Below are 72,089 nucleotides of genomic sequence, written 5' to 3'. Positions count from 1 at the left end.
GTAACCTGCTACTTTACTGAATTCACTTATGAGTTCTAAAAGTTTTCTGGTTGAATTTCCTGGTTCCTCTAAATGTATAATCATGTCATCAGTGAACAGGGATAGTTTTAGTTCTTCTTTTCCAATTTGTATCCCTTTAATTTCTTTGGTTTGTCTAATTGCTCTGGCTAGAGTTTCAAGGATGATGTTGAATAGAAGTGGTGAAAGAGGGCATCCCTGCCTTGTTCCAGTTTTTAGGGGGAATGCTTTCATTTTTCACCATTTAGAATGATATTGGCCATGGGCTTAGCGTAGATGGCCTTTACAATGTTAAGGAATGTTCCCACTATCCTTATTTTTTCTAGTGTTTTGAGCATGAAGGGATGTTGTATTTTAATGCTTTTTCTGTATGTATCAAAATAATCATGTGATTCTTCACTTTATATCTGTTGATATGGTGAATTACATTTATTGATTTCTGGATGTTGAACCAACCTTGCATCCCTGGGATAAAACCCACTTGATCGTGGTGCACTATCTTTTTAATATATTTTTGTATGCAATTTGCTAAAATTTTGTTGAGGGTTTTTGCATCAATGTTCATTAAGGATATTGGTCTGAAATTTTCTTTCCTCGATAGTCTCTGTCTGGTTTAGGTATCAGGGTGATATTAACTTCATAGAATGAGTTTGGAAGTGTTCCTTCCTCTTCTATTTCATGGAATACTTTGAAGAGGATTGGAATGAGCTTTTCTAAAGGTTTTGTAGAACTCGGCTGAGAACCCATCTGGTCCCGGACTTTTCTTTTTTGGTAGGCTTTTGATGACCTCTTCCATTTCTTTGCTTGAAATTGATCTATTTAAATTGTATATGTCCTCCTCGTTCAGTTTAGGTAATTCATGTCTCTAGAAACCTGTTGATGTCCTCAAGATTTTCTATTTTGTTGGAGTATAGATTTTCAAAATAACTTCTAATTATGTTTTGTATTTCGATCGTGTCTGCTGTGATATTTCCTTGTTCATTCCGAATTTTAGTAATTTGAGTTTTCTCTCTCCTTCTCTTTGTTAGTGTGGCTAAGGGTTTATCAATTTTGTTTATTTTTCAAAAAACCAACTGTTTATTTTGTCAAATTTTTTGATTGTTTCTTTTGTTTCAATTTCATTGATTTCGGCTCTGATTTTAACTATTTCCTGTCTTCTACTACTTTTGGTGTTGATCTGTTCTCCTTTTTCTAGGGCTTTGGGCTGTAGGGTTTGGTCATTTATTTGTTGATTTTTTTCTTCGTTTATTGAATGCACTCCATGAAATAAATTTTCCTCTAAATACTGCTTTCATAGTGTCCCAGAGAAAGATACATCAAAGATATGATGTATCTTTGTTCTCATTTACCGTTAAGAATTTTTTTGTTCCCCTTATGATGTCTTCTATTATCCATTAATCATTCAATAGTGTATTTTTAATCTCCAGGTGTTGGATTAGTTTCTGTTTTTTATTCTGTCATTTATTTCTAATTTCAATCCATTTTGATCTGATAGAATACAAGGTAGTATCTCTATCTTCTTATATTTGCTAACAGTAGCTTTGTGGCATAAAATATGGTCTATTTTAGAGAAGGATTCATGTGCTGCTGAGAAGAAAGTGTATTCACTCTTTGTTGGATGGTATATTCTATATATGTCTGTTAAGTCTAAATTATTGATTGTGTTATTGAGATCTATGGATTCTTTGTTCAATTCTTTTTTGAAAGATCTGTCCAGTGGTGAGAGAGATGTGTTAAAGTCACCTACTATTATTGTGTTGTGGTCTATTTGATTCCTGGAACTGAGAAGGATTTGTTTGACATACATGGATGAGCCAATGTTTGGGGCATAGTAATTATGATTATTGTGTCTTGTTGATTTATACTTCCCTTAAGCAATATGAAATGTCCTTCTTTATCCATTCTGACTAACTTTGGCTTGAAGTCCACATTTTCTGATATGAGGATGGATACTCTGGCTTTTTGCTGAGTCCATTGCGTGGTATGTGTTTTCCCATCCTTTCTCCTTTAGTCTGTGGGTATCTTTTTCTATGAGATGAGTCTCTTGCAGGCAGCATATTGTTGGATCTTTTTTTTTTTAATGCAATCTTCCAGTCTATGTCTTTTGATTGATGAGTTCAGGCCATTAACATTCAGGTTTATTATTGAGATATGATTTGTATTCCATGTCATTTGGCTCATTTTTGTTTTCTGACATGACCTGATTTCTCCTTTATTTGGTAGTCCTTTAGGGTAGTTCCTCCCTTTGCTGGAACATTTCTTCATGGAACATTTTGCTGAGAATGTTCTGCAGTACTGGCTTTCTTTTTGTAAATTCTTTTAGCTTTTGTTTATCATGGAAGGATTTTATTTTGTCGTGAAATCTGAAGGTAAGTTTTGTTGGGTATAAAATTCTTTGTTGGCATCCATTTTCTTTTAGAGTTTGAAAAATGTTCCAGGCCCATCTAGCTTTTAGGGTCTGGGTTGAAAAATCTGTTGATATCCGTATTGGTTCCCTCCTGAATGTAATTTGATTTTTTTCTCTCACAGCCTTTAAAATTCTGTCTTTATTTTGTATATTAAGTATTTTCATTATAATGTGCCTTGGTGTGGGTCTGTTGTAATTTTGTGTATTTGGAGTCCTATAAGCCTCTTGTTCTTGGTTTTCCATTTCATTCTTCAGATTTGGGAAATTTTCTGATATTATTTCATTGAATACATTGTTCATTTCTTTGGTGTGTTTTCTGTGCCTTCCTCAATCCCAATAGTTCTTAAATTTGACCTTTTCATGATATCCCTTAATTCCTGTAGATTCTGTTCATGATTTCTTACCATCTTCTCTGTTTGTTCAACTTTGTTTTCAAGGTTAAATATTTTGTCTTCAATGTCTGAGGTTCTGTCTTCCAGGTGTTATATCCTATTGGTTATGCTTTCTATGGAGTTTTTATCTTGGTTTTTATTGTTTCTTTCATTTCAAGCATTTTTGTTTGTTTGTTTGTTTGTTTTTTCAGTATCTCTAACTCTTTATTAAAATGATCTCTTGCTTCCTGCTTTTGCTCTTTTAACTGTTGATTGGTGTGATCATTCAAAGCCTGCATTTGCTCATTGTTTGCTTCTCTGATCATTTTAATAATGTACATTCTGAACTCCCTTTCTGACATTTCTTCTGCCATGCTGTCAATTTATTTTATTGATGCAGCATCTAGGTTTGTTTGGGACATTTTCTTCCCTTGTTTTCTCATATTGCTCAGGTATTTTCCCCTCTAGTAGTGAAACTCTGACATATTTCAGATTTCCCCTATTGATGTATAGTTTCCCTGTAGATTTCCAATAACTCACCTTCTAGCCTTCAGTAGCTTTAATTCTTGGAGGAACTTTATAATGCAGTAAGGGTATTGCCCCTCTAGTGGTGGTGGCCTTCAGGTGGGGTATGTTTCCTGCTAGTGGGCAGAGGTGCCTCCACTTGTTGACCGATGGTCAGCCAAAGGGGGACTAGACTGAGGACTGGGGCAAGATGATTTGGGCCTGTGTCTCTGGTTCCTCCACCTCGGCGGGAAAGCTTTGCCTGGTGGGGAAAATTCACCCAGCAGGGAATCTTGCTTCTCCTTCGAGAAGTTCCCTTTGGTCTGGAACTACCATCTGGGCCGGGAGCCTCACTCTGCACAGAAGTCTCTCAATGAATAGTCCTCCTCTGAGTAGTTGCCTGAGGTCCGGACCCACCGCCTGGGTTCAGGGAGCCTCGCGGAAGTCTCTTGCTGGGCAGCCCTCCTCTGCGATGCTCCCAGCTGTCCGGGTTCACTGCTCCAGTGGGGGAGTCTCACTGGGCAACTCTTCTCCATGAAGTTTCCTGCATTCTGGGACTACCGCCACGTCCAGGGAGCCTCGCCCAATGGGAGAGACTCACCCGGCGGCTCTGAGTTGGTTCCGAGTCTCTCAATACCTCCTCTTCTTGAATCCTAAGTCCTTTAGGAAAAAAGTGGAATTTATGAATGTGAAATTTGTGTTCCTCTTCCTTCAAGTGACTTCTTATTCAGGGTTAGTCATTCTGATGTGTTCAAGCAGCATGTACAATTTCCACAGAGTGGCTGGTTGAACCAAAGCAGAAGAGTGGGGAGCCCTCTCCATCTGCCTCTGAGCATGGGGACACGCAGAGCTCTGGACTCGGGGTCAGTAAGGAGCCTGGGTACAAGTCTCTCAAGACAGAGAGGGGTCACAGTGGGACCACCTCTTCTTGTGGACCCAACCTAGCCTTCACTGCCCGGAGCCATCAGGTCACGCTGGCTGTCTGCACATGCAGAACAGCACCCAACCAGCGGAAATCCACCTGAACCCCCCAGCCCCCTGCTTTGTTCTTATTTAAAGCTATTTTGGTTTATTTCAGGAATTTGCCTTTCTCTGTGAGTTTTAGAATAAGCTTTCCAATTTCTCCCAGAAAGACAGCTAGGTTATGGTTAGAATTATTTTGAATCTATAGATCAATTTGAGATGTGACGATAATATTGTGTCATGTGACTGGTAAACATGACATGTTTATTACTTGTTTAGGTCTTTGTATTCTTTCATGAAGGTTACTTGGTTTTATTTTTTAAGATTTTTTTCATTTTTGTTAGCAATACACCTATGTATTTCATTGATTTTGGTATTATTGAGAATGGTATTTTCTTTTTATTCAATTTCTATTTTTTGCTAATATATAGAAATTAATTTTATATACTGTGCAACCTTACTCAACTAACTAGCAGTCTGTTAGTTTCCAAATATTTGAGGCTATTTCAGGGACTTTCTGTTTTGATTTCTATTTTAATTCCACCATAGTCAATAAAATGTTTCATATGAATTGAGTCTTTTAAAATATTTTGAATCTTGTTTTATGGACAAGAATATTACCTATCTTAGTAACAGTTGTGTACACTCAAAAGACTGGGCATTCTTGTGCTTGTGGAATAGAGCATTCAATAAATGTCAAGTTTCATCAAGATACTTCCTCAAGTCTTCACTACAAATCTAACTGTTCTACCAGTTACTAAGAGAGGAATATTGAAATTAGGATTATTATTTTGGAATTACCTATTTTTCCTAGCACCTATCAGATTTTACTTTGTATTTTGAAGTTCTAATTTTTGGTGCTTTAGACATACAGACTTTCATGTCCTCTTTATGAATTTATCTCACTTCCTTTATGAAATAAACTTAATCTCCATTAGTGTTAACATCTATTTAATTTAGTGTTAGCGTAAAATATGTTTCATTATTTTGCTTTTTGTTAATGATAAGATAGTAAAAGTATATTGCTTTAAGTTGTCAAATTTGTGATCCTTTGTTAGAAAGTTAGAAAAGTGGGTTTGTGGGATGTACTCTTGCAGGTTTTGTTTGTTTGAACACACCTCGATTTTGCCTTAATTTTGAAAGATATATTAACTACCTCTAAAAATTTAGACTGACTTTTTCTGTCAGTATTTGAAAGATTTTCCCCAACTTGTGGTGCTTGCAACAAAATATCTACTGGCAACCTTACCTTTGTTCCTTTGTATATAATATGTCTTTTACTCTCTAAGAACCTTTAGAATTTCCTCATTTCTTATATTTGTGGAACTTTGAGTATTCTATTTCCATTGTAACTTAAGTATGATAAATTTTGTGCTGCTACCTCCTTATAATTTTTTTATATCCCCTCTTTCTATCATCTACTGAAGATTACATATATATTATGGGAGAGCTTCTATTTTTATAACTTCTATGTTCACTGATAATTTATTTGAAAATAGATAACATGTCATGCATCCTATTAAGTGTATTCTTAAAAACTTCTAAAAAGTTTGGAACAATTTTGGGCTGATGGAAAAGTTGTGAAAATAATACCCAACCTTAGCTAGTCCACACCCAGTTTCCTCTATTGTTAGCATTTTTTAGTTTTATACTTTTGTCAAAATGAATACACAAATATTTATACATTATTATTAACTAAATTCCATGCTTTATTAATATTTCTTTGTTTTCACCTAATGTCCCTTTTTGATTAGAGGATCTGACCTGGGGTAGCTCCCTACATTTAGTTACTATGTCTCCTTAGGTTCTCCTAGACCATGACAGTTTCTCAGACTTTCCCTGACATTTTTGATCTTTACAGTTTTGAGAAGTACTGATTGTGTATTTTGTAGAAGGTTCTTCAACTTGAATTTTTCTGATATTTTTTCCCCACAAAATTAGGCAGGGATTATAGGTTTAGAAGAAAAAGAAATTTAGATAAAGCATAGTTCTTACCACTTTATGTCAAGGTTATATGCTATTATTTTATTGCTCCAATTGTCCTGCTTTAGTTATTTAGAGCTCTTTTGGTTGTTTCTAGTTTTTGGCTTGGATGTTGAGACAGATTACAATCATGATCCAAGAAGATATAAAAACATTTATTACACAACGTTTCCCTTTGACAAATCCCCATTGTTTATGTGTGTGTGTGTGTGTGTGTGTACACATATATACACATATTTTGAGCACTTCCCTATTTTTCACCCTAGAAGATACTCCAGGTTCTTCTTGTACAATATGTTGTAGCCCTATAATGAACCATTTCTCCCAAGGATTTCTGGTTCCTATCACTGGTCATGCACAATTGGGTGTAATTTTCTTAACTGTTTATTTCCAATATACATGTGTATATGTGTGTAGTAATTTCAGAATTCTTTATCCCCATCCTAGTCAGTCACATTCTGTATTCCATCCTGGGTTTATCCACTCTCATAAATGTTTCTTTACTTTTTTTGCATACATTAAATTTCACTCTTTGAATTGTGTATTTACATGGGTTTTTATCGGAGTATAATATTCTCTTTACACCTTTACAATGCCATACAGAATATTTTAATTACCCTAAAATATGCTATTTCACCTATTCAAACCTACCTCACCTCCAAACCCTGAGCACCAATCAATGTGTCCACCGTATCTGTACTATAGTTTTGGAACTTCAGAACGTCCAAATTCTGAAAGACATTTTGAATGCCTTTTCAGCAGATATCCTTTTCAGACTAGTTTCTTTCATTTGGCTGCAGATATTTAAAAGTCTTCTATGTGATTTAGTAGATTATTCCTTTCTAGTGCTGAATAGGATTCTGCCTTAAGGATGTACGATAGTTTAACCACTCATTGAAGGGCATCTTGACTACTTTCAGCATTTGAAAGCTATGAATAAAGTTTCTATGAACATTCTTGTGCAAGTTTTTGTCATTTTTAAGTTTTCAAATTATTTTAGTAAAAGACAAGAAATGTGAATGTTGGAAGATTTTGTAAGACTAGTTTTGAAGAAAATTGCCAAATTGTACTTCAGAGTGCCCATATTAGTTTTTAATTTTGCCAAAAAGGAATGAGTGTTTCTTCTGTTCCACATTCTTGTCAACAACAGTGTCAGACTTTTTAAATAGGTGTATAATGTTATATAATTATTGTTTTACTTGGCACTTCTCTAAGGATAAAAGAAGTTAAACATCTTTTAAAATCATTGTCTTTGATCTGTATATCTTCCGTGGTGAGCTGTCTATTCAAATCTATTGTCCATAACAGTAATTGAGTTGCAAAAATTTTTTTAAATATTTTGGATTTAAGTACTTTATCAGACGTGTTTTTAAATATGTTTTTCAGTCTGTGACTTGTCTTTTTATTTTCTTAACTGTTGTAGAGATCAAAAGCTTTCAGTTTTAATAAAGCCTAAATTAGAAAATGTTTTCTTTCTTCATGGATTATGTTTTTGATATTGTATTTAAAATCTTGTCACTAAACCCAAAGTTACATAGACTCCCTTCCCAGTGTCTTTCTGGAAGTTTAATAGTATTATATTTTTAATATAGATTTATGATATACTTTAATTTTTTGTAAGATTTAATTGTTTCTAGTACTATTTTTTGCATCTGATAAATTTTCTAGCACCATTTGTTGAAAAACCTGTCCTTTTCCCATTGAATTGCTTTAAAACTTTGCAAAAATTATCTAACTATTGTGGTCTAATTCTGAACTTCTTGTTCAGTAACATTAATTTATATGTTTTTTCTTTGAAAAATATATTTCTCTAATGAGTTATGAAATTTGGTACTAGGGGTTCGCGATTTTGTTCTTGTTCAGTATTATACTGGTTTTTCTAGATCCTCTAATTTTTCATATGAATTTTAGAACGACCTCATTGATATCTACAAAATAGCTTGATTTTTACTCATTTTTACCAACAAGAAACGAGGGTTTCAAGGTTTGGGATGTAGCTCAGTGGCAGAATGTTTGTTCAACGTGCACAAATCCCTGATTTCAATCCTTAACACTGCAAAATGAATGAATGAATGAAGAAATAAATAAATAAATAACAAAAAATGAGAGTTTGTTTTGTTCCATGTCCTTATCAACAATTGAAAGTGTCAGGTTTATTAAGCCCACATATCAAGCTGGGAAGAATTGACAATAAAACAGTATTGAATTTTTTTTAACTGAGAAAGTGTTTATTTCTCTCTCACTCTTTATTCTTCTTCACTTTTAAAAGATAATTTCACAGGACATATTGGTTTAAGTTGGTAGGTTTTTTTTTTTTTTTTTCTTTCAACACTTTAAATATTTCTCTTTTTCCTGCATGCTTCCTGACAAGTTCCTTTTGTAATTCTTATCCTTGCTCCTAGATAAGTTACTCTCTACTATCTGGCTCCTTGAAGATTTTATCTTCATATTGGACTTCTACCATTAGGATATTGTGTTAGTTTTTAAGCTTTCTGTAGCAAAGTACCACAAACACTTGCTTAAAACAATAAATTTATGCTCTCCCAGATCTAGAAGCTATGATTACAGAATCAAGGTGACAGCAGAACAATCCTTTCTCTGAAGACTCTAAGGAACAATTCTTTCTTGCTTCTTCCCAGTTCCTGTTGGTAGTTGGCAATTTTTGACATTCCTCAACTTGCAAATTCATCACTAATCTCTGCCTTTGTGGACTCAAGGAATTATGCCTGTGTATCTCCCCTGCATTCATATCAAATCTTCCTTTCCTGCATGTGTTCCCAAATATCCCTTGCTTTGTAAGAACACTATTTATTTGATTAGGAAGTACCAGAATCTAATAAAGATTCATTCGGTTTATTTCAAAGTAAGGTCTCTTCTCTCTCTCTCTCTCTCACACACACACACACACACACACACACACACACACACATGCACCCCTACTGTGGGCCAGAAACTGAATGTATCTTTTGGGGAGACATAACTCACTACAAATATGATATGTTTGTGTGTGTGTGTGTGTGTGTGTGTGTGTGTGTGTGTGTGTATTTATTTATTTATTTATTTGGTAGGGGGTATGTAACTTTCTTGTGATTCTCTGAGTTTCTTGGATCAAAGCAAATCTATACTTAATTTTGGAAAGCTCATCGTCATTATTACTTGGCATACTACTGGCAATTTTTTTCTTCAATTTTTCTAGCTCTGTTATTCTAATTATGTGTATTTTATAACTAGTGTCATACTAACAGTTATTGGATTTTTCTGTTTTGTTTTCCCACCCTCTTATCTTTGTGATTTTCAGTTTGGAAAGTTTCTGTTGGCTTTTCTTCAAACTCACAGATTATTTTCTCAGTTATGTCTAGTCTACTGAAGAGGCCATTAAAGGCATTTTTCATTTATGTTACTATTTTTTAATTATAATATTTCTTCATCATATTTTCTTAAAGTTTTTACCTGTCTTCTTATATTGTCCATCTATTCTTTTATGTTTAATTAGAGCCCTGTGATGATTCCTTTTAGGTATCAATTTGCCTGGATTAAGGAATACCTAGATAGCTGATAAAACATTATTTCTACATGTGTCTGTGAGAGTGTTTGCAGAGGAAATTGGCCTGTTAGTTGGACTGAGTGATGAATATCCACCCTTAGTGTGGGTATATATCATTGAGTGGGCTGGGGACGCAGAACAAAAAGATGAAGGAAAGGTGAAATCTCTCTCTCCCTCTCTTTCCCATTCTGTTAGAGTGGGGACACCCTTCCTCTCTTGCTATTGGATACCAGAACTCAAGGCTCTACTTCCTTAGCACTCCAAGATTTACAGCTCTCTGTGTTCTTAGGCATTTGACCTTGGACTGAGATTTATACCACCATCTTCCCTATTTGTGAGACTTGTGAACTTACACTGAGCCACACTGCTGGAATCCCACGGCCTCCTGCTGGAATCCCATGGCTTCCTAACATAAGGCATTTCAGACTCTATGTGAGTTAAGTCCCTTCATATCTATATCCCTATCTATATCTTAGATTTTTTCTCTTTTTCTGGAGATCCCTGACTAATATAAACCCTTAAAGTATTATTAATCACAATTATTTTATATTTCTTATCTAATAATTTCAACATCTTAGTCATATCTCAGTCTGTTTTTAGTCTATGTTTTTTCTTGCTTCTTTTGCCATCTCATTCATTTTTATTGAAAGCCAGAAATGTTGTTTAGTGTCATAAGAACTGAAAAAATTATCTTTTTAGCATAAAAATTTATGCTAATTTGGCTGGGAGTTGGACTATATCATGTTTGTTATAGTTACAAAAACCAGAGGCTTCAAATTCCACTAGCATCTCATCTTGGACATGGAACTTTCTGTGTACAGTACCTGGGAGAGAGTCTTTGCCTTGCAGTCAACTATAATATATTGCTTTAGTACTGGGGCCTCCTAAGCTTTTAGGACCACTTACTAGGTAATTGTGACACATAACTGGAGACTAACAGTGGGAAAATATGACAGAAAGAAACTTTCTCTATAATTGTGCTCCATCTCTATAATTGCTAAGTTAAGTTCAGTCTTTCAGTAAATTCTCTGCTCGGGACCTTCATGTCTTTGTGTCCTTCTTCCAGCAGTTTATCTGTTATTTTTTTCTCTTGCTCCTGCTCCTTTCCCCTTTTCTAGTGTTTGGAACCAAATTTACTGGTGATTATATTTTTCTAATTTAGAAAAGACCAGAAGGTTGGAGGGGCTGAATCGGGGAGGAATTCCATTTCTTCAGCTGGTCTGAGGTTTTCAAATTGTGCTCCAGTGAAGTCTTTTCCCCTTGAAAATAGGCCTTTGTTTTGGAGAAGGCACTAGATGTGTTTGATGATGCTTATTCTTCACCTCCCTCTGCCAAGGCCACCGGGAATCTTTCTCATATTCTGACTGTGAGAACCTGATGGAGTTCCTAGAGGAATACCCATGAGAGTGGGTGGGACTCTGTAAGGCTCAGGCACAAAGGAATTTCTCACTTTCACGTGTCCACTCTCAGTCTCTAGTTGTTTATCACAATAACCGTGGTGTTCCTAAAAGCTTACTGTTCCAGTGGCTGCTTTTACTTCAAGTAAGCAGATGTCAGTTTATGTATCTCTTTTAATGTTCCTATTGTTCCTTTTTAGAGTGGAAGTTTACTAGGTACCCTGGATTCAGTCCAAGTAAACTACTTAACTTGCAGTTCTTCCAGTGTTTTGCTATTGTTGTAGTAAGTGGAATAATGACAATTTATAAGCCTTCTTGATGTTGGTGCTAAAACAGGAATCTAGTCTTTTCTTTACCGCAGACATTCTAGTTTTCATCTCTACATAAAAGACCTTGCAAATTTTATGTTGGTGGTATAGGATATTTTTGTGTCTGTATGTGTATAAGTATGTCTGTTTATTTGTGTGTTAATATATTCTCGAAATTTTATTTGTGACACGGTCACTTTGAAATAATTTAATCTCTTCAGTTCTTGTGTTCAAAACTTATTAGAGAGGATGAGATCCAAATTTAGTCTAGGGCAAATTATTCTCCCATAACAGTAATGACAATCTATCTAGATTTGCCTGGAATTGTCCTGGCATTCTCATTAAATATCCCATGTCCCTGAAACCCTGTATTCACAACCAGGATGGCTGGTCATTGACCATTACTGGAATACTGCATGCTTGGGTGATCTACTCAAAGGTCATTGAGTACTTAGTGGTAGATGAGTACGTGCATGGGGTACCAGATTTGATCCTCAGTATTGCAAAACAAAATAAAGCAAAAACTTTCATGTCCAGGATTCCTTCATGTGAACTCTAGTGTTGCATTTTCTATGGATTCTCACCTTTCTCTCCTCCATATAGTAGCAGAGGAGCTGCTCACTTCATGGCAGATAGGAAGGAATCCTTTCAAATGAAATAAAAAAAAAATAGTAGACAATTACTCCTGTAAGTAACTTATTTCAAAGGGCTAGATCCAAACCTTCAGAGGTATTTATTGATGAGAAAATAAATGATTCCCAACATCTAAAATATTCACAGCAGAGAAAACCTACCGTTCATTCCAAGTTATGTCAAATTAAGTCTAGAACAAATCTGTTTGTTCTTAACTTTTAATAAAGTAAAAGATGAAGTTGCCCATTCCATCTATGAAATCTATTCTCTACCAACCCTTATCTTATCATATGGCTTGAATAAATAACTAGTATTGGTAACGGTCATGACAAAAAAAGAAAAATCTTTAGATGTTGGAAAAAATTCTTAATTTAGACTTATAAAAGGTAATAAAGCATATTTCCCCACCTTTTACAAGTAATATTTTAAAAAAACAAATATACCTATTTGCACACAAAGTCATAACATGATATTGGATCCGAAAGTGGTTCTCTAGGACTTTTAGAACTTCCACTCACCTTTTATTTACATAATAGAACGGGATGAAAGAATCCATTTCTCCCTAACCCACCAATGTTAAAAAGGCATTAATTCTCAAGTTGGTTCACTTTTCTGACCCTGAGAATGAATGCTTCATTAAATTTTGCACCTTTGAGATTTACTTACCTCCACAGAATCTTCCTTCCTAAATGTGTCATCTAATGCTAGTTTGAGAAACTTGAGAAGGCTAATTGATAGATTTAGTATAAATAAAATTTTTTCCATTGAAATCATTGTTTTACGTTTCTTTCCTTTTTTTATTAATTGGCACACAAAATTGTATATATTTGTGCAGTGGCATGTGATGTTTTAATAATTGTATACATTTCTGATTATCTGGTCAAGTAAGCATATCTATATTCTCATAAACTTATCACTTCTTGTATTCTACAGAGGGTCTTCTAAGCTTTGTGGGGTAAGAATGATGAGTTTCACTCCCATAAGACCAAAATTGGTATCTCATCAAGGAACATTAATAGTTGTCAACAATCAAATAGTTCCTACTCAGGTATATACACTAAATCAGGTTCTGATTATCTACCAATATTAAAAAAAAAATACTGCCAATGCCTTCATGAAGCACTCAGTCTGTTGGAGAAGAGATCTCCTAAAAATATTGCACCATAAATGTAAGTGCTATATAAGACCTGTGGATGTTGTAATGTCAGCCAAAATGGAATATTTGAACTGACTAGGGTATGTGTCCCTAGCAGGTGATATTAGAAATGAAATTCATGAAGGAGTAGGAGTTACATAGGTAAAAAGAGCAAGGAAAATAATTCTAGAAGGGATATCAATATATGGCTAGAGGGAGGAAACGATGTAAAAGAACTGGAAGAAGACTGATATATCTTGACTGAGCAAAACAAGGCAGTAATAAGGCTCTGGTGATAACTAAAGGCCGAACTAGGTGGAAATTTCTTTGTCAAGTTATTATAAGAGAAATGGAAAGCCAATAATAGATTTTAAATAGGATGTAAAATTGTATTTGCATTTCAAAAAATTTTCCCCTATTTTGGCATGAGAACAGATTGGAGGTTGTGTCAGAATACGTTTTTGGAGACATATAAAAAGCAAATAAATTATTCATGACAGTGATAACACCAGCTTGAAATAAGTGGTGGTGACAATGGAAACAAATGATTAGATTCAAGAGAAACTCCGAGGACAAAACTGACAGCATTAACTCATTTCGTTTCATAAGTTAGTGAGGTTTTTGACAGAAGAGTTATATTTACAATTTAACTTCTATAGAGTGAATCTTTGTAGGAATAAATACTTCCCAGAATGGGAAGAAGCAGAAAATTTTAGGTCTGTGATCTGTGGCCAGTATAAACTGTGTATCCCAGAACAAACTCGTACATAGTTTGAGAGACATATCAAAGAATACACAGTAAAAGTTGGAATGGATAATAAGGTAAGGAGATTTTGTGATTTGTTCTAAAAAGAACATGGAAATGTAGGAGATTAAAATTCAAAAAACTTATAATAAAGCCCTCCCTACTGCCACATTCTGGTCGTAAAATCTTGGCCAGATTATCTAACATCTAGATCTTAACTCAGAGTTACTGAAAGGCAAAATTGGAACAAAGTGAGTTTGGGTTCAAATCCTTTCCCTGCAAATGGATTGGTGATAGAACATTAAAATATAGAACATACTTAAGGAGAAGATATTCAAACTCTTGCCCTCAGTTACCCAAAGTACAAAATGAAGAAGATAATTCCAAGTCACATGCTTATTATAAGAAATAGCAAGATAGAAGATACACTTAAAAACTGCTTGTGTATGTGAGATTAAAAGTATTAATTATTAGCTATTACATATTCTTGATTTCCTCACTGTTAAAACTGATGTAATAAACCTACCCACAGGTGTGATGAAATTTAACTGACATCATGTGTTTAAAATTTAGTAAAGGTAATTCCTTCATCTGAATCTAACCATGTATTTCTTGAAATAGGCATTTTTTGTGATTCCTGGAGACTGAACTCAAGGGTGCTCTGCCACTGTGCAACATCTCCAGTCTCTCCCCTCTTATTTTGTATTTTGAGACCTGGTCTTGATACAATTGCCAAGGTTGCCTTCGAATTTGCAATCCTCTTGCCTCAACATCTAAAGTCTTGGAGATTACAGGTATGCATGCAAAGTCATGCTGAAATAGGCATCTTTAAATATATAATTAGAATAGGTGCCAAAGATGATGGCCTACAGTACAATATATCAAGGTGCCCTGCCATGAGCTTACCAATCAATAAGAATTTCTGAGTGTATTGTGCAAATATTTAACCTGTAACTTGCTATGCAGCCTGACTCTGTAAAAATGTTTTGTTTATTTATGTGATGTTCTCTTAAGAAAAATAAACTCTTATTCATTTTAGATGCAGGAAAATTTGCCTGGGAATTCCCTGACGAAATTTATCTCATTCAAAAAGAAGCTGACTGTTATACTGTAGATTTTCTTTTTTCTCCTTATTGAAAAAGTTTAAGTTTTTATTTCTTTACTTTTCTTGCTCTCTTTTCCTCTTGTTTACCTGTTCCCTCAGAGTCTGTTTCTCCCTTTTTTGCATGCTAACATCCAATTTCTTTTGATTACACTCTCACCCGTTCTATTATCTAGAACTTCTGTATATTATTTTCTTATCCCATTAACAGCCACATTCTACATCCCTCTGCATCTTCTTTGTCCTCCATTTGAAAATGCAGACCTTATTGCAAATTTGTTTGTTTTACTGAAGATAATATTTGAACTCATTCTGTTTATTATGACAATTTTGTTATTGTCCTCATAGGGGCTATTTGGTGTAGGATTGCATACTGTCTGAATTGGGCGCTGCTAATATTGATCTCCCCTTAAAGAAAGGGTTTTGGAAACCTATAGGACCACTATAAGCCTATAGGGGGAAATCTGTAATATCCCAGATCTGCACTGCTAGAGGGGAAGATACATGAACAACATGAAAAAACAAGGGAAGAAAATGATCCAAACAAATCTATATTCTATATTAATAGAATCCAATGACAGTATGTTAGAAGAAATGTCAGAAAAGGACTTCAGATTATACATGATTAAGATGATTTGCGGAGCAAAGGATGAGATAAGAGAGCAAATGCTCGCAATGAATGATAATACCAATAAGCTGAAAAAGCAACTGCAGGAAGCAAAAGATCATTTCAACAAAGAGATAGAGATTCTCAAAAAAAAGAACAAACAAATAAAAAAACAAACAAATGGAAATCCTTGAAATGAAGGAGACAATAAATCAAATAAAAAACTCAAAAGCATCACCAAAAGACTAGACCACTTGGAAGACAGAACCTCAGACAATGAAGACAAAATATTTAATCTTGAAAATAAAGTTGTCCAAACAGAGAAGATGATAAGAAATCATGAACAGAATCTCCAAGAACTATGGGACATCATGAAAAGACCAATTTAAGAGTTATTGGGATTGAGAAAGGTACAGAGATACAAACCAAAGGAATGAACAACCTATTCAATGAAATAATATCAGAAAATTTCCCAAACCTGAAGAATGAAATGGAAAATCAAATACAAGAGGCTTACAGAACACCAAATGCACAAAATCACAACAGATCCACACCAAGGTACATTATAATGAAAATGTCTAACATTCAAAATAAAGATAGAATTTTGAAGGCCACAAGAGAAAAGCATCAGATTACATATAGGGGGAGACCAATAAGGATAGCAGCTGACTTCTCAACCCAGACTCTAAAAGCTAGAAGGGCCTGGAACAACATATTTCAAGCTCTGAAAGAACATGGTTGCCAACCAAGAATCCTATACCCAGCAAAACTAAACTTCAGACTTGAAATAAAATCCTTCCATGATAAACAAAAGTTAAAAGAATTTACAAATAGAAAGTCTGCACAACAGAATGTTCTCAACAAAATATTCCATGAGGAGGAAATGAAAAACAACAATGTAGGTCAGCAAAGAGAGGAACTACATTAGAGAAAAACCACAAAAGGGAAAACCAAGCCAACTTAAAAACCAAAAATAAGCCAAATGACTAGGAATACAAATCATATCTCAATAATAACCCTGAACGTTAATGACCTAAACTCATCAATCAAAAGACGTAGACTGGCAGAATGGATTAAAAAGAAAGACCCAACAATATGCTGCCTCCAAGAGACTTGTCTCATAGAAAAAGACATCCACAGACCAAAGGTGAAAGGACGGGAAAAAACCTACCACACACATGGACTCAGTAAAAAAGCAGGGGTTTCTATCCTTATATCAGATAAAGTGGGCTTCAAGCCAAAGATAGTCAGAAGAGATAAAGAAGGACATTTCATACTGCTTAAGGGAACCATAAATCAGGAAGACATAACGATAGTAAATATTTATGCCCCAAACAATGGTGCATCCCTGTACATCAAACAAATCCTTTTCAATTTCAGGAATCACATAGACCACAACACAATAATTCTGGGTGACTTTAATGCACCACTGTCACCACTAGATAGATCTTCCAAACAAAAACCAACCTAAGAAACCATAGAACTCAATAACACAATCAATAACCTAGACTTAATAGACATATATAGAATATTCCATCCATCAATGAGTGGATTCACTTTCTTCTCAGCAGTACATGGAACCTTCTCGAAAATAGACCATATGTTATGCCACAAAGCAGCCCTTAGGAAATGCAAAAAAATTGAAATACTGCCTTGAGTTCTATCAGATCATAATGGACTGAGAATAGAAATCAATGACAAAAAAAAGAGAAATTACTCCAACACCTGGAGACTAAATAATATGCTATTGAACGAAACATGGATAACAAAAAAAATCAGGGAGGAGATAAAAAAATTCTTAGAGGTCAGTGAGAACGATGATACAACATATCAAAATCTCTGGGACACTACAAAAGCGGTACTAAGAGGAAAATTCATTGCATGGAGTGCATTCCAGAAAAGAATGAAAAGTCAACAACTAAATGACCTAACATTACAGCTCAAAGCCCTCAAAAAAGAAGAACAGAGTAACAGCAAAAGTAATAGAAGACAGGAAATAATTAAAATCACAGCTGAAATTGAAACAAAAGAAACAATTAAAAAAATTGACAAAACAAAAAGTTGGTTCTTTGAGAAAGTAAACAAAATAGACAAACTCTTAGCCACACAAACAAAGAGAAAGAGAGAGAAGACTCAAATTACTAAAATTCGAGATGAAAAAGGAAATATCATGACAGACACCACTGAGATACAGAACATAATGAGAAGCTACTTTGAAAATCTGTATTCCAACAAAATAGAAACTACTGAAAACATTGACAAATTTCTAGAGACATATGCTCCTTCCAAACTGAACCAGGAGGACATACACAATTTAAACAGATCAATAACAAGCAATGAAACAGAAGAAGCCATTAAAAATCTACCATCCAAGAAAAGTCCAGGACCAGACAGATTCTCAGGTGAGTTCTACAAGACCTTCAAAGAAGAACTCATTCCAATACTTCTCAAAGTATTCCAGGAAATAGAAAAGGAGGGTACCCTACCGAACTCATTCTATGAAGCTAATATCACCCTCATACCCAAACCAGGCAAAGACACATCAAGAAAAGAAAATTTTAGACCAATATTCTTGATGAATATAGATGCAAAGATCCTTAACAACAAAATATTGGCAAACTGTATCCAAAAGCATATTAAGAAAATCATGCACCACGATCAAGTGGGGTTCATCTCTGGAATGCAAGGATAGTTTAACATCCGTAAATCAATAAACGTAATCCTTCTTGTCAATAGACTTAAGATAAGAATCATATGGTTATTTTAATTGACGCAGAAAAAGCGTTCAACAAAATACAACACCCCTTCATGCTCAAAACACTAGAAAAAATAGGGATAGTGGGAACATACCTGAACATTGTAAAGGCTATTTATGCTAAACCCATGGCCAACATCATTCTTAATGGAGAAAAACTGAAACCATTCCCTTTAAAAACAGGAACAAGACAGGGATATCCTCTTTCACCACTTCTATTCAACATTGTCCTTGAAACTCTAGCCAGAGCAATTAGGCAGACCAAAGAAATTAAAGGGATATGAATAGGAAAAGAGGAACTTAAGTTGTCACTGTTGGCTGATGACATGATTCTATATTTAGAGGATCCAAAAACCTCCTTTAGAAAACTTCTAGACCTCATCAATGAATTCAGCACAACAGCAGGCTATAAAATCAACCCGCATAAATCTAAAGCATTTTTATATGCAAGCGACGAAACAGCTGAAAGGGAAATGAGGAAAACAACTCCATTTGCAATAGCCTCAAAAAATTAAAATACTTGGGCATCAATCTAACCAAAGAGATAAAAGATCTCTACAATGAAAACTACACAACATAGAAGAAAGAAATTGAGGAAGACCTTAGAAGATGGAAAGATCTCCCATGTTCTTGGATAGGCAGAATTAATATTGTCAAAATGGCCATACTGCCAAAAGTGCTATACAGATTCAATGCAATTCCAGTTAAAATCCAAATGATGTACCTTACAGAAATAGAGAAAGCAATCGTGAAATTCATCTGGAAGAATAAGAAACCCAGAATAGCTAAAGCAATCCTTAGCAGGAAGAATGAAACAGGGGGTATCACAATACCAGAACTTCAACTATACTACAAAGCAATAGTAACAAAAATGGCATGGTATTGGTACCAAAATAGACAGGTAGATCAATGGTACAGAATAGAGGACATGGACACAAACGCAAAGAAATACAATTTTCTCATGCTAGACAATGGGGCCAAACATATGCAATGGAGAAAAGATAGCCTGTTCAACAAATGGTGCTGGGAAAACTGGAAATCCATATGCAATAGAATGAAACTAAACCCCTATCTCTCACCCTGCACAAAACTCAACTCACAATGGATCAAGGATCTTGAAATCAGACCAGAGACCCTGCATCTTATAGAAGAAAAAGTAGATCCAAATCTTCAACTTGTTGGCTTAGGATCAGACTTCCTTAACAGGACTCCCATAGCACAAGAAATAAAAGCAAGAATCAACAACTGGGATAGATTCAAACTAAAAACTTTCTCTCAGCAAAGGAAACTATCAGCAATGTGAAGAGAGAGTCTACAGAGTGGGAGAATATCTTTGCCAGTCATACTTCAGATAGAGCACTAATTTCCAGAATACATAAAGAACTCAAAAAACTCTACACGAAGACTACAAATAACCCAGTCAACAAATGGGCTAAGGAAATGAACAGATGCTTCACAGAAGAAGATTTACAAGCAATCAACAAACATATGAAAAAATGTTCACCATCTTTAGTAATAAGAGAAATGCAAATCAAAACTACACTAAGATTCCATCTCACCCCAATTAGAATGGCGATTATTAAGAATACAAGCAACAATAGGTGTTGGTGAGGATGTGGGGAAAAAGGTACACTCATACATTGCTGGTGGGGTTGCAAACTAGTGCAGCCACTCTGGAAAGCAGTGTGGAGATTCCTTAGATAACTTGGAATGGGCCCACCGTTTCACCCAGCTATCCTACTCCTAAGCCTATACCCAAAGGACTTAAAATCAGTATACTGCAGAGATACAGCCACATCAATGTTCATAGCTGCTCAATTCACAATAGCCAGACTATGGAACCAACCTAGATGTCCTTCAATTGATGAATGGACAAAGAAACTGTGGTATATATATACAATGGAATATTACTCTTATAAAGAATAATAAAATTATGGCATTTGCAGGCAAATGGATGAAATTGAAGAATATCATGCTAATGAGATAAGCCAATCTCAAAAATCCAAAAGATGAATGATCTCACTGATAAGCGGATGATGATACATAATGGGGGTGAAAGGGGGGCAAGAATGGAGGAAGGAGGGACCGTATAGAGGGAAAAAGGGGTGGGAGAGGTGGGGGGGAAGGAAAAAATAACAGAATGAATCAAACATCATTACCCTATGTAAATGTATGATTACGCAAATGGTATGCTGTTATTCCATGTAGAAGCAGAAACAACATGTATCCCATTTGTTTACAATAAAAATAAATTTTAAAAAAAGCTGAGTAATCTTAGTTGATTATTTTTTTAAATTTCTGGATGAATATTTGTCTCCAAAGGTGATCTAATTTTTACATTTGTTAAATACTGTAGCTATACCTTTACTTCCCGTAGTTCCTGCCAAGGAAGTAGTATCAAGTTGTAGTTGCTGCTCTTGTACCATATTAGACACAAATATCAAAGTTCTTAAAAATATTCCAGAAATATATATAATTTCAGAGAGGCATTCTGAATATAAGCAATATTGTATCTTGTAAATACTCAAGAGTGAAAAATACGAGAAAAGACTTTGGACAAGGAGTACCTTACAAATTAAAAATTGTACATAAGAGAAAAAAATGCCAATAACTAGGCTATATCTTGGGGAACATCTCTTAATTCCCACTCTTCATCTCTAAACATATACATTTTGGAATTTATTTTGTAAGTGATACATAATTATTTCTATTCCAAATTCTGATATATTTGCATTCTACTATCTGTGAATATAATTTACTTCACACATCAAAAACTGCATGTATTTCTAAGAAGTTATAATTTTTTAGAAGTGTATAATATGCTTATATAAAGTCAAAAAAGCACATGTCCATGTTATTTATTATTAAACATAACAACATTAAAGTACATCCTCTGATTTCAAAAGGTAATTTTTTGTTCCTGTCCTGGATTTACAAAGTGATTTAGCCAATGATTATTCAATGCTAATTTTGAATTTTATGTAGGAGAGAATGAAACACTTCCATTGCTGACTTATGGTTAGTTGGATATTTAATATTACCAAAAGAAAAGAAAAGAAAAAAAAAAACTCTCAAAGTTTAATGACAGAAACAATAACAATATTACTATGCTTACAAATTTGTGAGTCATGGACTCAGATTGGGCACGTATTTGAGAGTTCCATGAAGTCTGGGGTCTCAGGAGATTAATGTTTCTGGAGATGACTTGACTGGTTAGGGTCTGGAATCATCTGAAGGCATTTTCACTCATTTATCTTATTCTTAGGCTTGGGTGATTCCTATTTGGATTTAGCTGGAACTACCAGGCAGAATGTTTTCATGTGGTTTTTCCCTATCGCATCGGCTTCCTCATAACATGGCAACCTCAGGGTGGAAAGACTTCCTACATAATGACTAAGGATCCAAGAAGTGTGGTCAATAAAATGAAATCTGTAGAAGCCTTTGTGAGCTAGTATTAGAAGTCACATACTATCAATTCTACTATATACTCTGCTGTCCCAAGTTTGTCCAGATGCAAAATGAAGTGACATAGACCTCACCTTTGCATGGATTAAGTATTACAACATTTTTGACCATGTTAAAGCTGCAACAACCATAAAGAACAACAATGAGGGACTATTCTCACTGTTTTCAAGGTAGGGTGTGCTTGCAACATGAAAGCTATTGTGTATTATATGTATTGATTTCTGTCCACCATAGTGATAGAAATCCTAGCCAGAGCAACATGACAACAACAAAAATAATTGGAAAAAGTAATTAGAAAAGAAAAAGTAAAATTATTTGTTTGCCAAAGTTATGATCTTACTTACAGAAAACCATAAAGTTGCCACCAGAAAGCTTTTAATATTAATAAATTAATTTAATAAAGTCACAGGATACAAAATCACCAAACACACACATTTCAAACTACATTGTGTACCTTGAATACATATAACCTTTGTCATTTAAATATTTTAAAATTTTTAAAAATTCTTAAAATAAAAAAATTAACAAAAATCTTTAAAAATAAAAGATACAAATAAATGATACAAAGCTATTGTAAAAAAATCTCAGAGCATTCTAGATTTTTAAATTTAGATTTATTCAATTACTCAAGTCACACATTCTAAATTCTAACTGTAACCATTTGAACGATCAATGCTTTGACCCGATCAATTATACTCTTCCTGACTGCAAAGCAGCCATAATCTTAAAGGTGCATATATGCAATAGTTAAATCTAAAGAAACAATTCAAAACAGGATATTAAATAACAATTGCTATTCCACTCAATTTTCTTCTATATCTAATGCTTAAAAATCAATGTCTGCATTTGAAATATCACTAGATAATCTGGAATTTCAAACTATGTCTAATGCACAGTTTTCCATTTAATATTGATTTCTGTATCCAAGTTGGTAAAATAATATTTGAACTTTCATACACCTTTTTCATGTGTTTTGGAAAATAAAAATATTCTCTTGGAAAACTGGACATTACAGTGGTATTTGTTCAAATGGAATTCCACATGCACTTCAAAACCTGATGAAATCCTGGAAGCAACCTGCTAATGGAATAAATGAGAACAAAGATCAGTGTATTTGGCATTGATGTGTTACTTTTAAAAGTATCTTGGATGTAACTGCACATAATATCTTTAAAAGTAACAAAAGAAATGTCAAGGAATTGGATAGTATACCAAAAACTAACAAATTGATGAAATGGATAAATATAGAAGTGTAGCATGATTAAATTATTTAATTGACTATAATATTTTCTTTTAAATAATCTCCCATTTATATAAATATATATTGCTGTATTCAAATCATTCTAATAGGTGTAATATCTCACCAGATCTTCACAAAAACATTGAATGTCTTACATAGGAAGGAAAAAAAAATCAGACAATAGAGGAAGTCAAGATAAGAATTTTACGCAAGATCACATGATATTAAATTTACCCTGAAGATTAAATAATTTTTCTTTTAAAGATTTAGAAAATACGTATTTGTGTCACAGGGTCTTCATTGAAAGTAAAATTAAATACCATAGAAGCATTTATTTAGATTTGTGTTTACATATTAATACTTTTTGACTTTAAAGAATGTAAAAGCTTGTAATATCTAAGAACATAGAATTCTGAAGACATGCTTATGAATGTTAAGCTGTGCTTCCTCCTGAAAACTAATTTACCTTAAGATAAAGGAACAAAATAGACATAAACCTACTAAGATGAAGAAAGAGGCATTCAATGTAAGAGCAAACATGTCATGTTGATAAAATTCTAGAAGCCAGAAAATAGATGAAAAGTGCTGCTTGGTTTAGAAGATTGGGGAGAAAATAAAACCTACGTCTACAGAGAGGAAGCGAAAAGTAGGACTTTCATGCAGAAGAATCCACTAAGTTGTATGGTCTTACAGCCCAAGCACCAGATACTTCTGGAAAGATGTTGATATATGTGAAGTCTGTAAGGAATACTTGACCCCTCTGAGCCTTTCCTTAATTTGACAAAAACAGGCAGATTTCCCCACCACTCCTGGTGAAAGAATATGGAAAGATTCAATAAGATAATCTCTTTAGTCATAGATAAAAGCAAAAAACAAAGGTGAGCATGAAGTACTGTTCTTAAAAAAAAATTAGGTGATCAAATAAATATCAACATAAAATACACTTCTATTTCTGGGAATTTCTATTTAAATCCCTAACTGAATCACTTTATGGGAACTGAGACTTGGGGTACTGGCACTTGAAAATGATGATCTCTAGCTACTACTATTGCTGTGCATAATATTTCTCTCACACACTGATCATGTGCCCTCTGCCAGTATACACGAAAATAAGGTATAACATGTAAGCTTGAAATAAGGGTAAAATATCAGTCTTTTCACAATTCTTGGCAATCACAAATCTATAAATCAGAAAATAATTCTCAGCAAAGCAAATGGTTAGGCAATATATTCAGGGTCACAGAATTCACACACAATAAAGCATAGATAATGTTATGTGACAAAATTCAAGAACAGATATATTATTTAAGTTAATACTTTTGCAGTGAATACTTGTTGATAAAAAGGATTTAAAAACAGGGAATTGTCTGTATATTATATTCATGTGAGGTTTGTCAGGTTTTCATTGTCATGGCTATTAATAATTACTTGCAAATACTTCAGAATGGTAAGCTTTACCTTCCTTTAAAGCTAGTGAACCTCTCAGGGTGGTGTCTTGAAAATCAGCTGGACTTTGGACCTGTGAAATTTTCCTGAGTATCATCACAATTCGTTCCTTCTTTAGAAAGCATTCTGGATGGCATTAATTATATCCGTGTGGTATTAAAGCAATGTGATGTTAAGGAACGCTGCTGTTTATTATCCTTAGCTTCACAACAAGAGTGGCAAGGGATTAGTCCAAACAGACAATAAAAATCAAACTGAAAAAACCACAGCATGATTTCAAACATGTGAGACTGCTGTTGCTGAATAATGTTTAGCCCTGACCAACATCTGTCTTCCCTACTTCTTCTGATTACCTTCCAACTACAGGAACCACAGGAATTGACTACAGGCAAACAAAACCTTGGACGTGTGATGGTAATCTTTACCACAAAATAAATGGGCTGGTCTGGAAAGCCTCACCTTCTGAAAGAGGCTTTCACTTTTTGTTAATGTATTGTAACCTTCTCCTGAGATACCCGTTAATAAGAACTCAGAGAAGTTGCATAGTAAACAGCAAAGAGAAGAGTTATATAATATTATCTAGAAAAATCTAGAACAATTAATTCTACCCAACACTGTTCCTTGATTTATACTGCATCTCAAAAAATGAGTACTTCCTTGATGGTTTTTCCTCAACAACAGTCTCAGTTTCCTATTTATTCTCTAGACATTTAGGTATCAAGATATGCAATTGTAATTGGAAGACTCAAGATTCAAACCCACAAAATACAACATTTCGACAGCCAGCTTCTCCAGGTTCTCGGAACGGAACTGGCCCGCTAGTGAGAGCCTTTCTGACCAGAACAAGCTCCGAGTCCCGGAGCCCCTGCAGCGCAGCGTACTCCGGCAACGAACCAGCAGAGAGCCACGATCCGCAAACAGCCTCTGGGATTAGGGCAGGGCAGCCAGAGACCTCTTCAGGCGGCTCTGCCCACTACGGCTGCAGGCTCTCTTCACGGGGCGATCCAAGATGGCGGCCTAGAGGGAGACTGCACCCCTAGTCGCTCCAGAACCCAGAAGTTAAGAAGGGGAGGCACTGAGAGACTCGGACTGAAATAGAGCCACAGGTGAGTCTGCCCACTGGGTAAAGCTCGGTCCGGGTGGCAGGCCCAGATAGAGGTGGCTTATTGGAGCCGGGCAGGGCAGCTAGAGTCTTCCCAAGGTAGCCTTCCACACTCCGGCAGTGGGCTCCTCCCACACGGCCAGCTGCACGGCGCAGGCCCACAGTGAGAGCATTTCCGCGCATGGCGCAGGCCCACAGTGAGAGCATTTCCGCACAGAGCCAGTTCCAAACCGTGGAACCAGTAGGGGGCTAGGGGCAGTTTTCTTCGGATGAGCTGCTTTATCAGATTCCTCCAAGACATCAGGCTACTGAAGGCTGGGAGGTGATACACTGGAAATCTACCGGAACACTATAAGCCAGTAACGGAAAACTGCAATATCTCAGGGTCCCACTGACAACTGACCAATATGAGAAAACAAGGGAAGAAAATGTCCCAAACAAACCTAGATACTACATCAATAAAACCCAATGACAGCACAGCAGAAGAAATATCAGAAAGGGAGTTCAGAAGGTACGTAATTAAAACGATCAGGGAAGCTAATGAGGAGATGAAAGAGCAAATGCAGGCATTGAAGGAGGAGATGAAAGAGCAAATGCAGGCATTAAATGATCGCACCAATCAACAGTTAAAAGACCAAATACGGGAAGCAAGAGATCATTTCAATAAAGAGTTAGAGATACTGAAAAAAAAAACAAACTGAAATACTTGAAATGAAGGAAACAATAAACCAAGTTAAAAACTCCATAGAAAGCATAACCAATAGGATAGAACACCTGGAAGACAGAACCTCAGACATTGAAGAAAAATTATTTAATCTTGAAAGCAAAGTTGGCCAAACAGAAAAGATGGTAAGAAATCCTGAACAGAATCTACAAGAATTATGGGATATCATGAAAAGGCCAAATTTAAGAATTATTGGGATTGAGGAAGGCTTAGAGAAACAAACCAAAGGAATGAACAATCTATTCAATGAAATAATAACAGAAAATTTCCCAAATCTGAAGAATGAAATGGAAAACCAAGTACAAGAGGCTTATAGAACTACAAACATACAAAATTACAACAGACCCACACCAAGGCACATTATTATGAAAATACCTAACATACAAAATAAAGACAGAATTTTAAAGGCCGCGAGAGAAAAGAATCAAATTACATTCAGAGGGAAGCCAATAAGAATATCAGCAGATTTTTCAATCCAGACCCTAAAAGCTAGAAGGGCCTGGAACAACATATACCAAGCCCTGAAAGAAAACGGATGCCAACCAAGAATCTTATACCCAGCAAAACTTACCTTCAAATTTGACGATGAAATAAGATCCTTCCATGATAAACAAAAGCTAAAGGAATTTACAAAAAGAAAGCCAGCATTACAGAACATTCTCAGCAAAATATTCCATGAGGCAGAGATGAAAAACAACAATGCAAATCAGCAACAGGAGGCGCTAGCCTAAAGGAATAGCCAAATAAAGGAGAAACCAAATCATGTCAAAAACAAATATGAGTCAATTGACTGGGAATACAAATCATATCACAATAATAACCCTGAATGTTAATGGCCTGAATTCATCAATCAAAAGACACAGACTGGCAGATTGGATTAAAAAGAAAAATCCAACAATATGCTGCCTGCAAGAGACTCACCTCATAGAAAGAGACACCCATAGACTAAAGGTGAAAGGATGGGGAAAAACATACCATGCACACGGACACAGCAAAAAAGCTGGAGTATCCATCCTCATCTCAGATAATGTGGACTTCAAACCAAAACTAATCAGAAGGGATAAAGAAGGACATTACATGCTGCTTAAGGGAAGCATATATCAGCAAGACATAACAATCATAAATATCTATGCCCCGAACATTGGCTCATCCACGTACGTCAAACAAATCCTTCTCAATTCCAGAAATCAGATAGACCACAACACAATAATACTAGGCGATTTTAACACACCTCTCTCACCACTGGATAGATCATCCAAACAAAAATTGAATAAAGAAACTAAAGATCTCAACAACACAATCAGCAATTTAGACTTAACGGACATACATAGAATATACCATCCAACAAAGAACGAATACACTTTCTTCTCAGCAGCACATGGATCCTTCTCTAAAATAGACCATATTTTATGCCACAAAGCTACTGTTAGCAAATACAAGAAGATAGAGATACTACCTTGTACTCTATCAGATCATAATGGATTGAAATTAGAAATAAATGACAGAATAAAAAACAGAAACTTCTCCAATACCTGGAGACTAAATAATACACTATTATATGATGAATGGATAACAGAAGACATGAGGAGGGAAATAAAAAAATTCTTAGAAGTAAACGAGAACAAAGACACATCATATCAAAATCTCTGGGACACTATGAAAGCAGTACTTAGAGGAAGATTTATTTCATGGGTGCATTCAAAAAAAGAAGTAGAAATCAACAAATAAACGACTTAACACTACAGCTCAAAGCGCTAGAAAAAGAAGAGCAGACCAATACCAAAAGTAGTAGAAGACAGGAAATAGTTAAAATCAGAGCCGAAATCAACGAAATCGAAACAAAAGAAACAATTGGAAAAATTAACAAAATAAATAGTTGGTTCTTTGAAAAAATAAATAAAATTGATAAACCCTTAGCCACACTAACAAAGAGAAAGAGGGAGAAAACTCAAATTACTAAAATTCGGAATGAACAAGGAAATATCACAACAGACACGAGTGAAATACAAAACATAATTAGAAGCTATTTCGAAAATCTATACTCCAACAAAACAGAAAACCTCGAAGACATCAACAAATTTCTAGAGACATATGAACTACCTAAACTGAACGAGGAGGACATACACAACTTAAATAAACCAATTTCAAGCAATGAAATAGAAGAGGTCATCAAAAGCCTACCAACAAAGAAAAGTCCAGGACCAGATGGGTTCTCAGCCGAGTTCTACAAAACCTTTAAAGAAGAGCTCATTCCAATACTTCTCAAACTATTCCATGAAATACAAGAGGAGGGAACCCTACCAAACTCGTTCCATGAAGCCAATATCACCCTGATACCTAAACCAGACAGAGACACATCGAGGAAAGAAAATTTCAGACCAATATCCTTAATGAATATCGATGCAAAAATTCTCAACAAAATTTTAGCAAATCGCATACAAATATATATTAAAAAGATAGTGCACCACGATCAAGTGGGTTTTATCCCAGGGATGTAAGGTTGGTTCAACATTCGGAAATCAATAAATGTCATTCACCATATCAACAGACTTAAAGTTAAGAATCAAATGATTATTTCAATAGATGCAGAAAAAGCATTTGATAAAATACAGCATCCCTTCATGCTCAAAACACTAGAAAAAATTGGGGTAGTGGGAACATTCCTAAACATTATAAAGGCAATCTACGCAAAGCCCATGGCTAATATCATTCTAAATGGTGAAAAACTGAAAGCGTTCCCCCTAAAAACTGGAACAAGGCAGGGATGCCCTCTTTCACCGCTTCTATTCAACATCGTCCTTGAGACTCTAGCCAGAGCAATCAGACAAACCAAAGAAATTAAAGGGATACGAATAGGAAAAGAAGAACTCAAACTATCCCTGTTCGCTGATGACATGATTATATATTTAGAGGAACCTGGAAATTCCACCAGAAAACTTTTAGAACTCATAAGTGAATTCAGTAAAGTAGCAGGTTACAAGATCAATGCTCATAAATCCAATGCATTTTTATACATAAGTGATGAATCTTCAGAAAGAGAAATTAGGAAAACTACCCCATTCACAATAGCATCAAAAAAAAAAAAATACTTGGGAATCAATCTCACAAAAGAGGTGAAAGACCTCTACAATGAGAACTACAGAACACTAAAGAAAGAAATTCAAGAAAACCTTAGAAGATGGAAAGATCTCCCATGTTCTTGGATAGGCAGAATTAATATCGTCAAAATGGCTATACTACCTAAAGTGCTATACAGATTCAATGCAATTCCAATTAAAATCCCATGATGTACCTTGCAGAAATAGAGCAAGCAATTATGAAATTCATCTGGAAGAATAAAAAACCTAGAATAGCTAAAGCAATCCTCAGTAGCAAGAGCGAAGCAGGGGGTATTTCAATACCAGATCTTCACCTCTACTACAAAGCAATAGTAACAAAAACGGCATGGTATTGGTACCAAAATAGACAGGTAGATCAATGGTACAGAATAGAGGACATGGACACAAACTCAAATAAATACAATTTTCTCATACTAGACAAAGGTTCCAACAATATGCAATGGAGAAAAGATAGCCTGTTCAACAAATGGTGCTGGGAAAACTGGAAAACCATATGCAATAGAATGAAATTAAACCCCTATCTCTCACCCTACACAAAACTCAACTCAAAATGGATCAAGGACCTCGGAATCAGACCAGAGACCCTGCATCTTATAGAAGAAAAAGTAGATCCAAATCTTCAACTTGTTGGCTTAGGATCAAACTTCCTTAACAGGACTCCCATAGCACAAGAAATAAAAGCAAGAATCAACAACTGGGATAGATTCAAACTAAAAAGCTTTCTCTCAGCAAAGGAAACTATCAGAAATGTGAAGAGAGAGCCTACAGAGTGGGAGAATATCTTTGCCAACCATACCTCAGATAGAGCGCTAATTTCCAGAATCTATAAAGAATTCAAAAAACTCTACATGAAGAATACAAATAATCCAATCAACAAATGGGCTAAGGAAATGAACAGACACTTCACAGAAGAAGATGTACAAGTAATCAACAGATATATGAAAAAATGTTCAACATCCCTAGTAATAAGGGAAATGCAAATCAAAACTACCCTAAGATTTCATCTCACCCCAATTAGAATGGCGATTATCAAGAACACAAGCAACAATAGGTGTTGGCGAGGATGTGGTGAAAAAGGAACACTCATACATTGCTGGTGGGGTTGCAAATTAGTGCAGCCACTCTGGAAAGCAGTGTGGAGATTCCTCAGAAAGCTTGGAATGGAACCACCATTTGACCCAGCTATCCCACTCCTTGGCCTATACCCAAAGGACTTAAAATCAGCATACTACAGAGATACAGCCACATCAATGTTCATTGCTGCTCAATTCACCATAGCCAGATTGTGGAACCAACCTAGATGCCCTTCAGTTGATGAATGGATAAAGAAACTGTGACATATTTATACAATGGAATATTACTCCGCAATGAAGAATGATAAAATTATGGCATTTGTAGGCAAATGGTCGAAATTGGAGAATATCATGCTAAGTGAGATAAGCCAATCTCAAAAAAATAAAGGACGAATGATCTCGCTGATAAGCGGATGAGGACATATAATGGGGGGTGGGAGCGGCTAGCATTAGGTTTAGGGTTAGGTTTAGAGTTAGGCTAAGGAGAGCGGCAAGAATGAAGGAAAGAAGGACTGTGTAGAGGGAAAAGAGGTGTGGGAGGGGTGGGGGGAGGGGAAAAATAAAATAAACATCATTACCCTATGTAAATGTAAAAAAATAAAAAAATAAATTAATTAATTAATTAAAAAAAATACAACATTTCTATTTTCTATTGGCAAATAAGTAGAAGACCTTTAGTCTGAGACTGTCTCAGTACTTTAAGTTTCTAAACAGCTTTATACATTAGCAAACTGAAAACCAAGTTAGGAGCACTGTGTGTGTGTGTGTGTGTGTGTGTGTGTGTGTGTTGTGTAATGAGTGTGTGTGTGTGTTTATAACAAATATCTGGGTTTTCGCCAATCACAGAGAGTTGATCTTCAACCAATCAGAGGTTGTTAACTGACCACACTATGTCCAAATAGAGCAAATGTCTTATTATACCATGCCCAAATAAGGCAAATGCCTAGGAGAAGCCAATCGGGTGATTTCTATCCTTCATTTGTGTGTTTGGGTGGCAAAAGTTTACGACTCACATTACTGGGTGGAGTTCTCTGAGATTCTGGTTCTAAATGCAGCCATGTTCATAAGTCTTTCTTTGTTCAAATAATTTCCGTTAAACTTGATTTATCTAAAGTTTCTGTTTGAACACTACTCTGGCTTCCCAATGAAGGTACCTTAATGTAAGATGAAAAGGGGGGCCCTAAAATGCTAATAAATGGCAGCAAAATCCAAGTTTCCCATATTTTGGAGTTTTCCAAAGCAACTTATACCTCAGAAATTCAAACAAATAATAAAAGGTAGACAAATTATTTAAGAGCAAATTAGATCAAATAAAAAAACTTCAGCATGAGATTTTTAGCTGAGATTTTCAGCTATTTTCTTAATCTTTCTCACAGTAAAGGCACTGTGTAGATGATTATAAGAATCAAGCCCACCCATATTCATTTGCATGTGTGCATTATGAGATCAAAGTATTTATATTATTTTTAGGTACATCCTGAGCACCTGGAGCAGTGCTGATAATCTAGCAAATGATCCATGTGTATACACACATGCACAAACACGTATTTATATGTGTTAAATATATGAATGAATGATTTTTTTTTATCTTCAAGATCAACTGCTTTAAATCTAATTCATTCATACTACAGTTTACATATCAACCCACATCACACCTGGATTTATTTTGGAAACTCCTTCTAATATGATAATTTCCTAGATAATTTTGTCTAGCGCTCCATGAACCCATGAGTTTCTTTTAAGCTCCATGAACCACCTAGGCAGCACACTTCTACTTTAACCTCTATCGTATACAATGTTTTATTGCATTTAGTTTTGATTTTCATTCTAATCCTATCTACTTTCCACAAAGACTGGACTCAGACTGTGTTCCAACACTGTTTTTCTTACTTGTTAGAGATATCAACTATCGTACCTCATTCATTACATAAAACATGATAGGATAACGTGCAATGAATGCATTACTTAATATATTCAAGGTTTTCTTTGAGTTGTACATTCTTCAAAAAAATTCCTTTTGTATTTGTTTAAGCCATAAATTGACTACTATTCTAGGACTATAATAATATTGAACAAACGCTTATTCAAGGACTAATGGTTTTTCTAGCAATTTTCCTTTGATATGCAACAAGATGGAATATAAAATTTAATTTTTTGGTTCAGCAATTCAGATTAAACATGATGAATTTGAAATTAGTATTTGTACTTTCAATTTATGGGTTTTAAAAAAAACAATCATAAATTTCTTTAACCTAGTATTCATTGTTCCTGATGTCGTTTTCTTAGCTTTTACATCAAAAACAGCTGTTTTAAACCATTCATCAGGCAATTTGCATTTATATGTACATATATTTTTAAAACAATCCATATGATCATTGGACTCAGAATAAAAGGACAAAAATTGCGATTTGAAAAATACATTTCCAAATGTATAAAATTTATAAAATTATTATTTTAAAGACAACCCAATAAATTTTTGTTGTACATCATTCGAATGTCTAACACAGTATTAGGTCCTGTGATAAAGATAAGTGAATTATGAGAGATGCTTTCTGTTTTCATGGAGCTTAGGTGCCATTTGGGTAGCACAGGTATCTAACTCTGAAATAACAATTATTTGTACCTCAGTCAGGTGAAAGGTGATGAAAATGCTCCTTGTAGACATGGAAATTGACCCAAAGCCTTTGATATGAATACAGACAGAGTAAAGAGTTTATTTAATCATATGTCACAGGAACTCTAGCACATATAAAGGAATGGAAAAGACATATTTTCTTTGTAGGAAAAAAAGGTATAAAGTTATAAAAGAGCCTTGGTAGAGGGTATAGTGCAGTTTAAATGGTGCTAAGTCAATGATCTATTGAATATACATTGAGAGAGAGAGAGAGAGAGAGAGAGAGAGAGAGAGAGAGAGAGAGAGAGAGAGAAATCCTTGAAATTATTGATTAACGAAAATATTAGCTTACTGGAAACATAAGGTATCTTCTAAAAAAGGTGCAATTTTTAATCAGGACTCAGCAGGAAATGAGTTATTTCACAGAATTGAGTTGAGGAATGTTTAACAAAGGGACTATTAACAGGAGTTTGAAAGTTTAAGAAAAATTTAATGCTGGTGAATTACCCAGGCACTACGAGCAGCCTGATGTGAAGGGAGGGCAACTGCTATCGGGAGCACAGAGAGAAACAGCCTTTGGAGGATGTCGTTGAGATAAAAGCCAGGACCCCAGAAGAATGCAGCTGGTCCTTTGAATAATGACAGCAAACTACTAGTCCGTCAATGAATTAATCCATTGATGAGGTCAGAGCTCTCATGATCCAATCACTTCCCAAAAATCCCATTTCTGAAAATCGATACACTGGGGACAAAGCTTCAACACAAGAGCCATTGGGGGACGTTCCAGATCTAACTGATAACACTGTTTAAATAATCATGGCTAATCAAAAGTCAAATGGTATGGGGCTGAGTGATACAGCCATTGACATCGGCCTCTTGGAACACAGTAGTATAAAGAAGGGTAGAAATGTCTGGGAGTGGGGGATGTCAAATAGCAAATAACAAGAAAAAAAGTCAATTTGTTATCATGTATTTGCTTCCAAAATGCTCAGCTACCTTGATGATAATTTATCAATAACGTGTTTAAAAACTTTTGCAACTCAAAATAATATGCCGTTTGTTGCAACATCTTTTAATCAAGAATGTTAATTTAAAAATAACAGAATTAATTCAAAGTGTCATAATATTATTGTCAAAGCAAAGAGAGAGGAAACACAAACTATACTTGTTTCCTTGGTAAATGTGTCAATAATTTATGGAATTCTTTCAACTTAGTAAATATATTTAATATATTGAATTTCATTTTACATTGATATTAACTGTGCCTCTGCTAAAAGTGATCAAATATCAAATAAGATATTTGATTAAATATTTTTAAAAAACAGAGAAAAATGAAGTTGGATTTCCATATGAGAGTAGCTTGCAGAAATACTGAAGGTGGTCTTTACTTCTGACTCTCACTACTAATATGGTGCCCAAACACTTTCCTACCAATTACTTAAATAAAAATTATATGGTGACCTTTTGTTATGATCTTTTAATTTTTCTATGTTGTGCCACATAACACTAAAATAAAATGAAAGATCATCAATTATTTTCATTTTTCGTACAACAAATATTTCTAAATCAGATTGGTAAGGAGCAGCATGATTTAAGAGCTTTCATTTACTTGTAGATGTTAAGTACATATGACTATAGTTGTACCATTGTAATGCTATCAGAATTAGAGTTTTAACTAGTGTCAACAGAAGTAATAGCAAGATTTCCAAGAATGCATTTTTAAATTTAGGGCAGAAGCTTAAGTCTCCAGTGGAAGGTGGTTGTTCCAAAATACAACTTTTATAATTAGAGAACTTTCACATGGCTTAAAGAAATTTCCTTAGCTTAAGTCACTCAACTTTATTTTAAATAAATACTACACACACACACACACACACATGCACAAGCACACACATGCATAGTTCAGACTTGTACATATGTACAATTGTACTTTACTTTGTGTGTATACATGTATACAAATATATATACACATATATTTAGACTGCTTTACAGTCTATAATTCTATTATATATGTTTAATTTTCAGAAGGTTGATTTATTTGACTGCAACTTCACCTTGGTTGCTGTGATAACTAAAGCAGATGATGTTGAGCCCAGCAATTCAGTCATTACAGCCCTGGAATGATTTATTTTACACCCTCAAAACAAACCCTTCCAACGCCTCAATTGTGGTTTACCATGTGTGAATGCAGAGTCTATGAATGACTTGTGACTACATAATTTAGGTGCAAAAGAATAACCATTATGGCAATTTGATCCTTATCATTATGTTGCACTTCCTGTGCTTATTTTGCAGTAGCTGGGTAGCCTGCTGTTATAACAGTTCATCAAAATAAAACTTTGAAAGGTATTAATCGTAAAACTTACATGTTTGGTTTTGTGTGTTGAGATCTTAGAGGTTTATTAGAAATCCTTATCTTTTTGCAAGTAACATACAGGGCCAGTCTCATGTATAATATTTAATTAGACAAAAGATTCCTTCACTGTTTTCACATCTACTGACAGCTATTTCCTCTATACACCCATATTCCAGATAAAGTGTTTTGCTTGCATGTCATATAAAAGAAGTTTTAAAAAACGAATTACCTTCTTATTCATTTTAAACTTTAGATAAAAAACATATTTGAATAGCAACAACGGATGTTTTTTTCTGTTTATTATGCATTGCAAACTTAAGTGCCTTAATTGTGTCTTGTTTTGTAATCTTGGAGTAGTAGATTTGACTCATTCAGCTATTGGAAAATGTTTGCCATATAATCCAATTGGCAAAGTCAGTTCTTTTCATTGTCAAATCAATTAGCCAAATCAATTTTGCTTTGTCAGGAATAATTTTATTCTTAATACAAATAGATGTATTTTATTTTTAGTTCATATGTATATAAAATTTTAATGCAAATACACACACACACACACACACACACACACACACACAATCATATGAAAACCTAATTTTAAAATCCTAAAATGAATAGTTAACAGAACAAGTGAGACCAAAACAGATAATAGCAAAGAAATTTGCCCAGAGTGGGTCACAGGGACAAGTCCAGACAGAGACCCTGTGAGGCTCTCATTGCCTTGCTTTCACTGAGAAACACATTCCTTTGTTTGGTGTCCTGGAGATTGTTGGAGCCTGGGGCTGAAAAGATTCATCAGGAGTAAGGGAGTATGCCTTCTTTTATAACATGGTAAAATAGCAATTGTGAAAAGGGAATTGAAAAAAGTGGGTTGACAGACTAGAAATGCTTTCTTGGGAATATATTAGGAACAAATCAGTGAAAGTGGAGGATAAGAACATTGTTTCCCCAAGTGCTACTGATGCCCACCATACTGATTGCAAAGTTTTCACACATCCTGAGGTACATGCATGCCCGTGTTTGGTGACCACTCTGGTAGATCGACAGTCCAATTTTTTTTTAATTCAGAAAGCATGTTTGTACATATATAAGTGATATATTTCTTAGACTTGATCAATTTTAATAGTATCCATTCAACACACATTTATGTGAGAAATATTTTTCTAGTCCCTTGGGTAGATTTTCTAATCCTTAGTGCAGTAGATTGCTATTGCTTCCACTTGTCCACTCCTCCTATGTAAAGAATTGCTCCTACTCAAATTGACCATGCATCTATGTAGAAGAAATGAGATTCTTCACTGTATTATCTTGTCCTAATAATTTATTTTGGCAAACTATAGCAAGTGATCCTGTCTTGGGCCCCATCCAAGCAGGAATTTTAAAAGTCATTCTAAATAAGTGGACCATGGTGCTCCCCTTCTACAAACAGCAGAGAGAGTGAAAAGTATGGCAACCTCTTCCATGCACTTCTTGAAGCTGGCCTGGGAAGACACATATAGCCCAGCAGAACCTAGTAAGGTCCAGCAGAGCCTCAGATGACCCACATCCCTCATGCAAGCTGAATAAGCAATAAGCATTTGTTGCTAGATTGCAGTGACATTTGTTAGTTATACAACATTTAATGGAGTAAAAACTTATTAACAGGACCAGTACACAAAACAGACAATATTCCTACACTCAGTGAGGTTCAATCTACATATATTTAGTGCAAACTGAGTATCCTTAATCAGAAAATCCAAAATCTGAAATGTTCCAAAACCTGAAACTTTTTGAGTGATGACATAATGCCAAGTGGAAAATTCTACACTTGACCTCATGTGGCAGGTCACAGTCAAAACACAGACAAACTAAAAATACTATATAAAATTACCTTCAGGATATGAATTGCATGTTTAGACTTGGATGCCTTCCTAAAATATCTCATTATGTATATGCAAATATTCCAAAATCTGAAAAAAATCAAAATCCAAAACACTACCCAAGCATTTTGGGTAAGGCATACTCAAACTGTATATACAAGAAAACAATAACTTTTGACCTATGTGATCAACAATGATTGACTCCTTTCTTATACTTTTTTAGTTTGTGTTTTAAAAGAAAATGTTGCTGGGTCTGGTGGTATACACCTGTAATCCCAGTTACTTGGGAGGCTGAGTAGGAAGATTGCAAATTTGAGGCCAGCCTCAGTAATTTAAGGAAACCTTGTCTCAAAAAAAAAAAAAAAAAAAAAAAAAAAGTGACCTAGGGATGTAGCTCAACTGCAGAGCACCCTGGGTTCAACCCCCAGTACTACCAAAAAAAAAAAAAAAAAAGAAAAGATAACAAACAAAAAAAAATCTGAAGAAAATATTCTTTTGGATTGGTATTTTTAAGTGTTTCAAGAAGCAAAATTTTAATAATGCTGAAAATCAACATAACTTTATACTTTTGGTTTCCTTCCAACCAAACAAAACAAAAGAAACAATAAACAAATAAAAAGAAACAAAAGAAACAAATAAAAAATGAAGTCATTAAACAAATTATTTCACTTCCCAATGAAGAAAACAATGTATTTGGAGAAAGACAAAAGAAAGAAGCTGGAATTGGGAATTAAACTCTTACATATGCCTAAATTACAAATAAACACATAAGTTGAATGAATTTTTTTTTATAATTTCCTATGTAATGTTCTTTCCTACTGTAGACTTATTTAAACTGTGCTAGAATCCATTCACTGAACTCACACTTATTGGTTGCTTTGATGTACCTTCCTTATAGAGCCCTTCTCTTGGACTCACAAGTTTCTGGAGTGTTTAAGTGTTTCATATAGTTCCCTTTTAAATATGCATTTCACATTTTTTTGTAATGTTTGTATGAAGTTAATATCTATCTTAATACTGGAAACTTCTATGTGTCTGTACTAACAAAAGCATTGGTAAAATGGGGAAAAGAAAGAAAAATAAGTAGAACCATTACCCTTATACTGCTAACATTCTAAATGTAAGTAGAAACAAATAAACATAGAATAAATAAATTTTAAATATTATATGAACATCATATATGTATATATATAGATGATAATGAGTTAAAAATTTTAATTAATTGCTAAGTAAAGGCCTTGCTACGAAAGTGATTAAGTAAATCCCCAAAGGTGGTAACAGCAACCACGTGGACATCTATGGGAGAGAATTTTAAGCAGAGGAAAATGCATGTGAAGACCCTGAGTTGGAAACATGCCTAGTAGAAGGGAAAAAAGGGCCACTACAAATAGAAAAGATGAGCAAATAAAAAAGTGGATTTCTCAGAGAACAGGACCCAACCGCATGATGGGTATTGATGGCCATTGATGGCCATTTTAGGATTTGGTCTACAACCAGAGCTATGGAAAGACATTAAACTAGAAAGAGTTAAAATCCAACTTTTGTATTAATCTGTCCTCTAGGTTGAGATAAAAAAAAAAAAAAAAAAAAAAAAAAACCTAAAGGGCAGCAAGCACAGTGTCTTAAATGGTGTTCTTCTACTCTGACAAAATACTGCAGGCTATATAAATTATAAACAACAGCTTACTCATTATGGTCCTGAAGGCAGGTAGGGTGTGGCTACAGGAGGTGGGTCACTGGGGGCATGTCTTTAAGGTTTATATTTTGTCCTTGTTGAGCAGAGTTCTTTCTCTGCTTCTTGATGTGATGTCCTGAGCCACTTTCCTCAGACACAGTCTTCCACTGTGATGTACTGCCTCATCTGGAGCCCAAAGGAATGGAGTTGGCCACCTATGGACTGGGACTTCTGAAACCATGAGCCTCAAAATAAACTTTTCCTTCTCTAATTGTTTTTGTCAAGTCTTTTGTTCAGTGCAGCAAAAATGCTGACTAAAGAAGGCATTAACTGGGCTATGGTTGTGGCTCAGTGGTAGAGCTCTCTCCTAGCATGCATGAGGCCCTGAGTTAGATCCTCAGCATCACATAAAAATAAAATCAAGGTATTATGTCCACCTACAACTAATAATACAATTTTTTTTCCTTAAAAGAAGGCATTAATTCATTCATGAGGACAAAATCCTCACAATCTAGTCATCTCTTAAAGGACCCACCTCTTCATACTTGCACAATGGAGATGAAATTTTTTACTTGTAAATTTACACTTTCAAAAAATAGCAAGCAGAAGAAGCAGAGAATCCAGTTAATAGGCTATGAAAATAAATGAGGTGAGAGAAAAGGCCTATAGTAGATCCAGTAGGTCATCAGATTCCAAGACATAAAATTACTTGGAAGTGGTCATAATATTATGAACTTTCTCTTCATGGCCATATGATTATAATTTCCTTCTTGAGCAAGTGGTATAGGTGAAATACTAGTTGCAAAATTGTTTATGAACACACACACAAAATTAAAACAAAATCTCCCTGAAAATGCATAAGATAAGGCATTTCTTTAAATCACATATGACACACTGATTTCAGTTTTTGAAAGCCACATTGATTAAATATTAAACATTAACAGTATACTTAAAAGTTTAGTTCATAACAATAAAACTATAACTGAAAATGAAATAAATCATTAGTGTTGTCATGTTATACTTTTGTGATCCTTCATACAGAGTTAACTATACATTCTGGTTTATATGTTCTAAGTCTCAGAAATTATATGTCTAAAGAAATTTACCTGGACTGTTGCATATTTATATACCATTGGACCTTTCAACTTCTTAAAGGGAATTTCACAAGGAAGACCTCTATATCTTACTCAAGTTCTCATACTGACTCAGTGGTTTAAACAAAAAATCTGTTTCTCTTACAAAGTCTAGGTTAGCATGAGGTGGTTCCTGACATGCATAGAGCATCAATTCTCTCTCGGACTTTCCTTCAGAGTTAAAAGAGAGCATTAAAGCTCTAGTCATCAGCAAATAGAAGGAAGAAGTCAAGAAAAGGCAGAGCCTGTTTTTTCAGAAAAGAAAATCCTTCAGAAACACTTCAGAAGAATCCTCTTAAGCCTCATCAGCCAGAGCTGTGTGACCTGGCCATCCTGAGGGTTAAGGAAGCTCAAAAATGACAAATTTCAGCACAAAGCATCTCTGTGGTATAGAAAGATAATAGGAATGAGATATAAATTGGAATTGAATGATATAAATATCTAAAGAGGGAATTGATAACATGACAAAACCTAATGACATCTTAAGTTTCTTAAGTTACTACTATAAGCCACAACAGAACTAACAACAAACAATGAGTGGAAATAGTTATCTTATGTTGATCTACAATTCATTAGGCAAAACTGTACAAGATTAAAGTTCAGCAAATAATCTTTTAAAACTCCCAAATATGAATCAAACTAACTGTTAGAGTTTTGAGTATAAAGAGGAGCCCTAATTATAATTAGTGTTTCTATACTAGTTATGGTATAACCATTCTTAGTCATAAGAGTCCTGTAACCTTTTACTGCTACTTGTGGTGTACATATTACTGGTAAATCAATGAAAACTTTTATGTATTGAATTGAGTTCCTTCAAAGTATGTTGAAGTCTTAGCACCCAGTACCTGTGAATGTCACCTTTTTTAGAAATAGGGTCTTCGTGAATCTGATCAAGTTAAGAAGTCATTAGGGCAAGCTCTAATACAAAATTGTTGATCACAATAATATAAAAGGGATGATATTATTAACTTTTCATAGCTTTATTCAAAAGTCAATTAGATTTGTTTTTGAAGATCATATTTTCTTCTAGTCCACGCCTACATCATGGTTTAGAAGACACCATTTATTTTTAGATCACAATTTTACAAAAAAGATATCTTCTTATATGAGGCCTAGACCCAACTGGTCTATCTCTTGAAATACTTAACATGTTAAATTAATTCCTTGACTCTTGATTTTGAATTAGGTGTCCTCAGTGGCTTCTCATTGGCACTTGAGCAAATCAATCAATAATTAACTGATGTAACACACGGAATGCCCACTTTGTCCTCTAGTTTCTGATTTTAATAGAAAATGGATAAACAAGCAATTAAATATCTTTTCACTAATAACAATATTATTTAAACAAAAAGAGGTGGAATCATACATTGTAACAACTTTTGATGTCAAGGTTCATTCTATATTGTAAAAGAAAAAGTTTAAGAATTTGCACAAGTGGTAGAACAGTCTGAGACTCACATATTTTAGTAAAATATTTTTTTTGTGCATTTTCAATTGTTTATGCAGCTCCTTCATATGGTCAGCAGCTGGGAGTTATGCAACATCAAAACCATGAAATGTTGTTCTACATAATTTCCAATGCCCTCCTTCTGCAAAATCTTAGCAGTAGCAGAGCTATGATTTAAACTTTAGATAAATAATACATTTTAATGCATTGAGAGAAATGACCATGATGTTCAACAACAACACTAAAACATCTAATGTATTTCAAATGGCTCAAAAATTTATTGACTGAAAGGCTAAGAGTTGGTGTAAAGGGATATGAGATGCAAATTGACACTGTAGTTTATAGGGGAAAACACACATTTGGAGGACAGATCTGAGTTTATGTATCAGTCTTTCTTCTTTGCGGATATGTAGTTTATTTGCATCAAGTTGGGCTGCTGTAATAGACAACCCCCAAAACTTAGTAGCTCCTGAAAAGTTCTTACTTAAGCTACATGTCTACCATGGGTTGTCTATGGTTTTCCATGGTTTCTGCTCTCTATGACACAGCTTGATGGAGAAACTGCTACATTAAAAGTTGTAATTAGCTGAAACAGAGGGAAAGAGCTCCCACAAATAAGTACTTCCATTCAGAAGTGATTCATGTCACTTCTACTCACAATGAATAACACTTATCATATGGTTCCACTCAACATGGTGGATTGAGTTCTACAATCCTATCATGTGCCTGGAAAGCATAGATCCAGAAACACTAGGAGCACCATGGAAGACTGCCACAGTTTACTGAAAATTTGCCCCTAGTCTGCATGAAGTTTCTAGCATAGTGTTTATAACGTATAGTAAATATTTGGAAATATTCCTCATTAAGTGTTGTCATTCAGCATACAGTCTTGATATTAGCAAATGAGAAAGAAAAGACATCACATATGAGCAGATTTTGTTTATACTTACTATATAGTCTATCTTGTTAAGTTTCTTTGGGGAATATATTTTAAATGGGTGGAAAGATTGTCTATCTTCCTTTTTTAAACATTTAAAGTGGCATTGCCAGGACTTGTCACAATTAATGTGAAATCTAGAAAATCTAAAAATGTTGTCAGAAAATCTAAGAAGTCATGAATTTCCAGATACTCTTTGGATCTTTTCCAGATATAGTAAATCTGGCAGGAAGAAAAAAAAAAAAAAAACTTCTTATAGCAAAGCTTTCATTAATGATTCAAATGAAGAATTTGAAACAGTAAATTTTATGGTTAAACTTTTAAAAAACTTTTGAGGAACTAGATCTAAAAAATCAATTTTCTTCCCAATGGAAATATGATTATTTGTGGGTAGGTAGAGAGTAACTTCCTCCATATTCTCTCACTTTTTTGTTCCTGAGACCGACAAAAGAACCACAAACATTTTGATTTCTATGCTTTCTATCTTCTTCCACACATAATATTGCAGCTTTTAATAGTAAGTAAATACACACTGCTGTATTTTCAAAGGTTTATGTCTATCCAAATAACTTTTTAATTACATTTGTATTATTGAATATTGTAAATTAAGCAAATTGTACTGAACACACAAATAGGCATATGCACACACATGATACATACACACACACACACACATTCTGTACTTAGTAGATTTTTTTAGGACACATATTTTTTCATTCATGGTACTATACAAAATTCAGAATAAAGATTCCTTTTTAGAAAAAAAGTACTATTTTTCATTCTTTTACCTTTCAGGCTTGGGTAACTGAGCCAAGTCGTGTCAACTATAATACATCATCATACTTTTCATATAGTATTACTCTGACAAGGTCAAAGCTCAAACTTTCCTGGAATCAGAAACTAATTCATAATCCCTGTTGAAAGATAAAGTTGGGCAATATGAGTTGTGAGATAAATACAGACACATTGACTCTGTAGCAAAAGCTCTGTTATTGTATCTCATTTGAAGCTATGGATACACCAAGTATCAGGAAATTAATGAAACTACAGGCTTTTGAGAAGGTTAGTGATTTTCTACTATCTTGATATTTGAAACCTAGGAACAAGAATACTCAACATTTGCTGGTTATGAAACAGATGCCTATAATAATGAATAATCAATAATTCAAAACTTTGAAAAGGAAAAATTTTAACCTATAGCTAACCTCACAATTAACAGGGAAAGACTGAATGTATCTCCCAATTCCTGTCAAAATCAGGAATAAAATTGTTAGCTCTAATTACTCCTATTAAACATAGTACTAAAAGTAGTAGTCTATTAATAAGTATGAAAAGGAATTGAAAGGCATGTAAATAGGAAAGGAACTTATAAAACATTCCCTATCTGCCAATGCCATAGTAGTCTATTTAGAAAATCCTAAGGGAGCTACAAAACAAACAAACAAACAAACAAACAAACAAAAAAAAACTTTTAGAACTACTGAGTTCAGCAGCCACATGATAAAGAGATCTATACAAAAAATGATTGTTATCATTACATCTTAGCAAAAAAAACATGAAAACAAAATATTAAAATATATTTTATAATCAATCCAAAATAAAATACAGATCTACCAAAATGTGAAATATTTACATGAAGAATAATATAAAACACTAATGAAAGAAAACAAATAAGGAGATGTACAATTTTCATGATTTGGACAGACAACAGAGTAAAGATGCCCATTCATCTCAGATTTACCCATGGGATTAATGTGTTTCCTATCAAAATTCTAAATGTGTTTTTTTTTTTTTTATTGTAAACAAATGGGATACATGTTGTTTCTCTGTACATGGCGTAAAGGCATACCATTTGTGTAATCATAAATTTACATAGGGTAATGTTGTTTAATTCATTCGGTTATTTTTTCCCTTCCCCCCCACCCCCCCACCCCCCTCTTTTCCCTCTATACAGTCCTTCCTTCCTCCATTCTTGCCCCCCTCCCTAACCCTAACTCTAACCCTAACACTAACCCCTCCCACCCCCCATTATGTGTCATCATCCATTTATTAGTGATATCATTCGTCCTTTGGTTTTTTTGAGATTGGCTTATCTCACTTAGCATGATATTCTCCAGTTTCATCCATTTGCCTGCAAATGCCATAATTTTATCATTCTTTATGGCTGAGTAATATTCCATTGTATATGTATACCACAGTTTCTTTATCCATTCATCAATTGAAGGACATCTAGGTTGGTTCCACAATCTGGCTATTGTGAACTGAGCGGCTATGAACATTGATGTGGCTGTATCTCTGTAATATGCTGATTTTAAGTTCTTTGGGTATAGGCCAAGGAGTGGGATAGCTGGGTCAAATGGTGGTTCCATTCCAAGTTTTCTAAGAAGTCTCCACACTGCTTTCCAGAGTGGCTGCACTAATTTGCAGCCCCACCAGCAATGTATGAGTGTACCTTTCTCCCCACAGCCTCGCCAACACCTGTTGTTACTTGTATTCTTGATAATCGCCATTCTAATTGGGGTGAGATGGAATCTTAGGGTGGTTTTGATTTGCATTTCTCTTATTACTAGAGACGTTGAACATTTTTCTATATGTTTGTTGATTGCTTGTAGATCTTCTTCTGTGAAGTGTCTATTCATTTCCTTAGCCCATTTGTCGATTGGATTATTTGCGTTCTTGGTAAATGTGTTTTTAAAGATGTTAAAAAGCTTATTTTAAAATTTATATGAAAAGCAATTTTGAAAAAGGCAAAGGGAGGATGTTTCTCAATTCAACCTTTTTTTCTAGAGAATAAGTCTATAAAGATGGTCTCACTGTGTTGCCCAGGATGACTTCAAGTTCTTTGACTCAGGTGATCCTCTTGCTCAAGTAGATAGGACTATAGGCACCATCCCTCATTTGTAAACAATTCTACAGCTTACTATATAGCTACAGTAATCAGACAGTGTGGTAACTAGAGCAACTGGATATTTATAGGTCAAAAGGACAAATGTCAATCTAATCTCACTCCTTATAGAGATATTGCAAATGGATCAAAAGTAAAAAAACTGTGAAACATGTAAGAAAACACAGGAGAAAATTTTCAGAACCTAGAACTAGGTGAAAGTTCTTAAACAAGTTGTTAAAACACAATCCATGGAAAATAAGAAATGATAAACTGGACTTAATATGAAAGGTCCTTTTAAGAGGATAAAAAAGACAAGCTAGAATGAGAGAAAATATTTTCACATCATGTATCTGTAAGCAATTTGTGTCTAGAATATATAAAAAACTCTCAAAATGAAACAGTAAACACACACACAGACACACACAGAACACACACACTCCAATTAGACGATAGGCAAAAGACATTAAGCAAACATTTCACCACAAATGACATATAGATATAAATAATCAAATAATCACATAAAAAGATTTTCAGCACCACTAACAATTAGGTCAATAAAAATGAAGGCCAAAATGATACATTAATACATGAATATTAGATCAATTTTTTTTTAAAAAGTGACATTACCAAATCTGGTGAAGATGTGAAAAGTTAATCACTCAGAACCTGCTGGTAGGAATATAATTCCTATAACCGCTTCGGAAAATAGCTTTGGAATTTTCTTTGAAAGATATCTTGCAACCCAGTAACCCCACTTTTGCTCATTTATTCCAGAGAAATGAAAATACATTTCCACACAAAATTGTATGCATGAACATAAGTTTTATTTGTAGTAACCCTAAGTTGGAAATAACCCAAATGTGTTTCTAACTATGCTGCATCCATACCATGGAATACTACTCAATAATAAAAATGAATGAATGATTGATATACACCAAAATCTTGGATGGATCTCAAATAAATTATATTGAGTAAAAATGCTTATATCAAAAGATTGTACTATAAGATTTCATTAGTATAACATTCTTGAAACTGTAGAAAAGAGAAAGAGTAGTGATTGCCAAGGGTTAGAAACAAATGAAGGAGGGGTGAAGGATGGCTATACTTATGAATGAGGATTTTGACGGAAATGTTTGTGGAGAGGAAATAGTTTTGCATCTTAATTTTGGTGGTGATTACACAAATCTACACATTTGATAATCTTTCATTTGTAAAAGAATACACATAAAATTGCTCATTAAAAATAAAGCTAGTAAAATCTGAATAATGTTTGGGGATTGTACTGATAACAATTTCCAGGTTTTAATACTGAAAAATAATTAAATTGCTATTACCAATGGGGGAAACAGAGTAAAGGTTACACAGAACCTCTACTAGTTTAGCATAAACTAGTGAATTTAAAATTATCTTTAAGTAAAATATTGAACAACTAATTAGAAAACTAGCAACAACACAAAATTAATAAAGTTAAAAGAGAATCATAAACGTGCAAAGTTCACGCCTGGCAGTGTAGCTTATGTAGAGGTGGATAGGGAAGATGACTACAGGGTGTTTTAATACCAGTGCAAAGAGAATAGCATGAATGGATATAATGGTTGAAGTAACACAAGACTTAAAAAAATGGTTCAAACAAAATAACATTTCCGAGGCTAAAAAGATTTGTTTTCCATCAGGGGAATAAAATGATCTGCCGTATACATTTGGAATTCAAATTTAACGCTGACTCAGAAAAAAAAATGATAAACTTCCAATAATTATTTCATTTAAAGGAACGTTGTTTATAATAATGAAACTTATATTAAAAGCATGAGTGTAAGTCTCTTTTAGCAGTTTTTAGAGTTCACAAAGGGTTTATGAATAAATTATGTCTTCTTAATCCTATTAAAATTTGCAGCACTAAAAAGTGAATTGAAGTTCACACATTTGGTGAATGGAAAATGGTAAATGGAAAAAATGATAACCCAAGTTTTCTGGCTCTACCTTTAATAGCCTTCATATTATAACAACATCTGTTTCCTGAAAGACATTGTATAGATTTACCTGGATATTTTCATTGTAATATATATGAAATTATTTATGATGACTATTTGCAATTATTTACAATGAATATTTCTATTTTGTGACATTGTTTGGGTTTGATCTGTAAGGTTTAATTTTCAAAAATATTAAGACACATAATTTTTAATTGTACCAAGTGTGAATTACTTTGCAACACATATGAGAACCTTTTCAGCCTTGTACATCTGCTTTTGCGATTTTGAATCCCCAAAAGTCTCAGAGTATAATGTAACATTTTATTTTACACAATAAGTAAAACAATTCATATAAAACATAAAAGTGGGCAACTTATGTTATTCTACTTAAATGAAAGTGAATGAAGGAGTAATAGAAGAGATGGTCAGCCTCCTTAAGGCAGAGGAAAGAAATAGGGGGAATATTCAGGTTAAAAAAAATGCCAACAATTCTAAAATTATTCTTAAAATTCATTATATCTAATTAAGTGTGGAGAACAGAACAGATTACTATGTGAAAGCAATGAGTCACTAAAATATGGAATAAAATTTGTATGTATGTTTACATATGAAACAGAAAATAAAATATAGTGACCAGGGAGTGCTCTTTCCCGGGATGGTTACTACTTGCTGGCTGCCCCATGTTAATTCCTGCGCAACTGCCTTTTTTTTTTTTTTTTTTTTTTTTGTAATTTCACACATTACAGTCTTCAACCCGTGACCTTTGAGAGACTTCAGCCTATTCAGAGTCATCACCACAAAGAAAGGGGGATAATTCAGTTTTTTAAGTGTGGTTTGAATAAACATTGAGGTACCCTATCACCAATCTAAAATCTTAAATGCAGGGCATCTTCAAGAAGTTCCTCTTCTGTGGTATAAAAGGAAGAACATCTGCAGCATTTGATGAGTAAAAGGATATTTTTTGACTGGAAAAATTTCTATTCATAAATTCCACAGTTCGAATTTAATTGAGACATAAAAATCTAACGCCTCTTAAAATTTCAAAATTTCTTAAGCTGAAGGAATTGTAAATTAATCACTAGGTGATAATTTTGTTTATTTACTCCCTGGGCTTTTCTGCTATTTTTCAAATGACTTCTTAATGGAAACCATAAAAATATGCATTCATAATTTATCTCTTTAATAACGATTAGCTAGCAGATAAACAGGATGGCTTTAAAATTTAAAATAAACATTGAAGGGGTTTAGCAAATAGAACTAATAAATTCAGATTACTTCTGAGACGTTCAGGACACAGAGGTTAAGGTCACTCATGCATTTTTCAATTTAGGGAAAGCAGATTAGTTGCTTGAGAACATGGGCTTTGGAGAAAGAAATATCTGGATTTAAGTTGTCTCTCTGCCATGAACATGCGTAATTCATTTAACATCTCCAAGTCTATTTCCCCAGCTATAAAAGTGCTTATTAATAAAAAAAAAGACTATTTTCATAATAGTCTTATCAAATTGGGTCAATATATGCAATTATTATATATTAATATATAATTATATATTTAAATATAAATTACATATTTCTTTATTGCATATTTATATATAAATACTATATATTTATATATACAATATATAAAAAATATATATTTATAAAATATCAAGAACAAAATAATTAAGCACTCCATAAATCTTATTTCTTTTGAATGCTCAATAATCCCCAGGAGAATAAGAAAATGTTAAATACTCTAAAGACAATAGACATCTTCTGGTTAGTACATTTGTATTGATGCACACTTAATCTGATGGCTCTTAGGGAAAAATAATAAGGACAAAGCAATCATTTTATTATGAAATTAACTCATTCACATACAAATTCAAGTTCACTTTTTCCAAAATGTATATTTATGGTTATATGCTATGACATAAATGGGTTTTCTGTAAGCACACGTGTGATGAGTGGTTAGAACTGCACATAATATTAGGGGTTAATGTTCATTTTACTAGACAATCTTCATAGGACTAATCATATTAAGAAAATTGGTGCATGCTTTTTGTGGAAAATTTGAAGTGCATAAAGAAAGAAATTGGATTCATTTAATATAGCTTATGCCTGCTGTTTTGCTGTTGTTGTTTTTTAGCTTGACATTTATTTTCAGGAGTATATTCTCATGTCATTAAATTGTCAACAAAATTTTATTTTTAATGGCTACATAGTTAAAATAATGAATTCTGAAAACTATTTACAAGTTGCTTAACCTCTTTTAATCTTAGTTTTCTTGTCTGCAGCAGGGTGATGATAATAATAGCTAGCCAAAGACTTATTGTGAAGACTAAATGAGGCAACACTTAGCAGTTGGTGAGCTGGAAAGCACCCACAAATGTTAGTTATTATTAGCTCTGGTGAGCCAATAAGGAGGAGGAGGAAAAAATGAGTGGGTTGGATATGGGGGGAAACACTCTGCTATTTGCTATTTTATAGCTGTATTAAGCACTTTCCCACTTCAAGAGGAAGACTAGGTTTCGCAATAGGTTTTTTTGTTTGCTTGATTTTTTGTTTTCTTACTTATGAGTTGATTTTATTTCCACAGAATTGGAGTAAACCCTTACCAAATTAAAATAAAAGTCAAAGCCTACAAGTAGGCATAGAGTAAGAAGTCTGAAGTAGGGAGTTTAATCAAAGGGTACCCTTAAACATTAAAAAAGTTACATCAAAAATTTTCAAATAAGCAGACTTATAATTAAATTTGTAATTATACTTATAATTAATCTAATTTATAAGTAAGATGCATTTTGTTGTAGTAAGCATCAAAATAGAAGGATTAGGCTTCTTTCTACTCTGACTCCCAAATATCTTTGACTTATATTAAATGAAATATTGAAGAATATTTTACTTTGGGAGGAAAAATATTTTAAGTTTTAAATATGGTTGATAAGTATCTCATTCTGAAAAATCTTTCTATAGTGTCATGATCATAGTAAGATAGGAAAAACAAAGAATGGTTTTTGGTCTACCACTTCTTGGAAGGCTATTCTTCAAAATGTTGAAATATGTCATGTTTTACTGATTTGTACTGATCTGCTTTATCTCTCATGAAAATCCAATATAAATGTAAACCATTCTAGAGAACCAAGAGCTAACTGTTGGTATGCACTGAATGAAGGAAGACCTGAGTTTTAAGCATTGGTGTGCTACTAGTTAGAGCAATACCCAAGAGCAAACCACTTACTTTTCTTGAACTGTTTACTATTTTTGTAAATTAAACTAAATCATTGTTATTTAGCTCTAAAATTATGTTTCCTTGCTGTACATCATGTAAGGAGAACAGACATTTGATTATAAAGCAAGACAAATGTCATATCTTGTATACAAAGCAGTTTCCACTTCTCTGTCATTTAAAAGAAAACTTATTAGGCAAAGGAACTAAACAGATACTTCACAGAAGAAGAAATACAAATGGTCAACAGCTATACGAAAAAATGTTCAAAGGAAGGGAACAATCGATAACATCAAGAGGGATCCTACAGAATGGGAGAAAATCTTTGCCACCTGCACCACAGACAGAGCATTAATCTCCAGGATATATAGAGAACTCAAAAAATTTAACACCAAAAATAAATAAATAAATAAATAAACCCATCAATAAATGGGCTAAGGAACTGAACAGATAATTCACAGATGAAGAAATACAACCAATTAACAAATATATGCAAAAATGTTCAACATTTCTAGCAATTAAAGTAATGCAAATTAAAGCTACTCTAAGAGTTCATCTCACTGCAATCACAATGGCAATTATCAAGAAGACAAGTGTTGGCAAGGATGTGGGGAAAAAGTAGACTCATACATTGCTGGTTGGACAGCAAATTGGTGCAACTACTCTGGAAAGTAGAATGGAGATTCCTCAGAAAATTTGGAATGGAAACACCATTTGACCCAGTTATCCCACTCCTCGGCATATACCCAAAGGACTTAAAATCAGCATACTATAGCAATGCGGCCAGATCAATGTTCATAGCAGCTCAATTCACAATAACTAAGCTACAGAACCAACCTAGGTACCCATCAACAGATGAATGGATAAAGAACATGTGATATATACATATACACAATGGAATATTACTCAGCTTTAAAGAAGAATGAAATTATGGCATTTGCCAGTAATTGGTTGGAACTGGAGACTGTCATGTTAAGTGAATAAGCCAATCCCCAAAACCAAAGGCCTAATGTCTCTGATATGTCAACACTGACTCACAATAGGTAGATGGTGGGAGGCATGGAAGTTCATCAGATTGGATGGAAGTGGCTGGGAGATGGCAAGGAAGATGAGAATGGGAAAGACAGTACAATGACTTGGATGTAATTTTTCTATGTTCATATATGAATACACAAACAGTGTAACTCCACATGGAGTACAACCACAAGAAAGGGAAGTTAAACTCCATGTATGTATGATGTGTCAAAATACATTCTAATCCCATGTATAACTAAAAAGAATAAATTTAAAAAAGAATAAAATAGAAAAAAAGAGAAAATTTATAATAAGCTCTTTCTTCCTGACCTGTCTTTCTGACTTCATGCATGTATCAGACTTCTTTTTCTGAGTACATGGTCGCCAAAGAACTTTTCTTAATCTTGCCTATGTGCCTTTCATCTTTACATTCCTTTTTCTTTTGTTTTATTTTTTTTTTGAACATTGTTTTTTAAGGAGACAGAGATGTGTTATACTTGTAAACTGGAATTGACTTTATTTATTGAGATTACACCTTTGTTCTCATGAACTTTACTTAAATCAACTCAACATCTCTACAATTTATGTAGAAAAATAATGGAGAAAGATTAAAGGCTTTATTTTTCCTTTTTTGAATATTTTAGAAGAGAACATTAAGCAATGACATACCCACAGAGAAAACAATGTTTTCCTCAGTATCACGTTGTTTACCTACCATTTAGGAAAATATGACTTAAAGAGGGCAAGCATTTAGCAAACAAAAAAACACCACACACAGCTGATGAGTCAATAGGTATTTATAGAGTGGCAAGTAAGTAACCAACCAACTGCTCAACTGTGTGGTCTGCAGGAGCCCAGAACCTGCCCATACTACCTATGTGATCCACTATGCTTCCAGAGATTTCTGTTGTAAACATATGCACTGCCATGAAGACTGCATGGTAGGTTGATCAAAGACAACAAAGTTAGTCAATTGCTTTGAAGACAGCTATGCTTACAAAATAGACTGTGTAATAAAGGCAGAGAACCTGTATTGGAGCAAAAACAGAGATGAAGATGTTCATTAAATATACCTCACTCACTGAATGAGCAGTTGCACCTATAGAACTTTTCAAAGGAGAAAAAAGTGAGACTGATTTAAAGAAATCTACAAGATAGTGTAACTTTTGAGGCCAGTTTTAATAATCTCTTAAGAGATAAAAAGAGATGCTACAAAAATTGGGTTATACAACCTTCCCTGTTATCTATTTCCAAATGACTTTTTTTTTTCCAAATGACTTTTAAATAATATTTTATCATATGAATTCAAATTAATTTTATTGCAATTGTTATTTGGACTGTTGATACCTCTAAAATATTATGTAAGAATAATGATTGTTTTCCCACTCTGCGTTATTTTCAGCCACAGTACTTCATAAACACTAAATAAGCAATCTTGAGGTGACATAGGTCTTGGGACACTTTATAACCCATTTTAGCAATAACTGATTTGCTGAGTGTTTTCAGCAGTTATCACTAATGTTCATTTCCAATCATTGACTGAGCATCGCTGCTGTTCTTTGAGGTCACATGTATTCTATGAAAAACAGTGCTAATCACACATGTACAAATACAGAAATTCCGGTAGTCTCCATGTTCTTACATTCAAAAATTCCTCTTCCCACTTGGCTTTTCTTGTTTCTCTCCAGTGTATTTCTGATAATATACCTCAGTGAAGCAATAAAACCTGTTGAAATTCAAGTACTGATTTTTTTCTGTATAATAAAATCATGGGAAACAATAGTTTGAGTTTTTCAGTTAAATATTTTCTCTTACTTCCAAAGTATGTCAAATAATTGTCTGTTCTTTTCACAATCAGAAACCAAGATTTCTTTTTTCTTTGTTTTCTTTTTGGTACTGGGATTGAACCCAGGGCCCAGGAAAATTTAACCACTGAGCCACATCCCTAGTCCCTTTTTTTATTTTTTATTTTGAGATGGTCTCATTAAGTTGCATAGGGCTTCACTAAGTGTGAGGCTGTACTCAAACCTGAGATCTTCCTGCCTCAGTTTCCCGAGTCACTGGGATTACATGTGCCCCCATGCCCAGCCAAGATTTCTCAATAGTCACAATTGTATTTATTGATCAGTTTTCTCACATTCATATTCTACTATATTGAAAACACTTACTTTTATGTTTGCATAACCTTTTATTATAACTTCAAATTGTTATCAGGGGAATAAGGAACATTTTTATTAATATTAGTGTCTGCTTTAAAAAAACTATAATAACTGTCTGCTAGTCCCATATGGTATCTCCCTAGCATTGTACTAACTGAGAATATAGTATGGGAAATATTCCTAGTTGAAAACTGCTGGCCTTTATACCCTCTCTTGATTTTCAGAAAATCAGTCTCCAATAGCTGATTGAAGCATCAAACTTAATATATCTCAACTTGAACTCTTTATATTTTACTTCCAAGCTCACCTTTCTTCAAGTTGTTCATCATTCTATTTTTCTTACTTTTTAAAATTATACACCATCAACTAGAAAGCTCCTCATCACTTTCAATTCCTACCATACTCCTAAAATCTATTCATTACTAAAAGGTCTAAATTCAATCTCAGAAATTTTTCTTAGAATCTAACTTTTCCCATCATTTTGAACTCGTGCTGCCTCTTTCAAACCATATCTATCTCTGACTTAGATTATTATAATTAGGCTTTAGCCACAAGAATTTTCTTTAATTCCCCTTCTTTCCTGAACCTATAAAGTAGATCTTCCTTCAATTGTTCAGTTAATTGATCATTCTTTTCATTTTTTCATTTCATAGATTTTTATATTTTGACTTCTGTATGTTTCAACTTGATTTTGATTTGCTTTTCAGGCTGGTTCTTAGCAAATGTGTGAACCACATTTATAGTTGAGCCACTGCAAATGTATAAATTCATTAGTGAATGCATTTTTGTAGTGGCTTCATTGCTCAGTCCATTTTATATATTTATTCATGTTTACTTTCTCTATTTAAAAGTTGTCTTCTGTGTAGTTTCATAATCTTAATTAACTCAGGCCATAAAATGAACTATGTATACATTCATCTGTGCACATATCCAAATCTGATCTTACTGGCTTCAAAGATCTTTTTGAGCTCCTTATAAATCACAAGATAAAGTACACTTTGGCAGGGTTGCATTGTCTGGATCCTATAATTATTCAACATTGAATCCCACCAACCTGAGTTCACAAACACTGATTTCTAAGGATTCACAGACTAAACATAGTTTTTCAACATAACATGTCTTTGTACTTGTACTGATATGTTCAAATATGCTGTGCTCCGAGGAGCACAATCATTTCACAACACACAAATAAGACTTCCTTGTACAAAAGTTAGAGTCAGGTAAATTTCAAAAGTGATACATAGCATATTCTTCTCAAGATCTTGACTGCGCCAGTGCTTAACAGGAGTATTCCTCAAAGTTACAAATTTTAAGAGCCAACTAGAATATCTGCAAAAAGTCATGGATTGTTAGGACCATTTAGGAAATGTTTTAAATCATTTGTCTTAGGTGAGTTCATAAAATCTGTTCCATCACTTTTATTAAGAGACCTAGAATCTTTTTTTTTTTTTTTTTTTTTTTTGTATCAGGGATTGAACTAGGGGCACTCAACCACTGAGCCACATCCAGTCCTATTTTGCACTTCATTTAGAGACAGGGTCTCACTGAATTGCTTAGCACCTCACATTTCCTGAGGCTGGCTTTGAATTCCTGATCCTCTTGCCTCAGCCTCCTGAGATGATGGGATTACAGGCATGCAGCACCATGCCCTGCGAGAGACCTAGAATCTTTTTATGCAATTTAAAAATAATGGGAAAATATCTGTTAAAGTGAATTCTTCAGAAAGAAACCATCTCATTTTTGTTTAACTCAACATTTGTTGAACATATTTAGGTAGAAGTGCATTTTTTTTGCAAATTGGACGTATCTTTATACAAATTGAATCAATTATAAAATGTACGATAATCATTTAATTTTTATAAAGACATTTAAAATTGCACACATTCATGGGTTACTATGGGGCACAACTTAAGAACAGACCAATCACCACTGAGAAGTCCAAATTTGAGAGTCTTTATTAAGCCGGTCGGCTGACTGTCTCACATAATGCCCCCAAAAAATGGCTATTGGGAGAACAGCCCTGACCATAGGGTTGTAGGGGTTCTTATACCAAAAATCACATTAATCATAAGTGTCTGTTGCTATGATTCGAAATTACACATTATCATCATGAGCTCATCGACAGAGGGGGAAGTGGGTCACAATGACCCTTACCTAGGTACAAACTAAAGAATGGTTACTAACATCCACACAATCACTGTTCACATGGTACATTGTTTAGGAGCAATAGGAATCAAAAGAGAACAATTCTTCACTACATAGGAGTTGCCATTGTATATTATTAAACATGTCACACTAAGTAACTGATGATGGGCACAGAGGTGGGGTGTTCCCATGGGAGAAACTTATTTCCTACATAACATGGAGTCTCAGAGCAAAATGGAGTCTGTTTAGTCATTTCCCTTAGAGTCTGGCCTATAACATTCTCATGGAGCCAGATCTGTCAGCCCATCACAGGTACAATGTGTTAATTTGATACATGTATACAATGTGTAATGTGTAATGCAATTAACATTTCCCTTGCCTTGAACATTTATCTTTTCTTCATGTTGGAAAGCTTCAAACTTCTCTTTTCTACTTCCTTATAAAATACATAATAAGTTGTTATGGATGTACTTTTTTATCTGACATCTAGTTCTTCTCAGAAAATACATTAAGGAATACTTATATTATTATTTCTTTTATAAGAAATTTCTTTCTATCTAGGAAAATGCCTGGACATACTTCAAGACCCAATTCAAAGAAACTCTCACAAAGACTTCCCTGATCTCTTCAGATTGTAGTGTGAGCGATACATCCTTGATCTAGTCACGATGTCTTGCTATTTTAGGAAGCCATTTTCTCTCCCTAATTTCCAAGCAACATGAAAGAAATGAACATGTCTTAGTTATCAATGTGTATCATTGTGCTGATATATAGAGACATAATTTACATGATAAATTCATATGAATGAATAAATTCATTAGAGACTATAAATGAATGGTAAGATATCATCAGACATTCTACAATATTTTTGGACCACTCAGCACAAAATAATCATAATTAATAGAATAATCAAATTCCAGTTTTGTTCTTTATACCAATCTCATTCATGACTATGGCTTATGTTAAAGTAAAGTAATCTTCATAAGAAATCTTAGGGGAAAAATTACCACTTTTATGAACTACCACCATTCACCATGTTGAATTTCTCTTCCAATATTTTTTCTTTGATTCAGTTTTCCTGGATGCTTTCTCACTGGAAAACAACAGCAAAATGAACACATAATTGAATTATAAATTGAATTTAAATTATAAATGAATTTATAATGTAAGCATATATTAGGTTTATAACAGATAAAGAACACATCTACAAAGTACTTCTACGAAGTACTTGCTTAGATAATTTTTATGAGGAACAGAAAATCTGAACTCAATATATGCTTATTATAATACTTTCTTAAGAATCTCATGAACTTTGAAATATGAGCACAGTACTTTTTAAAATTTTACTCTTTAGTTTGAATATTATTATATTCTTATATAAAAATTTACTGAAAAATTTTTAGTACAAATAAGAGGGGAAAAACTATAGAAGAATATTAATTGAAATGCAGTAAAGATTCTTGGTAAAAGAGACAGTTAGAACCAGGCATGGTGACACATGCCTATAGTCCCAGATCTCAGGGGGCTGAGGTAGGAGAATTACTTGAGCTCATGAGTTCAAGATCAGCCTTAGCAACTTAGGGAGACTTGACTTCCCTAGTCCCCATGCCCCCAATAGGCAACTACAATGTGTATTAAAATCAAATGTCTATACTTGTGAGATCTGTTCTCTCATTTTATTTTTCATATTGTTAACAAAAAAGGAAGTATAATTTTCTCTTTTTCTGTCTACAGACATGCACTTTAATAAAATATTGCTAGCTTTTCAATTAAGAGTATGTTTTGTCTGATTGGTGAATGTAGTCAATTGTGCTGGCATTCATGAAAATAATTCCATTTAAATTTTAGGATGCCTTTAAAAATCTAGAATTTTGTTGAGAAATTAGTACTTTGTCATGTGAATTCTCAAAATTGCCACTTTTCCCTCTCAGGCTATGTGTATGTTGTTATGAGTAGTACATGCATTAATAACTTCATAAAACACATTATTTCTCTAAATTAATAGATTATCTGATTTTGAGAGAAATTCAGTCATGTCTTTTTGAAACTTGCAGAACTCAGTTGCAACAGAGCTTTGCAAGGAAAAGATAATAAACTGTGGATTTAGTCATCAGCTTCATTAACTATTGAAAAAGTTACTTGTAGAAAACATACAGAACTCAACAAAAGAACTATCCTGATCTCTGATGAATAAATACATGATGAGATGAAAGATTTAAAAGGTTAAAAAAAGGTAAAATAGTTAAGAAACTAAATGGACAGGATTCTGTGTAAACAGCAGAGACCTCTGAATTACTTCCAAATAGCCAAAGGGGTTCTTCCAACTAGAAATATATTGCATTGGTTTAGACAAAAATGTAATTTATTTATATGTCTTTAGTATTATTGCTTTTGTGACATTTCACTTATGAGTGATGGTAGCCAACACCTCACAAAGAAGCCACAGACAAGGAGAGGAAAAAGCCACATTCCATTACACAAATGTACGTTCCGTTCCCTTGGCTTGGTTCCTAGAGCAATGTGGGTGCACTCTGAAGGAAGCTTGCTAAGGTCTGCCAGTCCCTCTCACCCCACCCCATCTTTTTTTTTAAATTGAGACAAGGAACCACCTTCAGCTGGTTGCAAGGTTGTAAAAAGTCACTGGGGGACTTCCTATTAACATGCTTAGGATCTCTAAATCTCTGGTGCCAAAGTTTCTTCCTCTTTTACCCAATATAGGTATGGTCAGTTTCCTTTGGTTTCAATTCATTGGTTCTTGTTAATGGAAAACACTTTGTTTTCCCAAAGATAGAAAAACAATTCAAGTTTAGCCATTTAATTTGGACTTAAATTATCTGGCTGCTATATCACAAGGAATTATATTGATGGATTCCTGAATATTCTAGAGACTATTTTCATTTAACCTTGCACTCTGTTAAAAAAAATAGTTATGTATTTTATAGATACTTGTAAATTCTCATACAAATACATATTATATGCATTACTAAGTATAATTTAAATTGGCTCCTTACAAAACATAAGAAAATAGTCTTGGTATTTATTATTTAAGAATATTTCTCATAAGCTAAATCTATCAGTTTGAATTTAAATTCAAAAGAATGTATCTCTGGAGACACATTGATTTCTATAAAAATTATATATTGATAGAAATTTAAGATGTTTTTCTTTATACTAATTCTAACTTTGTGTTTCTAAACCTTTACACTGTACCTCTGTGCTTTCTCTATGGTCTTTGTTAATATCCTAAGTGCGTCATCTAATTTGAACCAGATCTGCTGCTGTTTTCAACTATATTCTGTTTGTGGGTTAAATATATGAGATAGAAATAACTGTACAAAATGTGAAATTTCTAAGGCTAGACATTCCAAATAGATATTTGCAGCCAAGAATGTGAGTTAGTCTGGGCAGGAATTATAGACCTGAGTTGTTTTAAAATATGATCAATGGATATGAATCCCATATTTACATGTTCATCTATTTAATTTATGTGAAAGTTTGTGTTCGAAAAAGAATGAACTTGGAGGCTTTTGAATTAAGCCAACCACACCAAATGTTATCCTTGCGTGACGTAAGACTAGACACACCAAAGTAAGTGATGCAGAAGGAAATGTGGCTCCACTTCCTCTGTCCTTGTCCAGCTATTAGACTGTGATGTCAGCCACTTTATTTTAGTTGGGAAGGAAGTAGGAAATTTGAGTGAGTACACAACACTTGTTCCAAAAGAAGACTGTGAAACCGGATGTACATGCTGTGGTTAATAACAGCAAAACACTAGTAGGTTTACAATTCTTGCCCAGACTCACTCACATTCCTATCTGAACAGTCTCCTTGGAATGTCTGATACCAGTAACCCTGCAGGCAGAAGTGATGGATATTGACAAAGGAATGGCTTCCACATGCTCTCAGTATGGTAGACGTTTCAGGTGACATATTGATTCAATTGACCACCCTCATTCGGGTGGAGTACCACAAAAGATTCCCTCCTCAAGTCAACATCTGTCTTTTAGGGGAATAAAAAGACCAAAAAAACAAAAATGATGTGGTGACAGTGAGTCAGTAAGGAACATTCAGTAGCGTACGATAAATTCCAAAAAACATTAAAGGGAAGAATAATAAACTGGAACAAACAAATGAGGTACAGTGTAGAAAAGAAAACTTTAAAACCACTTTTTCCACTGCTGCAAAGAACAAGTAGCCATTAGGGAGCATAAAATAAGTGGTGCTGATAGGGGTCCATGTTCTCTAAATTGAGACACACCAGTATTCAAATGATGTTTCTCAAATCAAATATACAATAGAATACCTAAGATAAGAACATTCTATGGTATGCAGTAAATATGGGATACTGAGGCTTATGATGTTCCACTTGAGAGAAATAGGATGCTTCAATGTTAAATGTTTGGCCTAATGAATCAGTTTACATTTCAAACTATGCACTGCTTCATTTCTCTAACCACAGAGGTTATTTTGACTAAATTCATGTTCCTGGAGTATAAAGAGGTAGACTAGCTCACTCAGTCTGAGCTCTTCTCTGGACCTTAGATGTAGAGATTAAGTAACATGGAGATATGTGGTTCTAGCATAAATCAGGAGCATGGGCAGGGTTTGTGGTTTAGTGGTAGAGCACTTGCCTAAGTATGTGTGAGGCACTGGGTTCAATTCTCAGCACTGCATTAAAAATAATAATAATAAACAAATAAAGTTATAAAAAAGGTTTTAAAAAAAGAATTCAGGAGCAGTGCTCCAAAATCCATGTTATTTCTTCAATTTCATTTTCCTATAGTTGTGAGTCAATTCCAATTCAACACCAACCATACTAAAGTAAAATGTACTGGTTTTAAGTTCCCCCAATAACCTCTCAGAACTCTATAGAATAAAGATGGGCCCAATTACCGATTTTATCTATGTTTGGTCTCAGAAGCCCTAGGTTGCCAAATTGCCCATCTAGAGTCTAGTTTTAAATTTCATGAATTTACTTTTTCCTACAACTATAACCTTTTACTCTTCTATAGGTTATTAGCCAGTTATTGGATCTAATCTCAAAAAGTTCATAATTTGGTGCAGAAAGAGACAACAAAATGAACGATCAAAATTAGTTACCCTTATATATATATATAACTACGTATATGTAGTTTGAACAGGAAAAAAAAAGGTTAAAATTCTAACTGAAATTAATATTTAATGTCTGATATATAGAGAGAGTAGTCAATGCAAGTCACTGCAAAGAAACTACCAAGAGAAAGTGCAGAGGTGAAGGCGGGCCAGCCACCATGGTTCTGAGTCTCTTTTCCCCATCTATGAAAAATGAGATGCCACATCAATAGGTTAAGATAGATCCAGTTCCTTGCAAAGTAATCAATACTATATTTTAAATTATATTATTCTTATTTTATAAAGTGATATCCATATGATCTATATAATTTACTATATTGGGAAAAATGCTCAGATTCTTACCCCAATTTTTAACTGAATTATTTGTTAGCAAACAAAACAATCAACTTGTCAAGATATTACTTTTAAAATTTGTGTGTGTATATGTATGTCCATGTGTTTTTAAGTATGTAATCAAGACTATCCCTAAATAGCTACTCGTGTTTTTTCTTAAATAACCCACTGTCAAAGTCCTCTAAAAATGAATTTTCGGAGAATTCAGTCCTATTCCTCTGAAATTTCTTTCCTATTGTTGCAGAAACCTGAATATTTCACCTCCTGGGTTGTCTAACTTGTCATGGTACCTGCCATTCTTTGCATTTATCTTTCCACTATCTCTAGTACTGTACATTTGAGGATCTATATTTGTTCAAGAATGTGATACAGTGCCTTTCTGCAATGAAAGAGGGATAGAGTGAAAATTTGGACTCTGTCCCATCTCTGTCAATAATTCATTTACAATTCAGATAATCCTTGCTTCAGGCCCAACATTTATTCAATAAGTGATTGGTAAAAGCCAGACCCTATGCTAGGCATTATGAGTCAGAAAGTCAATGAGCTGTGGTATTGCCATTTAAAGAAACTGACAGACCAGTCAAGGGAGAAGAGATTAGCAGAACAAAAGCACAGCCTATATACCAAGTACAATAAAAGTTATACAAGTGAAATAGTATGAGAGTTTTGGGGAGAAATATGACTTCCAGCAGCAGACACCAGGAAAAACAAGTTGGAATACCAAATCGGAACACTTCCCTTCATTGATAAAATGCATTCCTGAAACTTTTTCAGTGATAGAGTTTAAAGTAGCACTCTAGTAGAGAATAATTGTTATTTTTAGTTGTGATAACTCTATGAAATTGTAGGGATTGCCATGAAATGTGTTTTTCTTCTTTAAGCTTTTAGGAAGCACTGAACAATGAATGCCAGAAATCATTAGATAGCATAGATTGCATTCAAATATGTACCCTCTGATATACCTTAGTATTTCACATTAAGTAGCCTGTAATTTTTTTACTTCAGTATATATATTTTCAAATTACAACTTGTAAAATGACCCTTCACTTATTTAAGACAAAAATTATGATATACCAACTTGCTATATCATAGACCAGATTTATTTGCCATGTTTGCCACTTGAAAATAAAGCAGCTACCTTTTCAGTTCTGAAAGCATATTTTCTTTTAAAGCTGTAAAGCTTCTGTATTAATAGAATCCCAAACATTCCATAGTGGTGGCTCAACATGCTGAAATGTGAGTTCAGAAAGCCCATTTTGATCTAAACTGTTTACTCTGATTTTCAGCAGGGGATACTGAACAAGGGTCTACAGTTCAGCCCTTGAAACTGTGGTCCACTTAGGGAACCGCAGAGAGGTTAACTGGCAACTTTCAGAATGCCAGGGAGACAGGGCAAAGGGTTGTTCCTGACATTTTTCAAATGACTTTCTAAACAGAACTCTTCTATTAGACTTTTTGAAAGGGGGTTTCAGTACTTACAGAGTAAGATTCAGAGGTGGGAAGATCACCGTTAATATGGTACAGAAATGCATTTGGTGGAACGATCAAGAAAGAGAAAAGAGAGGAAAAGTCGTCCAGGAGAAAATTCACTGACTAGAGGGAAAAAAAATGGCATAGGATCCTTTTTATCAAGTGTCTTGTTTGATAGTTTATACAAAAATCCAAAAACACTGCATTAATACAATGGTTTTTCTAAGAAAAGAAAATAAAAGAAATCATTAACCCAAATGTTGAATTCTGCCTATTAAAGTAGCAATCTCATATTTCAATATGAGAAGCAGCCACATTTAACAAAATAAGATAAGGGAACATTTGGATATTACAATTACAGTTCCCAGAAAAGCTGTGTTATTAATTATCCCTCAACAATATACTTTTTCATAGATTAGGAAATCGCACTGCAAATTTTTAAAAATTTAAGTGTATGTTCCAGGGAGGTTTGCATTGCAAAAATAACACTAGAGAAATTATCAATTTTTTCAACAGCCATGATGACTCATGAAGAAATCAGTTCTTCCTTTCTATGGAAAATGTGTATCTAATTCACTGGTCACAATGGAAGTTCCTTTAGAGAAGATGCTGCATTTGATTCTCCTTAGATACTTGGGCATTTATGGAGATAGCCAGCACATGGCAAGAAGTCATTAAATTGGACAAATGGAACCCAAATAAACACACTGGAGTAGAAGCTGACTATGCATGAAACTTTGTTCCTTTACTGAAATGCAGAGGAGTTGTAGCTTAAGTATGGCCCTTTCAGTTTTTTTGTGAACAATGCCTTTCTTCACAGTTATATCACAAGTTACGAAGTTCAGCTTGAGAAAAATTGCAAATGAAACATGTTCTTTGCTAATTCAACCATGGAAAGCAAACATTGCAATTGAGTTTTGGAAAGCTGAGGCTGTTTCTTGCACCTGACCAATACAGCCTTATCAGTTGACAGACTCATTACCACATGGTTATCAACTTACTCAAGCAAATGAAAATTTCATGAATACCTAGCCACCATGGCAGATGTTAACAGAGTTTGGCAAAGAGATTTAGAACATATTATGTACAAGTTTCTCATTTCTTATTACAAACTGTTTTCACTTTACTGATATAACTTGCAGGAATTGTCATGGTTTTCTTCTTTCTTATTTGGAGAAATAGTTCACTGCTTTTAGACCTTGCCAATTTTGATAAGGTGCAAATATTTACTTGGCATAGGTAGAGAGAAGCAGAATGAGGATTTTTATACTATATTTCCTTAGAAATAGAATTGCTAAAATGGGCCTAAAATGAATTTAAATAATATCATGAAATGTCCCAAATCGAGTTTTTAATGGATAATCTGTATCTAGTAATGTCTCTAGTTTAAGAAGTAGATATTATTTTTGTCTTTTAAATAAAATGTGAGCTAAATGTTTAGTAAACTCTAAACACAACTAGAAAATATTGTTTTCCACTGTATTTTGCTATTTTCCTTGAGTCATTTGTATACAGCCTTTGAAATAATCAAGATTGAAGAAATTTTGTCAAAGTTTTTACCTTCAGAGTGGAGATATAAGAAGGGGGTCAGACTTTTAAGAATCAGGTAGAAGTCATACTCTTCTCTAGGCTCGGGGATACAAGAGTAAACTCAAGACCAAGACTTTTCTAATGATGCCCCCAGAGTTGTGTATAAATGTTCAGAATTTTAGAGCTTGGCCTAATAGCAAAAGGAAAACAATACATTATTATTGACAAGAAAATAACACTGTATTTTAAAAAAAAGATAACTGTTCTTTGATTAAACTCATTTAAAAAAAAAACATAGAATTGTTTATGGAGTGTTTTACTCAACTTTGCGTTACTGTGACCAAGATACCTCAGAAGAACAACAGAGGAGGAAAAGTTTACTTGGTGCTCACATTTCAGAGGTTTAGTTCATGCATGGCCAACTTCGTTGCTCTGGGCCCAAGATGAGGAAGCACATCATGGGAGAAGAGCCCACCAGAGGAAACTTGCTCAGCTCACAGTGGGCTTAGGAAGCAGAGAGAGGGAAGGGGGAAAGGGCCATAAAGAAGAAGTATCCTTTCAAGTCATGCCTCAAGTGACCTAACCTCCTTCAGTCACACCCCACCTGCCTATAATTACCTAGCAGTTAGTCCAAACTAGGATGGACTGATTAGGTCACAGCTCTCATAATCTAATCATTCCACCTTGGAATATTCCTGCATTAATACAGGAGGTTTGGGGAAACATCTCATATCCAAACTATAACATAGGGATACTAGTACAGGGAATATTACTTGTGTGCCTATCATTCATTAATAAAATAAAAATAATAACAAGTATCATGATTGTTTTGAGATTAATCCAAATTGTCAGGAAAGGTAGTTAGCAAGAAATTCTATTTTTCCTTTTTTGTTTTTCCTTATTGTATAAAGAAGGGCTTGGTGGTAGGGATAGACGTTTTGAAGTGGTAATCATGTGAATGGTATTGAGAATCATAGAAGACAAGAATGCGAGGGAGATAATAAGAGAAAGGAGGTCCATGTCAAAGACATGCTGAGCCACAAAGTTTAAAGACCCCCTAGAAGTAGTTTTTTCCTTTGGCAGAAAACTTATGTCATAAATATGGAAACGACAGGTTCTGTCTGCAGGAGTATGTTGAGCTCACACCTGGATTATGAACTCATTTCTAAGGTCATCATTACTACAGGTATGTAGAAAAACTGGATAGAGTTCAGAGAAAAGTAATAAGAATGATTAAAACCATGAGGTTGATAGATTAATGTGAAAAGATTAAAAACCAGAACATGCTTCAACAAAGGCAATGAGAAGTGTCTAATTAATCTGAGAGTCTTAAAAGAGTAATAAAAGTGGAGAGAAAAATAATTATTTTCTTCAGATTGAAAAAAAGAAAAAAAAATTAGCCTATTAGCCCAAATATTAGAAGAGGAAATCCTGACATTGAGAACATTTATTTTGTGGAGTTCTATTGAATATTTGTGTATATAAAAATCACACATATATAATGAAAAATATCTAGCAGTCTATACTTCCAGATAAAATTGAATTTTCATCAGATATCAGTCTTTTCCACTGACATATCATCAATATCTGTAACACTTTTGACTCAGAGAAGGTGCTCAATGAATATGTACAATATTTTTAAAGAAAAAAGTATCCTCAATAATTAAAACCACAAGATTGTTTCATAGAGTCAGGAATGAGTCTATGGTTGATCTAGGGCAGTAAATACAGTCAAATGGAGGAAAAATTCAACTATGGATCACAATGCTCCCAACCCATTTATTTTAGCAGTCTTGCCAAAGAAAATAAATTAGATTACATTAAACAACTTTAAATTCACATCTTAATCAATTAATATTACCTAATATAAATTTCCCAAATGAAAGCAAAATACATAATACTTTAACAAAATATATTTATAATAATAAAAAAATGCAATAAAATATACTAAAGCAATTTCTTCCTTTGAAGTAGTAGTCACTTGAAATAGTGTGATTTTAAGATGTATGGTAACCATTTATCACTTCTAATATTTTATAAAGCAATATCAAGATATATAAAAATATTTTATAAAATATTTTATGTTTATATTGATGGTTCTAATTTTAATAATCACTGTTTTCCAAAATCGACTTAAGTTCAGACTTTCAAATATCTCTTAATTTGATACAACTGATAATTGTCAACATTCTGGTTAAGGTTGCTTTTAATGAAAGAAACCATTAAGAAAAAATAAAAAAGCAAATATTGACTTTTAGTTTTAACTAATTAACTATTTTCAAATTGCTCCCTTTATTTTGTCCTTTTAAATATTGCTATTTTAGTTGAATATGAAATATGAAAAATAAAAATTTCAAAGTTATAGGAACTATATACTTTAAACAATTTTGGTGAATGAACTTCATTGGATTGGAGACAATTTTATAGTAATAATAATTATCTACAAAGTAAAGACTTTATGATAATTTGGACAACAGTAAGTAAAAGAATAAAACCAAACTTTTAGCAGGATATTAGCAGATTCTGTGGAAGTAAGTGGTTAGCCCATACAAGGTTTCTTCCTGATAACTATAAATAAATAACATCTTTTGTTAATTCATCACTAAAAATTATAAATTTGGAAGTATGAATCATTTTTATTAATGCACTGAATTATGTACTGACATCACAGCTGAAAGAACCAGAATTAGTAAGGCAATGATAAGGTAGGAGCAATGACCCCAATTTTAGGAAAACGCTAAAAGATGTACAACTTTGAACTAATTTGCAGAGCAGGACATTAGAGAAGAGAGAATGTTTTTGTGTAGAAGGAATACTTTCCAAATTATTTTATATATCAGTATAATCCAGGTCACAAAACCTAAAAAAAAAAAAAGATAAAATTAAGTATAAACATAAAAAAAAATCCTACAAATTATTGGCATATTTTCAGAAAAACATAAAAATAAAATATACTTTGATCAAGATAGATTTTTTCATGGATGTAAAATTGGTTTACCATTAAGCCTGGTTTAAACGTAACCAATTTAATTTACTATAGCAATAGCACAAAGTATACATAAAACCACATGGACACCGATAATTTCAGTAAAGATATTAACAAAATTATAGTGTTGATAAATTTTAAAATATCAGAAAACTATGTACAGAGAATGCCCTTATTTTGATAATGCTTATCTATGGAAAAAAATGAACTGAAACATCACACTCAACTATGAAATATTAAACACTTAAGGTTGAGGAAAAGACAAAGTTTTCTGTATTTAAATCTATTCATCATTTGAATGGAGAACTCAGTCAATGCAATGCTGCAAGGAAAAGGCTAAGAAGCATAAATATTGGAAAGGAAAAAAGTTTTCTATTTAGGATGGTACGATTGTTTACATTAAAGCAAAAGATATTTATAAAAATATATTAGAACCAAAAGTAATTTCATCAAGAAAGAGTATAGGAAAAACATAAAACTTAATTTTATTTCTGTATATTAGCAGCAAATGATTGAAAAAAAAAAGGAATTTAGAAAACTATTTACCTTAGCAGAAAAATATACTGTAAAAATAAACTTTATGCATTTTTTTAAAAATATGCTTTATTTTTAACATAAAAATATACTTAATAATAAAATAAAAAATAAAAAACCTGTAAACTTTGTAACACCAATTGTAAAATATTACTGAAAGATATTAAAGAACTAAATAATTGCAGTTGCACCATGTTCATGGCTCAAAAATCTTACCATTGTTAAGATTTAAATTTTCTCAAATTGATATTCCCAGTTAAATTCCAAAAGATTTTTATTATGGACATTGACAAATTATTTCTCAATTTATTTTTAAAACAAAGGAAATAGAAACAGGAAAACTATGTTGGAAAAATGAACAAGTTATAATAGTAATTATGCCTAATTTTATGGCTTACTAAAAATCTATCATAATAAAAAGTTAGAAATGTCATAATAACAAACAAATAGTTCCAGAGAGGAAAATAAAGAATTCAGAAATAGACACATATACAGAATCAATTGATTTTTAACAAGAGTGCTGAGGCAATCTGTTCAGTACATCATGCTGGCACAATTGACTAAATGCAGAAAATGATCTTCAACCCTTACCTTACTTAGAGTGAGTGAACAAAAAGTCATTGAAATGAATTACAGTCTTAATAATGGAAGTTTAAAATATAAAGTTTTTCATGAAAATATAGGTGACTGCTTTTATGACCTTGGATCCATGTTAGAATTCCTAGAGTGGAAGAAACACCATAGGGGGAAAAAAAAAGGCAATAAACAGGATTATATTATTTAAAATGCACCAATAACCAAATGAAAAATTTAGCTAAACATGGGGAGAAAATATTTTCAATTCACTTAACTGACAAAAGACTTGTATCCAGAGTTTATCTTTAAATTCCCCATAAATCAGTAGCAAAACTACAAACACCATGACTACTAGCACCTCAAAAAAGGCAAAGAACTTAAACAGAGAGAAGCTTAACAAATATCTAACTTACATATAATAAATGTGTGAGCACTGATCATCAAGGAAACATTAAAACTACAATGGATACTAGCATATACCTACCAATATGGCTAAAATTGCAAATGAAAATCTGAGATGGCAAAATGTTGGTGAGAATATAAATAATGAAGAGTCTGATCTTACTGTCACATATTGCAGGAGCATAAGTTTTATACTTTGGAAATTGATGCTAACTTATAAAGGTATTTTGAGACTCAGCAATTCTAGACCTATTGTATTAGTCAAGGCTCTAGGGCTGGGGATGTAGTTCAGTGGTAGAGTGTTTGCCTAGTGTATGTGAGGCACTGGATTCAATCCCCAGCACCACACATACACACACAGACACACACACACACACACACACACACACACACACACACACAGGTTTTCTAGAGGAACAGAACCAAGAGAATGTATTCACAACAATAATAGGGAATTTTTTAGATTGATTCCCATGATCAGAAGCTGGATACTCCCACAATGACTGTAGGCTGGAGAGTCAAGGAAACCAGTAACTGTTCAGTTCAAGAAGCTGGAGCCTCAGAAGAAACAATGATGCAGGCCAATTCTGAGGTCTGCAATTCCAAAGGAAAGTCACTGGTGCAAATCCACCATCAAATGCTGAAGAGTCTGGAATCTGATGTTTGGGGGTTATAGTATCAGCAAGAAACTCACCTGTTCAAGAACAATTATGCACATCTGAGATAGCTTTGCAATCCTGCTTTCTGTTCCATTTAAGCTCCCAGTTTATTGGACCATGGTGCCCACATTCAGAGTGGAAGTTCCCCATTCAGTTTGCTGACTAACATGCCAATCATCTATGGAAACACACATACACATCTACAAGTGTTCTTTGGCAATTTTCTAGGCATTTCTCAATCCAATCAAGCTGATAATTAAAATTAACCATCACATTTATTTATCTGAGTTATGAAACCAGATACTACAAAACAGACTACATGGGAATGGTGCAGCATATAATTTATAGTAGTGAAAAGTTTGAAACAATTTATATGCTCAACAATAGGAAAATGTATAAACAAATTCTTATATGGTCACACAATGATACCCAGCAATAAAACAGAATGACTTAATGTCATGCACAGCAGACTAAATGTCTTAAAAACTTAGAGTACATAGATATTGTATGACTCCATTTATATAAAATTTAAAAACTGACAAAAGCAATTTTAAATACAGAAACTAGAATATAAGTCTAGCATTCCTACTCTGAAAATCTGAAATTAGAAATTCTCCAAAATCTGAACCTTTTGAGAACCAACATGACACCACTGGTGAAAAATTCAATATCTGACCTTACGTGATGAGTCACAATCAAAAGGCAGATACAGGACTGGGGATATAGGTCAGTTGGTAGAGTGCTTGCCTTGCAAGCACAAGGCCCTGGGTTCAAATCCCCAGCACTGCAAAAAAAAAAAAAAAAAAAAGGCAGATACATTAAAAATTTTATATACAATCATCTTCAGGCTACCTGTGTAAGGTGTATGTGAAATACGAATGAATTTCATCGTTAGACTTAGGTTATACCCCAAGATATCTCAAATGCATGCAAATATTCTAAAATTAAAAATACCCCCAATCTGAAACCCTTTCAAGAACTTCAGGTAAGGAATACTCAATCTGTAGTTTTTTGTTTGTTTTTTGGTTTTGTTTTAGTATTTTAATATGGGGTAGAAATTGACCCAAAGGGAACATGAGGAAACTGGTGATAAAAAATTTCTGAATATTTTCTGAGCTATTCCTAAAAGAGCTACAGTGGTGTGCTGGAGTTGTTTCATGCTGGCTTGCTTGTGAGTGCTAGTTGTTAAATATTCAGATATCTTGTGAGTTGCTTATTAAACTGCCAGTAGCTTAAAATCAGAAGTAGTGAGTTTGCTCATAAAAAATCAGGAAAACATTGTAAATCAAGGGTTTGCTGATTGTTGTTTAGTTTTGTTTCTCCCAGAGAGCTGATTTACCACATACCACTCCATGAATATATGCATTTATTAAAAAAATATTTGAAACTTAAAATATGTGTTTTCCTTTATGTACATTTTACAGTTGAAAGTCTGAAGCACATACTAGTAAAGCTCTATTTTATATGAAAAAGATGTACACATGCAAATTCTATCCAGTTTGTTTTGTTAGAATAGGTTTATATGTTTTAATACTTTGACTCATGTTAGTGTTTCATCTGATGTGTGTGAGTGTATGTGTGTGTTGTATGTTTTTAATTTTAAGAAAAATAAACTCAACTATATGCTGGTATAGAATACATGCACAGAAATTACACTAATTGGGTTTGAATCTCAACACACCTTATTAGCTTTATACCTCAGATAAGTCACCTTAGCTATCTAAGTCTCAGTTCTCTTTTCTGAATATATATATAAACAACCACTTCATAATGTTGTTATGGAAACCAAATACATAACACATTTATAGTGCTTAAATCAGATTCCATGGTATGCTTATCACACAAAAAGATGTTATAAGATGTAATACATATCATCTGCTAACTTCATTTTTTAATTGTTAATATATTCTGGACATTTATTATGCTGTTGCATTTTGTATGTGCCCAGAACAAAGCCTAAAAATAGAAGTTAAATAAATACTTATCAAATAAACTCATGTATTATGCCAAAAATAATAGCTGTTTAGAATTGTAAAGAAAGCTTGTATTTTAATTACACAAACTCTTTCAATTATTCAAGGGTCCTTAATTTTTCTCTTGCATTTACCTATTATACTTAAATTTGTAGTAATCCTATTAAATGTTTAAAAACTGGATCACATTTTATATATGTTCAATTTAAAAGCTAAGCAGAAAATAATTTAGTGACTTTTAAAATATATATTTAAATATATATATATATTTAAAAATCTATCATGAAAATAACTCCCATCATATGCATGTGGTGCAGTGTAGTTCCAGTCAAACACCAAGTGACATAGGTGTTTTCCAGGATAATAATTACTTTTTTACTAATGGAGCAAGATTATTTAAGTAGGAATTTTTAAAAATCAGAAAATTCTTTCTTTCTTACTAAAAATCGCCCTTTTTTTGCAAAAGTGACAT

Source organism: Sciurus carolinensis, chromosome 1, assembly GCF_902686445.1.
Source record: "Sciurus carolinensis chromosome 1, mSciCar1.2, whole genome shotgun sequence".
Lineage (NCBI taxonomy): Eukaryota > Metazoa > Chordata > Mammalia > Rodentia > Sciuridae > Sciurus > Sciurus carolinensis.
The sequence above is the reverse complement of the archived record's forward strand: the minus strand, read 5'-3'. Positions refer to the sequence as shown.